We start from the raw sequence: 54,490 nt of genomic DNA, 5'->3' as shown, positions 1-54,490 counted from the left end.
TTTGAAAATCACAACTATATGACAATCAAAATAAAAATAAAAATAATTTAAGACAACCCATCACGTTAAATTCTCAATAAACAAACAAAGTGCTGATTTTTATTATAAAAACAAAGTGCTAAGAACTTTAATAAATGAATTTGAATAAACAATGCCACCGAAATTTGTCATAAACACATTTGAAATTTTTATTTGTTAGGAAAATAAATAAATTAAAGATAATTTAAACAATCATGCGGTGACGGTAACCGACCAATGAACGTCGGCGGTCACGGATTTTACGTACCCAATAATTTCATCCATGTTACAAAGTGGCCAACAAATTTTATCTTAAACCTTATTATAAAGTGGAAATAATATCTCTTTTGGAAGCCATGTCTTAGCTTTAATGAGATTTGTATAATCTATAATGTACATATAGCAATTTTTTTTGGATTATGTTTCATAATTTATATCTTCATGATATCCTCAAAAATAAATAAATAAAACAGAAAATTAATTACTATAAAAAAGTTGTATACCAATGCAATTGGAACATTACTTGTGCATTTAGAACATGTAACATTAATTGAAAGGGGGACTATAGTTCGAATATTAAAAGTGTGTTACTTATTAATTATTATTTTTAGTGTCATTATTTAATAATTTAGTGATTCATGTAATTAGCCCTTCAAACTGGGTCGGCCCAATACGTTAAGGAAAGAACGGCCCATATAGTATCCATATCTCCACCACTCTATTTCCTCTCTCTTTCTTTCCTTCTTTCTTTTTCTTTAAATTTTCAAAATTTGTAGACAATGCCAACTTTCTAACCAATTTTATATTACTTTTCAAAATAATTAGCTGAAAATGTATAGTAATGACTTAAAATCGTTTTTTTAAGACAAATCATGCTATTTAAAGTTTAGAAATTATGATAAAATAAAATTATTTTAAATGATAAAATTACTTAAAAGTCTTACTACTATACCTAACCTAAGTATTACTATTTAAATAGGAATCTATCACGTTAAACTTTTATCATATTTTTTAGGTATTTTAAATAATTTTGTTATATATAATTTTCTAATAAATAATAAGTTTGACACAAAATATATATTGAATTTCAGGCAAGTAATGACTAACATCAAAGGTAGAACGAAATTGAACAAAATTAGTCACCCAATTTTAATGTTGGCGCTTTCCGACATTAAAACGTAGGCAACATTGAATCCAACGCTTAATTCAACGAGGGACACTACTTACCCATCGTCTTACCATTATGATAGGCTAAATTACATATACATCATCTTACCATTATCATAGGCTAAATTACATATTTTAAAAATAGAAATAATGTAGAACACTATGTATAGAAGTTCAACGTTGAAATGAAATATAATGCTCCCAAATGTTAATAACAGAGAAAATAAACTAGCGTAAAATTGTGTTTCATAATCACTTGATTTTTTAAAAATATTATGCATCTTTTACAAAAGAAAAAAAAAGTATATGAATTCACAAGTTCCAAAATGAAAATAAGTTCTAAAAAAACAAAACCTCTTACCTAACTTTCTTTTTCAATTTGAGTTTTGAAATTTGGGCTTATTTTCTCTTGTAGAGCATATAAGTTTTAAGCAAAATTCTACCAACAACAATAACTCAATAAAAAAAATCAAAATTTTGATTTGAATTTTGAGATATTTATATAAAATAAATAAACAAAAAAAAAAAAAATACACATGTGAAAAAAAATAGTTTATAAACTTTTAAATAAAATTAAACAGTATTTGGATCTTTTTTTATTTTTAAAACATGGAATAGATCAAAGACATTCTTAAAATTAAAGTGTATGACAAATCAAAGAACTTTCAAAAAATATAAAACAAAAAAATCAAGACTTTTTCTTCTTTAGATGACTATTTGATTTTTTTCCCTCAAAAATGAAGTTTATAAAATTAACTTTCGCCTTAAAAAATCTAACAAAGTGCATTATCGATATTTTCAAAACTAAGCAAGTAAAATTTTGGAAGAAAAAAAAATACTTTTTTAATTTAAATTTTATCTAAAAAAATAAATTATAAAAAAACAAGACCTTAAAGATTACCAAGTAGACTTTGATTATATTTGTGGAGAAAAATAGATGTTAATTGCATAGACATTTTTATATATAAAACTTAATATAAATTGCATTATATCATATGCTCTTGGATTATATATATAAAAAAGACATGTGGAGATTAGTCACATATCAGACAAATAAAAATGTAATAATTAATATGAGATTAGTGTGATATTAATGCATAAATTTGTCATCTATATTAACTTATAATTACTATCAAATAACTAAAACAAAGAGAGAGACGATGTTCAATTAATTATTAGTTTACCAGTTTAGTTAATTTAAATAATCTTTCCTTTCAGCCAATCATACGAACTTAATTTGTTTCTCCAAATCAATAATTAGTTGTAATTATTTGTAATTTTTAATACAAGTACCTTACAAAACTGATCACAACCTAACTCTCATAATTACAAAACAAAGTTTTAATTATAATCTCATCTAAGTAATGAGTCCACCATCTCCCCACTAATTCCACTATTATAAAAATTTATTGTATTTAAAGATATACACTGTGGTTTATTATCTTCTTAAAACAATACAAATAATGAATCATTAACAGTGAGATACAGTCTTCCTTCTTTAAAATCGACGATTCGACCCTCCAAAAATATTTCTACTAAAAAATACGGTTACTCAATGTGGTCTTTCTCCCTCAAAATCGACGACTAAAATAGATTAACAAAATAATCAGTTGTGGAACTAACTAATAAGAAGCATTGTAAATTAAAACACTAATTTTACTCATAGATCACCATCACAAATTTACATAAATCATATATTATCTGTAGTATGTGATTAGCATTTAAATTTTAGGCTGAATTTTTGTTTTATATAAATATAAAATACTTTTGACATTTTAGACAATAATGTTTTAAACTATGGTTTATAAAATATAAACATAGAGGAGAGTCATAACTATACTAATTAAATATGACTTCATTAGACACAAAAATGATCCCAATTAGTCTTGCAAGTTAGGATAAATAACAAAGAAAATATAACATATACAATTTCTCCCTCAATCTCAAGTACACTGTATGACAATTTATTTTCAACCATATCATAAACATATATATATCGTCAATTATGTCGGCTGATTCAAAGAACCAACTGAATTTTATTAAAGAAAAATTAAAAAAGATTAGTATATAATAGTTAAGAAGTATAGTTGCTATATTAGTGTTATATTATATTAGTATATTGATGTAATGATCCGTGATCTAAAAAGTAGCATGTATGCCAAACATATCACGGAAGCATATATTAAAACATAGATTAAACTTTTATATTGTTATAATATATAATGAACTCAAAACAATGCTAGCTAATTAAAAATATTATATAAGGAGAAAACAAGAAGTAGATATGTTTATTTTTTGTGATTAAGTTTAACTGTTGTGGTTCAGATAATTGATGTTGTATCAGCTGCAAGTTCTATCTGGTTTGTGTTAGGGTTTTTTCTTGAAAAGAAAGTTGGAAAAGAGAGATTGGTTTTGTAAAATAAGAATGGATAGAAGAGCTTTTTGGGGTTTGGGAAGTTGCTTGTAGTGAGGGTGTCTTGAGAAGAGAGAAAAGAACTCTAAACACACCAACTCCAAAAGACAAAGAGTTATTTATTTATTATAAAGCCATGTGATTGGCTAAGTTCCTCTTTGCTTTTGTTTTGTATGAAGTGTAAAGTGACAAATTAAATATAAAATCCTCATTTCTTGCCTCCTCTGTCTTTGTCTTTCTATGCGTTTGTGTGTTCTTTAATAATTAAAACATAATCTCTCACTCTCTATGAGAAGTCCAAATCATATGGTTTCCCAAACACAATCCATTACCATATACCAAATTCTCTCTCTCAAACACACATTCAAAAATTAAAATTAAATAACCCTAATTTTCTCCAATCTCTTTCACACACACAAAACTTTAATTTTTTAAAACTTGTATTTTGTTTTGGGTTTTCCTTTTCAAAAAATATATAATACTGACCACAATGTACTAGCTATAGTTGCAATCCTTTTGGTGATCTTTGATTGAAAGAGACCATTCATGTGTGTTAATTCTCAATCATATTGTTAAAAGATATATATATCTTTAGCTCTTTTTTTTTTACCCTTTTACGTACATAGTATAGTGTTGAAATTACTAAAATCATTTAACTACCAATGCATGCAATGATGTACATCTCTATATTACTAAAGTAAATTGGTATAATATCAATATCATTTTTATCAAATTAAAAATGAATCCTATGTTGAATTGTTTGTACATTTGTTAAGATATTTTTAGATTTAAATGCTATATTCTTCCTTCTAATTTCTTAGTCATTATGTTTTGTATTTCAACTTTCAAAAGATTCTGTTTATCTTCTCAAATATCATGCATAAGAATTTACACTTTACTTTTTTTCATTAATTTTCTTTTAAAGTATTCAACAAAAGTTGTGTACATAATTAAGTACATTTTACGTGTGCTTAGAATGAATAGCTTGACTTCCATAAAATTTATACAATGGATTTTGTGATCAAAAGATCAATTTTTCCTCTCCTCAAATTATTAAAAATAGGAAAACATAAAATATATATATATAGACTTTGTGATCAAAAGATCAATTTTTTCTTTTCTCAAATAATTAAAAGAAGGAAGTACATTACACACACAAGGTTTAAAAATAATAATTTTATAACGATCCGGTTTTCTAATTAGATTTATTCGAAATAAATAAGACTTTTGTTTTAATAACCATTCAATTTCAAATTTTTTATTGTAAGATCAATTCTAAAAACCTTCCTAAAGTTCATTCGTTGACGTGTGTAGGGTTTTAAAATAATAATTTTATAATAGATTTCAAATTAGACGTGAACCGAAACAACTAAGACTTTGTTTTAATAACAAATCGGTTTCTAGTTTTTTATTGTGTTAATTCAACCCTAAAAATCCTCCTAAGTTCATTTGTGTATAAAATTTAAGTCTACAAATTGTGGGTCTTTTTATATTTTAGGGTCAACAACAATTTAGAAGTGTTAAAAAAATTCAATCGACATGTATTTAAAAAAAATGGTTTTTTCCTTAAAAATGATTCTTAGAAAAGAAAAATGAAATGTAATTATTTTAATAAATGGTTATGAAACATTGGTCAAATAAAGTTATGGACATAATCTTTTTTTTTATATAAGAATGTTGAAGAAGTTAAGCTTACAAAATATTTCAAATAATTTTAGGAAGAAACAAATAAATAGAAGAGAGAGTACTTCATTATTGAAAATAAAATTTCAACCTATATCATTGATTTAAAAAAGAGGGAGGCCTTTTACAAATTTGGAAAATCCCAATTAAGAAGTGATAATTCAATTGAAAAAGGGAAATCTGACAACAAACTATTATATTGAATCAGTTTTGTTCATTTGTGTAATTAATATTTGGTGCTTAAAAAGGCAAAGGTAAATGATAAATGGTACAAAAGTACAATTTCCCATGCCCCTTTAAAAGGTATGCTTTTCCCCCATTTATTATGTTTATATATCTTGTATTATGTGATATCATTATATGAACGAAGGTAACATGTCATATATTATAAGGTTATTTTTTGTTTTCTAGGGGAAAAAAATTGAATGAATAGTGTAGAGATAGTAAAAATTTATTATAATAGAGTATCTTTAAAAAGACATATCAATTATTTTGTCCTTGGTATTTGGCAACAAGAAAATCTAGATAAAATATTCTTGAAGGTTAGGCAAAGATTGATTTTATTCCTTGCTTCCATTCTAAAGAAGAAAATGTATGATTAATGTTTCTTTAATCAAGAGATTTTAATCTTCATTGATTTTTGTTATTTTGAGAATATTGTATGACTTAACTATTATCTATAAACTAATAATGTTTGTTTGATCATAGTTTAACTAATTAATTAATGTATTTCGTGCTAATGCATAAAAGAACGGCCTATATGTGCGTAGATGAAATACTATGCAGAGAAGAAGTTCAAAAAAATTGATGACTTAAAATGATATGGATACACCTATTGCAGGCTGTGGGGTTCGAACCCACGCGCACTTATGTGCAGAAGATCTTAAGTCTTCCCCCTTAACCTCTCGGGCAAACCTGCTAAGTCACTGTTAACACTTCTAATAACATTCTAATATTAAATCTTCTTCATATGAGATTTTTATTAATGTTGTGATATTAAATATTTTTTATGATACATTCATTTATTTATCTTCACATAATACTTAAATTAATTCATATTTTATAGCAAATAATGAAAGGAGGAATTGTATTTATTAATGACAGACGAACAAAGCCGAGCTACATTTTCGGAGGATTGGTGTACCTTCACGATGGCTGAATGTGGTTTTTTTCTCTGCTACATCAGCGTTCGTCAAAGGTGGATAGAGGTGAAGAACACAGTACTCTTCGATGGCGGGCATATATATATATATGTAGATACAACTCAACAAACAATTAATGGCGTATTGACAAATGTGATATCATATCATATTATTGATCCTAATTCTGTCACCAAAGTTGATCTTTTATGCATATATGTGTGCGTGAGCACATCAAACTATTTTATTTTGTTTACCTCTTTTTTCATGTTCTTCTTCTTGCTTTTCTTTTTTGCCGTGTGTACATTCAAAACTTATGTAATTTTTAATCCTATAACAAGTTTATTTGTGAACCATAAACCATATCTTGTATATTCATATCTGCATCTGAACTTTTATTAAAAAAAAAAAGAAGTATATTACTTGAAACAAACGGATACGAGTAACATTCTTAGATAATATAGAGGACACACTCTATAAACATAATCAATTAGTCATCTAAAAAAATATTTAGACCGTCGACAAATTTAGTATAGGTCTAGAGTTCCTCACAACTTTATAGTTTTCAAATAATATTAAATATAACTAAAATAATATCAATATTAAAAGTTAGACTAGAGATAAAATTGTCTTCTACCATCTCATGTTGAAATTAAAAAGGTCTTTGCAAGGGGTAGGCCTTACCATTGCCTAAGAGGCTGATGAGTAATCTTACTGCAAACCCTAATTCTCTCTCAAGAGAGCAATAGTCAAAATCAGCCCAAGAGAAATGCAAAAAGTTACTAAATAATAACTACTAGGGATATCTATTATATATGTGTGTATGATAAAATGATGGTTAAAAGTTCTAAAATTTTCAAAGGTAACTCTTAGAATCATTCCAGTTACTAGAAAGTCATTATATTTTAGATTAAAAAATTGAATGTGTAGAGAGAAATACAAATCATAAAGATTAAAAATAGAGGTAGAGAAAAAAATTGTGGAAAAGGGAGAGGTTTTTAAAAATTTGAGAGAGAAGAAAATAGTAACAAGAACGTATATATAAGAGTGAAAGTTTGGAAACAAATAAATAAAATTAGAGAAAAAAATGGAAATAATTGGCAAATTTTATTAGGAAGAAAATGTTGGATGGAGGGAATAGTTGTAAATATAATAATTCAGATCTAAAATATTAAAAAAATAAAAATAGTAAAATTTATATTTAAGTTTTTCAAAACTTTCTACTGAGATGATGAGTATCTCAAAGTATGTTAGTAATAAATTTTATTATACATACGATCATTTTTAATCCCTCGAAAAAAGAGTAGTAACAATAGATAAGATAATTTTAATTTCTATGATAATTATATATCATCAAAACCTATACAATCATTATATAATAATGATGAATGAGACAAAAAGGGACAAAAAGTAAGAAAATAGAAAATGAAGACACCTTTTTATTTCCAAACTATTAAAACAATTTAAAATAAAATCCTTCTCCTTTGTGAAAAAAAAAAGAAAATAAAATAAAACAAAGGCTTCATCCATAACACATCATGCCTTCTAGAGGAAACAAAAGGAAAAATAATAATTAGGTATATTAGTATTATAAAGATTAAACAACTTAGCATTGTTCCCCATGGTGGTACTTAGTTTAATTTAAAAGAGAAAAAAGAGAGTAAAATTGATGACATGGGGGGGTTTGATTGGCAATTATAAAATTGTAAACACAATTATATATGATCATCAATATGTTTATTATTAAGACTCAAAGAAATGATTGTTAATTAATAACACATGCACACATACCTAGACAACAACAATTATTAAGGGTGTGGTTTCTTCCCTTATGCCAACCTCAAGTGAGTTCAACTAAAATATATAGAGTATTAGTAAAGCATCAACTTTCCTTAATTAAAATTCCCAAAAATTGAAAGATATGTATATAGTTAGTGTGTGTATGTGTGTTTTGAAGGGTTAAGAAAAAAAGAAGGAAGAAGAAAACTGAATGTATTTGTGTGTGTTGTTAATTAATTAATTAATTAATTAGGGAGAGGGAGCGAAGAGTTCTTGATGCATATGAGAGTTGAGAGAGGCCCCCTGTGAGGGTCTCCCATTATCTTACCCAAGTTGAATGTCGGGCACATGCATTCCTCTCTTTATTTGTTTCCTTTTCTTTTATATTCATTTTTCTCCCTCCATAATATTGTCGGTTTTTTTCCTTTTCTTTTTTATAATCAAATAAAATTCCTTACCTTAAATATTTAACAAAATAAATATTAATATTATTATGTACATTCACTGAACCCATCCTATTCCAATCTTCCCACCTACCTTTACGGTTCACTTAAACCATATTTCTTATTATACACTTACTTTTCCCTACGTTTTCTCTTACTATTTTTCCATTAAATAAATATATAACAAAGAGAAAAACAAATCTCTTACTATATTTATTTATTTATTTATTCCATCTTTATTTTTTATTTCAGATTTTTAATTAGACCATATATACATGGAGAATCAAAAAAGCTTCATAATATAAGTGTTATGTTAACTCTTTATTACTTCTTTGTATTTATTTTATTTTCTATTTTTTAAAACTTTGAATCTAATAATAACTTCCTCCATCATTTGTGTCTTTTTCTTTTCTTTTTTTAAATTTTTGAAATTTTGAATTTTTGGTTAAATGTTAAGGGAGAAATACAATATTTTTAGCCATCTTATATATTTTTCATATATGATAATTACTTTGTGTGTGTAGAGATTAAGATTAGAAAAATAATTAACATCCACGTCTTCTAGTTCTATTTTTCGTTTTTTTTCCAAACTCAAGTTTTTTTTGTTAAGTATGATGTTTTCCATTGCACGAAAAGAAAATTTTTGTGAATAGGTAGGTTTCAAATCTCTATGATAATCTTCTATTTTTTTTTAAAAAAAAGAAATTAAACTTATTTTTTCTCATAATTCTATTATGTTTTTAGTATTTATTCTTTCAGTTTTACAAAACTTCCAAAACAAATGTGGATTTTTAGAAAGAAAAATTAGTATTTTTCAAAACTTGACTTGATTTTTTGAAATTATTGGTAGAAAGTAGATAATGAAGCAAAAATCTTAGAAATATAATATGTTTAAAAGATCGACAATCAAAGATGGATAGAAAATATAAATCAAAAGCATCACACAAGTATATGTGATTTATTAATAATGTGTTAGCTATACCCAAATAGAGGAAGAATAATTTAGTATCAAAGAAAATATATAATTTAAATTGCATATCATCTAATCTAATGTTACAGAGAGGAAACTAAAGGATAAAAATCATATATAATCAAAACATAACAAATACAAATACAACTATCATATATAATCAAAACATAACAAATACAAATACAACTTAGATTTTAAGAGTGTTCTTCAATCATCAACTTTGCAGTTTCAAAAAAGTTGATGATGGGAGGTTTTAATTTATAATATAGTAAAATTAAAAAGAAAGGTAAGAAGTAAGGTAAACCTAGGTCTAGAAGGAGTTGAAAGTCAAGTTTAACATGATATTAATACGATACGAGTTATATATATATATATATAAGCACCTTGAAGTTATAGTAAATCTTCTGGCTTATTGTAGTTTAAAAAGTTCATTTATTGCTTTTTATGTCATAACTTTTAAAAATGGTGTAGAGTTTGTTAACATATGTTTTATATTATTTAAAAATAACTAATAATAATTAACTTTATTTAAACACATTAGTTACATGTTATAAATTCATGACATTTAAAAACGGTAAAAAATATATATACACACTAAAATTTGAAAATTTGCATTTCTTTTATAAAAAAAATGCACATTTTTCATATATATGATACTGTGTTGATCTCCAGCCTTAATTTTGGATGGATTTAATGATATTACTATGCAAATATGAAATTCAATGACACAATTATCAATTAAACATATTTGTATGTGTAGTACTTATCAATATATTTGTAGTGTCATACATGTATGCCACTTTTTTTTTCATTGATCTCCAACCTACAAACAACATATTTGTAGAAGTTATAGTATCAATTAAATATTTTTCAAAGGGTGTTATCAACAAAATATTAACTTGCAATAAATTGTTAAGAGAAATTCTTGTATATATTTTAATTTAAAAAAACGAATTGAATTAATTATATATAACATGACATAATATACAGGTAAATGTTTATATCTTTGTTTGATATAATTTTACATTTAAAATAAAATAAAAAAGCTGAATGTGAAATGAAAATTAAACTTTGAAAATCATTTTTTCTTCTCAAGTTCGTAATATTTGGATCACAAAATTTAAATAGTTTACCAAAAAAAATATAGATTGTTCATAAAACACAAACACATAGACTGAAAGCTAAATCTTAAAATATAAAATAAAATAATGGATCGTGGACCATAACATATATAATTGTTTATAACACCTATCTTTTGTCTTAATTATTTTTGCCATAGTGTTTTCTGAAATTGAAACTAAACTTTTATAATCACTTTTTGATAATTCTTTTGTTTTATGTTCAAACATAAATTTGCTTCTATATATATATATTATCATCTATATAATATTTATGAAATCCAAATTATCACACATTGCTTTTTATAATTATTAGCCATAAAACCTTATTTATTTCTTTTACTTTAGGATATAGTAAGTTATTTTTAGATATAATAAAATAAAATAAAAATACTTGTAAAAATAAAAATATTTGTAAAATATTATAATTTTTGAAATTTATACTATTTAAAATAATTTCTATTTATTTAAAATTGAATATTTTTATTACCAATTTGGGAGAAAATAGGGAAAGAATGCACACACTTGATAGAGAGTTTGATAGAGAAAAATTAATTTAAAAAACATATTTTAAAATTAATCTTCGTGTGTATATATTTTTTGTTTGTGTGTGTGTTCTTTTTTAATTTTGTTGTGTTTGTCTTATAGTATTCTAAAATTTAAATTTGATGATGTTTTTGAAGAGTCCTTTTCGATATACACTTTATTGAAATAGACATCCATATATATATATATGTATAGTACCACATGATAAAATATATAAATACAACTATATAATGCCACATTAATCCAATATAGTGACTCTTTGTTGTTATTTCATTAAAATTTACAAATAGCTACTCCTTTCATATCCCCACCCAATTCAAATCAATATTTAATTACATGTCAACGTCACACACACACATATATATATCAACTCCATTTTAGCAGTAACTCATCATTTTCTTGCACCTTTCTAATGTGAGACAACCATTCTCTTGTTTTTAGTTTTATGATAATTATCAATATTTTGCATACATCAATTCTACGTAAATTGATTTGTGGCTAATGTTAATGTTTTTCTAACTGTATATTGCTTCAAGTTAAAAACGCTTAACTTTGAAGTTTCTATGATTGAGTCACCGAAAATGAAGATGCATCTTATTGGTATGAGTATTAATTTTAAATTTTTTAAGTCTTTTTTAATATTACTTTGATGTCCCCAAATTCTCTCTTATTCAAATGTAGTACCAGTTCATTAATGTCTTCCTAAATTTCAAATCTTAATTTGAATCCTAGACCTGAGACATTACATGCTAGCTATTAGAGTAATTTAGTAATTATATGTGTTCATATGGAGAGAATCATATTCAAACAAATTAAATTACCTCAAATAGTCTATAAGACATAAATTAATTAATTAGTTGGTTGGGTGTGTAATTCACGTACTAATATACTCGTATGTTAAATTACTAAGGTGGAGATATATGTGTGATAGGATGTATTATTTACCAGTAAGGTTGAATTACAAAATTTTTAATCACTTCTTATAAATTAATTAATAAATATTCAAAGGATGGATTTCATTTCTTTCTATAGAGAAAAAATAAATGAATGATTTTCGTATGATGTATTTGATCAAAGATCTCGAGTTGGTTTTCATTTCTTTTATTATAGTACTGTAATAATTTAATTATTTTAGAATTTTCCTCAGAATTTGAAGTATTTATTTAATAAAAAATAAAAATATTATAAAAAAATTCGAAGAAACAAATATAACTTTTTAAAAAGAGAAATTACCTACTATCTTAAATTTTAAATCAACTTGATTTGAAAAATGAAGTATTTCTATCTTTTTAAAATGCTAGATTTGATTGAATTTAGATCCTAAATTAAACGACTTTTAAAAAGATTTCCATTCTAAAAAATAATAGGGATGACTATGAGATTTGAATAAAAAAAATTAACATTTTCATCCTATACCATTCTTTTTTTTCATTCAAAAATCTTTGAACATCAAGATTCTCATGTTATCTTTTAAAATTTTCTTCCAATTAGATATGTGTCAACCCTTATGTAATATTTCAGATTGTATCTTAATTTCAGTTTCCACATCTATATAATTTTATTTAACCAATTGAATCTCGAATATATAATACCTATGTTTTGAGATTTTAGGAAAGATGAAAGCTTTGACAATATTAAGTAATTAAAACTTGAAAAGAGAAATCAGTAATATATGGATGGTCAATTTAAATAAAAAGGGAGAAAACCTATTTTCACCAACTTAGTAAAAATAATAATGTACATAGGATGGAAAAATATTTTTCCATTACTTCAATAGATTCTCCAAATTGGAACTTACTTTAGAATTACCAAAAGATATAATATTGTAAAGTTTCAAAAATATATTTTTAACCTAAAAATCATGATAAACTAATGAGAATTGAACAGAAATATAACAAAGAATTGAAAAAAATTTAAGGTTGAAAAGATGGTAACCACACATTGGAAAAGGAAATAAATTTCAGCCGTTGAAAAAATAACGTTTTCATGTATTTAATTTCCTTCTGTAAAATTTTACGAAGCCAACTCATGTTGTTTGGACTCATTATTATTATTTAGTCAACTTCAACACAAAATTTAAAATTTGTTAAAACTTTTTTTAGGTCAACTAAGAAAACAGGAGATTCATGATATAGAGTGAATGGTTGTATTTTAAAAAAGTTATACAAATATTGGTATAGAAGTAAATTATTATGGTAAGAATAGTATTAAATGTAATTAGAATTGTGTATGAATCCAAAAAAATGATATTTTATTTTATAAAAAAAAGGTCAAAAGAAAAAAAAGAAAAAAAAGAAAAGGGTTAAAACAAAAACTAAACGAGGCAGTTTTAGCTTTTCCCTTGTCAGTGTTTGGTCCCTTTGAAACCATCGGAAACCAAATAGCTTTCCACACTCTCCCACGCCCCCGCCAGTGTTCTCTTCACCTCTCTACGCTACCAAATACATCTCTTCTACTTTCCTTTATACCCTTTTTTTCCCCCTTTTTCTTTAACATTTTATTACCCTAATTTATGCCTTTTTTTCTTCTCTACTTTTATATTTATTACTATAGTTTAGAAATTCAGTTATACCCACGTTGGATAATATTATATGTAACAACATATAGAATGAGAGGCAATTGGAAAGGAAAATTAATTATTGAACAAGTACTCTTTAATTTGTTAATATGTTTATTATTATAAAATTAAAGTTGCTAAAAATCATGCATAGAAAGCTAAAGTGGTGTGATGGTTGTGAGAGATGGACAAAATTTTGTGATAAAGAGACATGAGCATGCCACCATGTGACAAATGAGAGATTCTTGAGCTAGACATGACCAAACAACACTTGTCTTCTAATTGGCTATGAATTCAACAATGTTGAGTTTATATGAATCATTTATTATAGGTGTCATTTTAGGGTTTTGTTTGAACTTGGTATATATATATATATATATAATTATATTTTGGGACTGAAGCTAAATTGGCTTAGTGGCTTATTAATATTACACATACCCAACCAATACATCTTAAACTGGCATGCATGGTTCATCTCCTTAAACTATTTTACCTTACTCTAAAAACTTATAATTAACTCCTCCACCTAACATATATCTAAATAAAATAGTTAATTAATAACAATGATATGATATACTAAAGTAAGTAATTACCATTATATGCTATCTAAATTATATTGATTAAATATATGCTCGTTTTGAATTATATATGATAAAAATTTAGTTTATTTAGCACTTGTATTGGAACATTTTTATTTAGTGTCTAATATGTATTTATTTAGTATCTAAATATATTATCAATTTAACATTGGTATCACACACAAATTGTATTATAAATTACAGTTTGGATTATGAGACACGTATTTGGTGAAAACATCAATTCCATAGAGCTAATTACAGAGCTTTATCATTCATCAAATATAAGATTAAATTACAAATTTAGTTTATAAATCTTATATATATCACAAAACTTTGTATCTAACTGAGTTCTGAAAGCATCAAAATTGAAATCATTTACAAAATATAAAAGATTATTAAGGAAACAATATAATTTTATTTTTGTTAAATTCTGTGTGAGAGTGCATGATAGAGTTGAATAGATGTGTGAAATAAGAAGTAGAGTTGGTTTAGTTTTAGGGTTGAGAAGAAGTTGAAGAACCCCTTGGTCCAACCCTGACCGATAAATTTGTTAAATATGAGGGATATGACTGCAACGTTAGTGGAACTTGAGGGACCGAAATATAAATTGGGAAACTTTTTAAAATTGGTATGAAAAGTTTAGAAATGTTATTGTCCATCCGATTGAGGCCATTTGCCATCATCCACGTAAACATTAATTAAAAATACTCTCAAAACCCAAATATAAAATTAACCACAAAAAGAAAAAGGCAAAAAATAAAAATAAAAAACCTAGAGAGAGAAAGCTAGAGAGAGAGAGTGAGAAGCACTTTACCACTTTTATATGTTGCACGCATCCATAGCAGGGAAGAGAAGGAAGCCCAAAGAAGGTACTTCAACAACAGAGAGAGAGAAAACAAATCCACAAGCAAACTCATTCATTCATCATCTTCATTCAACACAAGAACATCAACAACAAAGAAGAAACAAAGAAAGAAAGGATTTGAGTTTCAGGTTTCTCAAAAGAAAGAGAAAAAAGGTGTTCTTTCAATCTCTGTTTTTTCATCTCTCTCTCTTTCAAATAAATCCCATTTTTGGGTTTCTTCTAAAATTTGTTCTTTTGGTCCTCTGGTCCTTCAGATCTCGACGTTCAATCTCCCATTTTTGAGTTCTAAACTGGAGGATTTGTTCAAGAAGCTTTGTAGGTTGTTCGTATGATTATTGCTTGTGGGTTTTTGCTAGATGAAGGCCATGCCCTTACCTTTCCCTTTTGATGAGCTTCGTCCAAATGGGGTTTTGAATTTCACTTCTGTTTCTGATTCTTCACCGCCGCAGCCGCCGACGTCCACCACTTTGCTCCGTCGTCACAACCATTGGAGTTGTACTGATAATACCAATCTGCTCAAAGAGATTTGCTATGTGGGTGCTGCTGAACCCACCTCTGTTCTCGACACTAGAAGAAGCCCAAGCCCTCCCACTTCCACTTCCACACTGTCTTCCTCTCTCGGCGGCTGCGGCGGCGGCGGTGGTGGTACTGCCTCCACCGACACTACCGTGGCGGCGCCGCCGTCTTCTCTCCCCGAAAACCCTTCTCCTTTAGACAAATGCGGCGGCGGTGGTAGCCTTGGAATTGATGATTGGGAGAGCGTTTTGCCGGAATCTCCTGGTCAAGGTCCGTCCATTCTTGGGTTAATTATGGGAGATGTTGAAGACCCATCTCTCGGATTGAATAAGCTCCTGCAGAGCGGTGGTGGAGGTGGCGGTGGCGGCGGCGGTTCTCATCTGGACTTGGAATTTTCTGCGGGTTTTACCGCCGTTGATCATGGGCTGGTCTTTGAACCCAATAGTCTCAGCGGGGAATCCATTGTAGACCCATCTCTTCAAGGCCCATCTTGCTCAGATTTCCACAATGCTAGACTTGCGGCGGCTGTGTCGAACTCAAACGCCATGTTTTCCGGTGTGTTTCAGAATCAAAATCAGATGGTGGAAGGCGTTGACGAGAAGCCACAGATTTTCAGTTCTTCCCAAGTTGTGATGAATCAAAATCAAGCCCAGTTCACTCAGAATCCAGCTCTGTTTATGCCTCTTCCTTATGCTTCCCCTGTTCAAGAGCACCATCAGAACCACCACCACCACCTCCTCGGTGGTGCACCGCCTGCAAAACGGTTCAATTCCGGTTCGATTGGGCCAAATTATCCCGTGAAATCCCCATTTCTAGATTCGGGTCAAGAGAATTTCAGCCGTAGACAGCAACAACAACAACAGCCCCATCAAGTTCAGTTGTTTCCCCATCATTCCCATCATCACAACGTTCCTCAGCAGCAACAGAGGCCATCCATGGCGGCCTTAGCAAAACAGAAAATGGTGAATGAAGATATAGCGAATCAACAGCTTCAACAGGGCATTTCCGACCAGCTATTCAAGGCCGTAGAGCTGATCGAAACAGGCAATTCAGTTCTCGCGCAAGGGATATTGGCGCGGCTCAATCACCAGCTCTCTTCCCCCATTGGGAAGCCCTTTCAAAGGGCTGCTTTTTATTTCAAGGAGGCCTTGCAATTGCTCCTTCAAAACCCTTCCAACCATCCTTCTTCCAATCCCAATCCTTCCCCATTCACTATCATTTTCAAAATCGCTGCTTACAAATCCTTCTCCGAAGTCTCCCCTGTTCTTCAATTCGCCAATTTCACCTCTAACCAAGCTCTCCTCGAAGCCTTCAACGGCTTCGATCGTATTCACATCATCGATTTCGACATCGGCTACGGCGGTCAATGGGCTTCTCTAATGCAAGAACTTGCTTTAAGAAGCAGCACCACTGGAGGAGGACCCCCATTTCTTAGAATCACTGCTTTTGCTTCTACTTCCACACACGATGATTTCGAACTCGGTTTCACTCAAGAAAATCTCAAGAATTTCGCGAACGATCTCAACATTGGATTCGAACTCGAAGTCGTAAATGTAGAGTGTTTGAATTCTGGGTCTTGGCCTCTACCACTCAATGTCTCTGAAAATGAAGCAATTGCTGTGAATCTCCCTGTTGGTTCATTCTTCAATTACTCACTTTCATTGCCAATGATTCTCCGTTTCGTCAAACATCTTAACCCAAAAATTGTAGTGTCTGTTGATCGAGGATGTAGCCGAATGGATGCGCCATTCCCACACCGTGTAATCAATGCTCTTCATTCATACTCTGCTTTGCTTGAATCAATGGAAGCTGTAACTGTGAATATGGATACACAATTGAAAATCGAAAGGTACTTAGTTCAACCATGTATCGAAAAAGTGGTGACGAATCCTCAAAGTTCGAACGAAAGGGCGGCGCCATGGAAATCGGTGTTTTTATCATCTGGGTTTTGTCCATTGACATTCAGTAACTTCACAGAATCACAAGCGGAGTGTTTGCTGCAGAGGACGCCGGTTCAAGGATTTCATATTGACAAGAGACATTCATCGCTTGTTCTATGCTGGCATAGGAAGGAGCTTGTTTCAATCTCTGCTTGGAGGTCTTGAATTTTTCCATTTTTCTGCAATTTTACTTCTCTCAATCAACATCAAAATTTATAATTGTGGGGTTTTTTTCTTCTTCTTCTTCCTTTTTTTTTTTTTTTTTTCTCTTTGGGGTTATCTATTTTCATGTTGTTCTTCAACTATGCTAATTGTCTATGTGCCATAGGCCAACACAAAAACTGATCTATTTTAAGTGAACTTCAATCTCCTCTTCTTCTTCTTCTTTTTTTTTTTTTTTCTCTGTACAGTTTTTTTTCTTCTTTTAATTGATTCTGTCACCTAATTTCTGTATTTTCTCATCATCATCTTCTTCAGTTCTATTAATGTTTCTTTGTATTTTAAAGTTCACAATATTGCTCTCAATCTTTGGTAAACGTTTTAAGATGGAATTTGCTATATGAAACTTTGTGGCAGTGATTTAGAACGCCTTCTGATCTGAAATCTTATTTTGTTGTGAATATTTGAAGGATTTTTACATTTTGAAACGACAAGTTTGGGAATACGATAGGTAATCTTTTAGTAACAATTGTGGATGGAAGATGGAATCACTAGCTGTTGCATGAAAGTAAGTTCATGTTAGCTATTTTTAAATGGGTTGGTTCATTAATTACATTAAGTAAGAATTAGGAATATTAATTAATAATTAAGGTTATGGGTGTATCGATGAATGATAGATTTATGTTATATTCACAATTGTGACTTTTATTTTTGTAAATTTCATTCTGAAGCATTTTTTTGAGACAGTGAACAAAAATGGGAGGTAAAATTTAGGGTTTTAAAAGGAAATAATGATGGAGATTAAAAAAGTTGGAAGTGTAGTATTTTGATGATGTTGCAAAGAAAAATGGTTGCTTCTTGTTTGGAGGATCATTTGGGACAGGCCATTACAAGTTGTCCTATCACAATTCACTTTCTTTTCTTTTCTTTTGTTTTTTCTTCTCATCTTCCAAATGAAACCTACTTAGCCCCTAATGACTTTATATTTTCATTTTAGTCCTTTGGATAAAGGGGCCCTTAAAACTTTGTAGGGAAGTTGAAGTAAGGAATTGTTTTTCTTGTCTTCAAAGTTTGTTGGTTAGGGCCTTTTGAGGACACTCAATTAGACTAATACTCCAAAATATATTGTATCTCATATAAATTCAAAATCTTTAGATGAGATGTGACACTCATGTTTAATGTTTCACCACTCAATACATTTTATATTATATTCAGATTATTGAGATGGCTTCAGTTCAACACTACATATCTTCAGTTTTTTACAACAATTTAGAATTTGTTTTCAATTCTCTCCCCAACATTTCTTATTATTTTCTTTTCTACTAAACTCAAAAATTAAATTTTAAATGATTTCTTTTTTCCTTTTCTAAGGAGAGACAAATTAAAAACAAAGTTGAAATAATGGTGGGAACAAGGGAATAAATCCATTGTTGCTAACTTTTTATTGGGTTTGAGACAATTAATGATCAAATGGAAAAATGTAAAAGAGATAGTTGCAATGCACAAATATATAAATATATGTATACAACAAATTTCTGTTGTCTTTTCCAAATTTACTTTAATTTTAGCCAAAGTTGAAATAGTGGGAATAAGAGAATAAGCTTTTGTAGCATCCCACTTGAGCTTGTCTATAACCTTTCTATATACATAATTAAATTATCATTTTAATTGCAATGCAATACAATACAAGCAATAATGGGTTAAACTGCACCTTTTTATCTCAAAGTTTCAATTTTGAACAACTTTTTATTTAATATGTATATAGATTTAGTGTATTCGACTGTGGATTCAACATTAGTAATTTATTAATATTTATAATCACTTGATTTCAACATATTATAATTTTTCTGTTTTTTTTAAAAAAAGTATGTAGAAGAAATAAAATGAAAGGAGTAGGACAACAGTTTCTTTTTTTCTTTTTAGCAAAATTAAATTTGCTTTAAGAAAAGTTAATTAAAAGTTCAAAAAATCACCAAGAAATGATATAAAGTTGCATTTTAATCTTTCAACTTTGAAATTGTTTTACAAATATCATTCCAGCACATATCCAATATTGATGAAGTTATTGACATTTAAAATGTAAAATTGATGAGTATGTATATCATAATATATTTCCAATTAATGATTATATATTTATTGTTATTTGGCCTCATAGCTTATTTTTGCAAATATATATAACAATATTTGTTTTAGATAGTTTTTTCTTAAACAAAATATTTATTTTTAAGAGATATTAGTTGGTAAATAATTGATTTAACTATAATAATTAAAGGTCATAATAGCAACTTTTTATTAGGGAAAAATATGTTGATGCAACTTTCTTTCTAATGAAAAAGCATTAAAGGGGTATGGTTCTAAATGAATAAATACGAAAAATCCTTGCTTAAAAAAAGGGAAACATAATGAATCAAATTTAATCTTAAAATTTTTAATTTCTAAACTTAATTTAATAAAGTAGTGAAATTAATAGTCTTTATTAACATAGATTCTACTTTATATATCAAAGATTTGTGGGCTATCTAGAGGTGTACTTGAGATTGAGATTAGTCTTTTCTATACAAATTCTTAATTCTATATGATTGATTTATTTTACTATTAATGTTTGATATTTGTCTATTAATCTTTAAACTTTAAAAACATGTTTAATAGGTTTTTGAACTTTTAAGTTGGAGTAGCATAAATTTCGTAAATTTATAATTTAAGATTAATTAAGTTTATATAGTAGAGAAACGAGTAAATTACTATTTAGGTTTCTAAAATTTGAAATTAATTTCAAATAATTAAAGGAATACAGGTTTGGACTAGAGTTAGTTCAATACCAATAAACAAACTTCATGGAATTCCAAAACTTCTTGTTATATATATATATGCAGAGTTCCATTCCTTAATACTCTTTTTAAGCTCATGCTCATCGAAATTGGATTTGTTGTGGGTAAAAAAGTATGGTAAAGCATATAGTTATAATAATCAATCATTCCAAGAGAAGAGGGTTATTTAGCTCAATATGACGGTCGGTCCATTACTCAACCATTAGAATTAAATAGATTAATTTTCATCGTAAGATTAATCTAAACAATAAATGTTAACTTTTTAGGGTTGGTGATGGAAGTTAAAAAGGTAATTCATAAACTCCCATTTATCGGATTGATCATAAGAGAAAAAGAATGTCCAAGTATGGAGGCTCATGGTAGATAACTTATCGTTTGATTGACATATAGTTTATAATAAAGAATAGAATATTTATATATTTAATTTATCTATTTTATTGAATTGTAACAAAGGGAAGGTGATTTTGTAAACTAAGGAAGAACCATAATAAAAAAGATTAAATACATAAAGGAGATATATAAAAGGCTTGAATTGATCTCTCTCAATAGAGAAGCCTGAAGCTATTTAAGAAAAATAATTGTCATATCATACCATTTGATTATCCAGGTAACAAGGAGGATACAAGTAGGAGACAAAAAATACACTCAATCTAAATATGATAGATAACAACGTACTAATGAAGCCTCCAAGATCGAATACGTCTTCCTGCACAACGAAATGAATTCTAATCTCAATTGGTTGAGCATATAAAACATATGCGCTAAGAACATGAATCACAACACAGGTTCTGTAATAAAAGTAATTGAACTAAGATAGGGTAGGTGATGTGTGTTTGGTGAAATTTGTTATTTAATTTAATTAAAGAAAGAGATGGGAGGAAATGCATTCCAACTCAAGAAATGGTAGAAAATCCAAAATGAGAAAAGGAAAGAAATAAACCGTACGCAATGAGAGTACCAAAAACAGAGAGGCAAGAGAGAGGAAATGAGAGGACGGTGACGGTGACAAGGGAATTGGGGTCCACCCACACACAGCTCCGATAATGACACCTCCATCAACCCCCTCTGCCACGTGTATGGTCCATTCCTCACTTTGACCTTTGACCACCACCACCTCCTCTGTCCTCTCCATCTGAAACCTCCACGTCCTCTTGTATCAGATCACACCCATTCCTCACCCTCCGATGCCCTTCTTCCTCTTCCTCTTCCTCTTCCCTCCCATTCCATTTTAATAAACTAATGCTCCCCTCTCTCACAAACATCTCAATAATTGATTGACTCTACTACCTTTTGGTTCACTTCCATTCAACTCCCCTCTCCTCTCCTCTTCCTATTTTTATGTTTTCTATATTGCTCTCTCTCTCTAAATTTTCGTCTCCACCTCTCATACATTTAACAATTTAATTTAAAACTACCATTCATGTCGTCACAAATTACTTTAATAATTCCTCCTTTACAATTCTTTACTGTTGATACCTGATTAATTAGGTATTCCAAAGTCAGAATATTGAGATTACTTCATGTGAACTACTCAATTTAGTTAGAGGTGTCTCCATGCACTAACATAAAACCTTGATGTTATTAACTTAACTTGATGATTAGAGGTAAAATATTTTCAAAAGGAAATTATATTAACTATATTTACATCATTAACTTAATATAAAACTATATCGATCGAATAATTATAATGTAGCTCTTTCCAAATGAAATAAAATAAAAACAATAAATTAAAGTATATACTTACGAACTCAAAACTAACTCGGATATAGACTTACGAGCTCTAAGATATGCTAACTCAAAACTTGGAATGGGCAAGCATTGGGTTTATGTTTTACTAGCATTAGGGTAAATATATATGTAAACAAATGTCTTTTTAACTTTTTTTTTTTTTTTTTTTTTTTTAGTTTGGAACAAAATGAAATTAACTATTTTCTTTTATAATTGAAACAAAACACATAGATTAAGGGCAAAAAAGCTGAAAACTTGAGAAGTTATATACATAAAAAAATACTGCCAATATGTCATAGGGTTTTATTTTTTGTCTGACCTTTTAAAAGTTGCAATTGGCTTTTGCAATCTCTCATTAGGCAACAAGTACTGAAGTGAAAATAAGACTTTCAAAAGGTGAACCCAACATTGAAATGAATTAATAAACTATATGCCTCAAAAGGGCATTTTGTATAATTCAAGCTCCCTAAAATTTTAAACATATATGTGTATATAAACATTTTTTGCAACAAAAAGAGAAAATGTGGTAATATTGATTGATGAGGCAAATGCATTTTAGAAGTCTTTTTAGTTGGGATTCTCTCTCTCTTTCTCTCTCTCTCTCTTTTTCTTTTTCTTTCTAACTAAAATCACTTTCTTTTTACTTTCTATGCTTCCCATTTTTCATAACTTGGTGGGGTTTGGAAAGTTTTTTTTTTTTTTTAATAATTTATTTATTAATCTTTCTCTTTTCTTTCCCATCTTCAAAGAAGGAAAGAAAAGAAAAGAAAAGAAAAGAAAAGAGTAAAGAAATGGGTTGCTTTTCACTTGGGGAAAGAGATTCTAATTTCCAAGGTTGGAAAAGTGAATGGGAAATTGAATTTGATGAGAGTTTCAAATCCAAGCAATTGAATTTTCCCTTTTGGAACTTTCTCCATTTTGTGTTATTTCAATTGCTTTTAAAGCCATCATTTTTTGTATATGTCCATTTTGTAGAACCCTAATTAAATATATATATATATATATATATATATATATATATATATATATATATATATATATATATATAATAATATAGAACCACATTTTTTGCTCCATTATTCATATATGGACCACAATAGCTACGAGTTCAATGGAAAATGTTTCCATGTTGTTTTAAATTTTTGGGTATGAGGGTAGATGTATTTGACATATAATTGATATAAAATACATTAAACAATCATTTTTATAATTAGTAATAAATGGTAATTTGTGATTTGATTAATTAATATCTTGATTTATTTTTTTAGTATTGTATTAACACTAAAAATATAAAGGTGATAGGTTGATGTTCAAGTCATTTGAGATTCTCAAGATCTTTCTAATTATAATGAAACTGCTTAATTTGTTTTTAGCTTCAATCTACAAATTGTGTGTTTGTTTTTTTACAATTTTGGTAATTTTTTTTTTTTAATGAGAACGTTCAATTAAACACTCAAATTTTAGAAATAAATATGAGTTTATAAAATGATTTCTTTAAACTCTGCTTTAATTTTGAAAACAAAACAAAGACATCCTCAGATGATGGAAGTAATCTTATAAGCTTAATTTTCATAACACAATTTTTTTGTTTTACAAAGTTTTAAAATATTGTTTCATGCATAAGCTCCTATTTTTTTTTATTTATTAATGTTTTCAAAAGCCAAATTAAATATTTAAGATTACATAAATTATTGCAAATATATGGAAAAATTGTTGAAGTAGATTAGTTTCTATATTCAATTTTAAAATTTTATTATATTTTAGTTTATTGTGTTATATTAAAACTATTCATTTTTAAATTTTTTAACTAGTATGTACATTTATTTTTTTTTAAAAAAAAGTGAAGATTAATTAGAAACAAACCTATATTTCAAAAACATAAAAGTAAAAAAAAAATGGCATCGTTATGAAGTAGACTTATAAAATAGCATTTTGATTTTCTTTTAATGATTACAAGACAATCCAAGAGTTTCAAGTTTTGTTACATCTCACACACACAAATGAAAGCAATATCCAAGGATTTTCCCCCTTAGTTCTTGAAATGGAAACAAAAGAAAATGATTGAAGAATATATATAACATAAAATTGCAGCACCTAGATGACAATATACACACATCATCAATGGGAAGTGAAAGAAAAATAAATAAATCATAGCTTCGTTTCTAGACATTTGAATTGAAACATGAAATGAAAATAATGAATGAAGTTATAAAGGAACAAAAAGGAATTTAGTTTTTCAAAAAAAAAAAAAAATAGTAATAGGGTAATAGAAAGTGAATGGTGAAGTCATTTTCAAAGTTGAAGAATATCTTTATATATACATATATATGTGCTTAGAAATGGTGGGAACACTTTGTTTTTTCTCAATGACATTGATATTGATGCAAACCCACATGAATGTTTAAGCTTTAGTACCTTTCATGGAGTATATGAGAAAATGACCCTTCTCTTCCCCTTTCCCCAATAATAATAATACTCATAAACCCTAATAAAGTTTGTCAGAGAATTAACCCTAAATTCCATCTCCAACATTATTTATTTCATGTTAACCCATATGATTATGATTAGAAGATCAAAAGTCATTGTAGCGTTTAATTGTCTTGTGGACTACTTTTTTAGTATTTCAAAGGCTAAATATTGCAGTGTGGTATCATAGAGTATAACATTTTTAAATAATCATCAATATAACAAAATTTATTAGTTAGATATCATTGCTAATAGATTCATATTATTAACGATATGGTTTATCATCAATAGACTCTAATTATGTGTATAACAACATTCTTAAAGAATTGCAAAATCTATATAAAAAATTATTAGTTATAGACATCATTGCTTATAAATTCATATTAACGATATTGATATACTATGAGAGTTAGATCTAAATTTTGTTATATTTACTAATAATTTGGATTCATTGCTATATTTACAAACCTTTTATTTTGGATTTATTGCTATATTTACAAACATTTTATTTAAAAAGTGTTTTTAAAGAATAAAAAAATGTTTTTTTTTCTTTTTACATTATAAACATCATTACAAACTAACCCTAATCTAACCCTAAATTGATCCTTTCAAAAAATTCTTTTTTAAAAGAAATATAATTGGAGGTAGAAAAAGAATTTGAACTTTAGACCTTATGTTTGTTAGCATACTGATAAATAATTCAAGAGGGTTCTTCGATGGATTGATGTATGATCAAATTCCAAATCATCATCCTCACAAGCTTAGACATATGGAGGTCAAAATTATTCTTTTATTTTCCTTTTATCTTCCTTTGATTTTCCCTCTCCCCTCTTCTTCCACTTTGTTAAATGCAAAACTAACCAACTTTCAACTTACTTTGGAAAGCAAATTAAGAAATAAACTATAATGAAACACTTGAATTTGTTTTTCCCATCAACAAAATAATTTTGTTTATTATATCTAAAAATAAAAAAGGAAAAGGAAAGACTTTTGTATTGGAGAAGCCTCCTAGGAGTGAGGGATTCAGCTTTGGTTTGGAACCACAAAGATATGCTAAAGAGTGACAGACACATTTGGCAGCTTTAGGAGTTTCCAAAAAAATAAAAAATAAAATTACAACATAATAAAAGATTAAAGTATTGATAACAATAGTGGAAAAAAAAGCTTAGGTGGGTCAGTGATTAATATTAATGAAGAGCCATTTTCCATAGTTCTCCTCTCCCAAACAACAATGACTTGTCAAATCTCCTTAATATCATCTTGGATTACCAAAAAAATATAAAAGAAAATTATAATAAATAAATAAAAAAGACAAAAGGGATTTGCTTTTGTGCTTTTAAGAATATTAAAAGTTGTGAAACTTTAACCACAAAATCAACCATCACTCGTGTAGAGAGTGAAGTGTTGCATTTTCAAGTCAATTGACAAACCAATTTACAAAAGCAATTGGAGGTTTGGTTAAAAAAAAGAATCATATTCCTTCTCCCTTTTTTTTTTCCTTATTTTATATGTCTTTTAATACAATACTCATTTACTAATTATCTTTCTTTTTTCTTTTTCTAAGATCAATTAAAAAAAACAAAAAAAAAAGCATTTCACCACCTTTTTCTTAAGATGACATATCATATCAAGTTTACATATTTTTCCTTAGCAACCAAGAAAAATATATATACATATCTTGTACTCTTTAGATCTTTTAGATGTATGTTTTTTTAAAATCTTTATTTTCTTAATCCTTTTTCACAAAAGTTTTTCATCAAAGTGTTGGAACAATGAGAATATCTCACTTTTGTATGCTACACAAAATTAAACATGAAGAAGCTTCATGTGTCGTCAATTAAATTTTAGAAAAAAAATTAAGAAAAGCAATAGCGTTAACCATTAGAAATATATGACTTTTTAAAACGAGATTAGATCACGATCTTCACGATATGGTGTTGTATAAAAAATTAGAATGTAAGAGATGATTAATGGAAAAATTCTAAAAGAGCATCCAAGGAGAAGGCAAATGGGTTAGGATCGCAAAAAAGCACTTGCAAAAAGAAGAAAAAGCAAAAGATAGGTTTTAGGAGAGGTGGAAAATGGTGACGATCAAAAAATATGTGTGGGTGTATGCGTGTGCGCGTATGCGGAGAAAAAAGTTAGGGTTTCGAGAGTCATATTGAACATCCTTTTATCATTCACTTTTTATTTTATTCCATTTTATTATAAAAAAAAGACGTTTGCAAAAGTAGCAAAATAATTTATAATAATAGGATTCATGTCTCTACATTTTCTAAATTATAAAAGTAGCAAATTTAAAATTCGATAATCATCTGATATTACTAATTACTTGTCATATTTGTCATATTCACAATATGCAAAAAAGAGATGTAATGTGCTATTTTTTAAAAAAATATTTTTGTCATATGATGCAATTTTTCATTAGAAAAATTATCTTTACTGTCTTCGAGTTTTAAAGAATATGTGTGTTTAGTTCCTGTAATTTTGAAATGCAACTTTTTAGTGTCTAAGTTTTTAAGAATGATGTGTGCTTGTTTCTTGAGTTTTCAAAATGTGTATCTTTTTAAAATGTTATATAATTATGTAAATAATAAAAATGACTCTAAATTATATCGTTTTAATCTAATTATAAAAACTCGTAAATCAAATACACAAAATATCGAAAACTAAAGGATTAAATGATAAATTTAAACAACTTAATAATCAAATACATGTATACTTAAAAATGGAAGGACTAAAACGATAACACAGAGAAGGTTTATTTTATAGGTCTCACTTTCAAAACTTTAATAGATGCTTGGCCACACACCATATCTCTCTCCCACTCTTTTCCTTGGGTTGTTTTTGTTATCTCTCTTTCTCTTTCTCTTTTTAACTTTATTTTTTTCTCTCTAGTCTGCTTAGAAACAACGCTCTCTCTTAGCATTTTTTTCTTTTTAAAAAAGAATTGCTTTCTCTAAAAAAAAAAAGAAAAAAAAAGGAAAATTTAAATATACCAAAACCCAAAAGTAAACACTCATATGATTGGGAAAAGCCAATAATTGTAGGCCCTCAAATAACAAAACACTACTTGCCCATTTGGTTTTTTTTATAGTGGAGATTTGGCTCCACAAGAGTTTTTGCATGGGATGAGTTGGCAAAAATGTCTATTTTCATGCTTCTTCTTCTCCATTTTCTTATCCTTTAAAACACTCCTTTTCATATCTTCTTCTTTTTCTTCTTCTTCTCTAGTTTGTAATAATGAAAAATAACTTCATTTAGCTCAACCCAACAATTCACTGCTTTTACTCTCCCCTCTTAATGCTCCATTTGCTTTGCTTTTGGCTTCTTCTCTGTGTACTTTCCTCTCCATTGTCATTGCCACTATACAATGATAAGGAAGCAACTCATCTTACTTTTTTCACGTTTTCAACCATACATTAGGGTATCATCAACTTTGTACAATCTTAGTCAATTCAATCATGGTAGACGAAGATAAAAAAGTTTAACATGATGTGGTTATGTAGACAATTTAGGTGGAATGCATTAATATGACTACAATCTAAAATGCACTCGAGTATTGGTTGCACTCATCTAGTAGCCTAATAGTTTTTTCTTAAAGAAAATTAATTATTATTTTTTACCGGATAAAGAATGAGTGTTGCATGAACGACACCTTATATTGCTTTTAAAAATATATATTAAATTCGAGGTTGAGTATTTGAACGTTTAGGAAAGTGTAGTTGTACATGTGTTAATTAATACATTTCTAAATTTTTAATTTTGTGTTCGGTTAATTTCTCTCTTTGTTTTTTTTTTCTTTTTGTATAATACATCAGTAACTTATTCAACACATGTCAAAGTTGATAATAGATCTATAAAACACAAAATTAGAGTTCATAGGTCTTTACTTTAGTATAAAATTTGATTTCTTGTTTAATATATTTGCTAATTCTACACAAACGGCTCACCGGCATAAAATTAAAAATCAATAATCTTTGTGACATTTGTAAACTTCAAATGCTTACTAAGCATAATATTAAAATATATTGAAGACCTATTAATTAAACACATACATGCACTAGAGGGACTCAATTTCTAATTTAATCAAAATAATATAAAAAGTTATCTGAGTTTTTTCTTCTTTTGTTAACATAAACTTTCTAATTTGTCTTTTTAAAAAAATTCAAAAAGAGAATTATATTTATAGAATTTAGAAGGCAAAAAATTTCCCTTTACTATATAAAAATATATACTATGTCATATGATAGAGAGAGAGAGAGAGAGAGCAAAGGAGGTGATTAATTAAGCAACCAAAAACCTTAGTGTTAGGCCATGTGCTTAGGAAGAGAAAAGGTGAGTTTAGGAAATGATTGGTTCCATTTTTTATTTAGTTTTTTCATTCAACTATCAGACAACAAATTGACTTTAATTTAATCTGTTTAAAATTTTGGGTGTCTTTAAACAAATATTAGATCACTAATCATTATTGCTCTTTTCTACTAAACATCTCCCTTTGTCACTAATATTAAAGAAATTCATTATGTTTGACATGTTTGTATTATTATTATTATGCTCTTCTATAAAGTTTGTTTACTAACTATGTTCTTTTTTAATTGTTACATTAAAGTTTTGTTTATTAAACAACATATACCCTTAAAACCATTTCAAAAACTTGTTCAATAAAAGAATTAAATAAAACAATTGTTTTTAAGTTCAACAATTATCTAGTAAGGATCTAAAAATATATACCTACATTTGAAATGGTAATATGTGTATATTATCTATTAAAGTTTGAAAATTTTAATGCATGTCTTATCAATGATAATAACTATCATTAATGAATTAACTATGAGTGTACTTACCTTAATTGACAACATATCAATTCCGATATACTTGTTTGCTTCTATCATATTATATTATACCGTTACGAAAATATAAGGGGACCCAACTTATTAATTTCCAAATGACACTGATATTTGAGCCAAACTTTAGGTAAATTAGATGCATGATTGTATTATTGTATAGGACAAATTTGATATTCATGAGAAAATGCATTTTAGTTGAAAAGTGATGATTGTTAGTTTAAAAGGTCAACATAGTGAAGCCAAATTGTGCAATCAAATCGGTGGGAATAGAAAACCTAATAATAACATATTATACAATTTGTTTCTTCTTCTTCTTTTTTTTAAAGAAAATGAAAATAGTTTGCATGTTTTGATTAAGAAAATTATAATAATAATGATAAAGAAAAATATAAAGAAGCAAAGAGAAAGCATGAACATGCAAACTCAACATCAAAGTCATTGTCAAAACCAACTCTTTATGATGGAGCACAAATGGGTGGGCACAAATTAACATTATAAAATATCAATATCAATTAACATTTGATTTTTAATACTATATCAATTAACAAATATAATAAACTAGAATACATGTTAAATAAAATAATTATAATCATTAAATATATTTAATTATTTTAGCATATAATAAAATATTTATTGATTATAATTGTCAAATGATCATTTATTAATTGTCCCCCAAAGGAAGATTTAAACTTCATTGCACTAAAATAATAATTATTTATTTATCAAAATGAGTTCAACTCACAATAAAAATTTAACCTAGTTTTTATTTTTGAAGGTTCAATTATTCTTCTAATATGCATGATTTTTTTATATTAAAAGATATAATTACAAATATTTTAGACAATGAATTGGCATGTGTTAGGATATATGTTTTATACAAATTTTCTTGCTCGAATATTATTACTAATATTCAAGATAGTGCCAACAAATTTAGTAAAATGTTTTTTGTTTTTCTCTTAAAAGTGATATTGTCCATAAAACCAAAACTAAATTGTTGACAAATTTACTCATTTTTCTTGTTTAATCAATTAATATATTGCCTAAAAGTTGAAAAATTCTTATTTCTAATGTTGAAAACTAATTTTTATGTTATTATTTAAATCAAAATAAAAAGAAAAACATTGCGACCAATTTCATCTATTATGTTTAAGTACACCAAAACAAGAAGTTGAAATGAACTAAACAAAAATTAATAGTACAAGAGTTAATATACAACTTTTAGGACAACATCATATCTAAGAGTGTTTAGAATGAATTCTCAAGTGTTTAATTTTAAAAGTAAATCATTTTAGAAAGAAAAAAATTAGAGTGTTTGAATTAAATTTTAAACAATTCTTGTTAACAGTTTTTAATCAATTCAAATGGATCTTGAATTTTCTTTTGCTATAAATATTTAAACTATAATTTTATTTAATTAAATTCTAACACTTAACGAATACAAAAACTTGTGAAAGAAAAACTTAACTCAATTAATACGTTTAGTATTGGGTAAAGAGAATAAATGACAATGACAATTTGTAGTCTTTAGTTTATTTTAAATATGTTGATGTGACATCTACTAAAATTAAATAAAACCAACAAAACAAAACTCTTTCCAACATGTTGGTTAGTATTTAATTAATTTATATGATGTGACATTTACTAATTAATTAACCCAAAAAAAAAAAAAAAAAAAGAAAGAAAGAAACATTCTCTAAAATTTCTCAAGCCCCAAAAACATATTTTCTCGTGCTTTCAATTGATCAACACCTTGAAAGAGTCACATATAATATAAATACAAAATATTAAAGTTTGTGTCAAAGTCAAATCGATAAGAGAATTTAAAGAAATAAAATTTCTAAACTTTAGCAATGTTGATTGTTTGACATTGTTTTTACTTTTTTTTTTATACCACTAGAGATAAATGGAGTTTAAAACCAACTTCAATAAACCCTCATTTCAATACAAACTTTACGATTTTGAATGTTTTAGTTTTGTATCAAGATTCCCTTCAATTTTACGAAATTAGAAGAAAATTAGTAACTAAATTAAAACAAACCAAAAATTACGACTACATACACTTGAGCTAAGCTCAATTTAGCCTAAAATTATTCATATATAATATATAATGAAGCTTATGTTTTGAAGGTTGTTCATCATTGAGGAATTTAATTACAAATATTGTTCATCCTTTTTCTGGAATACTTATCCTTAATTGAGGCCGTTGTGTATCGCCATCAATCTCTCATTTTTCTATAACAACAAAGTCTATTTTTCAACAAGATTCCCTCATTCATGGTTAATCTCAAATTCTCAATTAACATCTACCACTAAATAGATATTTTGTTATTGTACCTAACTTTTTTTTAAAAAAATTCACTAGGCCACTAAACTTTAAAATGCTTTCAATAAATCCCAAAAAATTCACTAGGCCACTAAACTTTAAAATGCTTTCAATAAATCCCAAATTTTGATTTAGTATCTAAACGATCAATATTAGAATCATATTATAAAATTTAATTCACAAATCAGTATTGGATCTTGCTAGACACAAATTTAAATGTCCAGCAAAATTAAATGTTGTCTACTAGGTTTATTAATTCAAAAAATGTCTAACATGTCAACAATATATTCTATTTATTAAGATATAAATATAGAATTTTAGAAATCTATCAAATTCAAGGTCTACTCGAAATAAAATTGAAAGTCTATAGACCTATGTGTATTTCAAGATTTAAGGACCTATGGACGAACTTAAAAAGGTTCACACTAGAATTGTAACATTACTTCTTTTTTTTTTAACCTGCAACAAGTTTTGTTGAAGAATTACATATATAAAGAATGAATCTAGATAGTTCCTTCCACACACAAACATACATATATATCAATTATCAGATGCAAAATTGACAAATAACACCATTTCTTACTAAACTATATAATCAACCTGCAATAATAATCAAAACAAACAAAGCAAAGTAAAAAAATCTCATTAAAACTAAAACAAGTTGAGGGAATATGTTCCAGAGTGGATTGATCATAGCACCAAAGCTAATACAACATATCAAATGATTAAACATCAACCAAAGTAGAATTTTGATTATATGACATCCTCTTCGATTACGCTTTAATTCTTTTATACTTTGTGACTGGTAGACTCAGGATAAAATTTTGAATAGCATAATAGTTCAGCAGCCATAGAAACATCATTATAAATGGACTGTGGCTTGAACTTTATGATAAGCAAAGATCAGCTCAAAGATTCTGATCAATGATAGTGAGTAAATAGTATTGCACCTTGTTTGTGAATAAGGTCGAATCCGAACGAGGGAACAAACAAAGAAAAACATCCAGAAATGCAAGAGGAAAAAACTAAAAGGAAAATACAAGATGTCTCAGGTGTCGTGGGATCTATAAGAAAAACCATGGGAAAAGCCACGAATCTCAAGATGAGAACTGAATGCATTAATTAGACAGGTTGTTTCATATATATGGTCTTAATTTTAACATCTTGAACATTTCAGACACTTATTCAGTCATTTTATATGATAATTCAAACTAAATTATCATATAAAATGAATATGAATTTCATTTACCATCTGCAGTTTCAGTAATTTGTTGAGATTGATTACTGAATTTGTTGACTTGAAACAATCCTCAACTTGATTCAAAACCATCATCATGGTTTCTTACATTATTGAATGAAAATGTAAAAAGATGTTCAGAAACTGTGGTTCAAAATAGAAAGGACAAAGGAAAACAAACTTCATTAAATGCGACATACAAGAAGGAAATGAGAGAGCACACCATCCAAAGAATTGCTCGATGGTTTTATGATGCAGGAGTGCCTCTGAATGCTTGAACATATGATAGTTTTGCCCTTATGATTGAGTCAATTGGGCAATTCGGTCCTGGATTGAAACCACCATCTTATCATGAGTTAAGAGCTCCATGTTTGAAGAAGGAATTAGAAGCAACAAATGAGTTGATGAGTAACCATAAGGTAGAGTGGGCCAAGGTTGGATGCACTGTTATGGCTGATGGATGCACCGATATAAGAAATAGGACATTAACTAACTTTTTAGTTAACAGTCCTAAAGGCACTATGTTTATTGAGTCCATCGATGCTTCATCTTACGTGAAAGATGGAAAAAAGATGTTCGAGTTACTTGATAATTTTGTAGACCGAATTGGAGAAGCGAATGTTGTACAAGTAGTTACCGATAGTGCCTCAGCAAATGTGATGGTAGGTAAGAATGTAGACTACTTACAAGTTATAACTTTAATTTGTTAGATTTAGTTGAGTTCTACGTTAAATGTGTACTTATTTTCTTTGTTAATAGGGAGATTGTTAGAAGCAAAGCGACCACAGTTAATATGGCCTCCGTGTGCCGCTCATTGCTTAGATTTGATGTTTGAGGATATATACAAGACCTCGAATATTCGCAAAGCATTGAAAATAGGCATGGAGATTAGCAATTTCATATATGTTCAACCTGGATTGTTAAACATGATGCGATGTTTTACTAACCAAAAGGAGTTAGTTAGACCAGCTAAGACTCGTTTTGCTACTGCCTGCATTACATTATCGAGTATACATCGTCAAAAGAATAATCTGAGGAAGATGTTTACTTCAGATGAATGGAAGAATAGCAAATGGAGTAAGGAGCAACAAGCGAAACGAGTAGTTCAGACTATTTTGTTGGCTAGTTTTTGGACTACAATTGTTTTCACTCTTAAAGTATCTGGCCCACTAGTCCGAGTTCTTAGATTGGTTGATGGCGAGAAGAAGCCACCTATGGGATATATTTATGAGGCCATGGATAGAGCTAAGGAAGCTATTGCTAAATCCTTTAATAATAATGAAGAAAAATACAAGGACATTTTCACCATAATTGATAAAAGATGGGAGCTTCAGTTGCATCGTCCTCTGCATGCAGCGGGATATTATTTAAACCCGTCATTCTATTATTCGAATCCTAACATCCAGGAGGATGATGAAATAGTTAATGGACTCTATTCATGCATAACGTTGCTTCATTGGAAGTACAAGACAAAATACTTGCAGAACTAAGCAAGTATAAGAGAGCTGAAGCATTATTCGGACAACCTTTAGCAATCAGACAAAGGGACAAAATATCTCTAGGTAAATTTCAACTAAACGATTACTCAACGATACTAGCAACAAGCTCTTCTATTAATATTTTCTTTTTTGTTTGTGCCTATAGTGGAATGGTGGGACAATATTTTGTTTCATGTTCATCCTCGTCTACCACGCAACGAAAACAAGTAAATTTAGATGACTTCGATTTGGAAGAAGAAAATACTGATGGAAGTCTAACGAAGGAGTGAATGAAGACGAGGATCAATTTAGTGATGATGAGTTTGATCTTTAGGGATGAACTTTTATTTTGATTGTTGACTTGTTGTTGAATACTAGGTAGTTTTCTGTTGTGTTTTGTTGTTTAGGCTACTTATATTGGGTACTTATATTTTATACATTGTTGCTCTGCTATGTGTGTGTATATATATATTTTCTTCTCTTTTTATATATAGTGCGCCTTATGAAAAAAGGCTCACACCTTTTTTTGCGCCTTGCGCCTAGGCTCCAGAGAACCAATGCGCCTTAGTGCGCCTTGAGCCTTTAAAAACACTGGTAACAACATGATCTAAATATAAAGAAATCATTGTAAATGGCAAAACTAATGAAAGTATTTACAAAATTTAGCAAAATTTTAAATTCTACCAATGATAGCACATTGGTAGAATTTGAAATTTTGTTATATTCTCTAAATATTTTGGTTCATTTTGCTATATTTGAAATTGCCTTCTAATGATTGGCTATGCTCAACAATTAATACAATCTATAGACTATAAACTACTAACAATTCAAAAAACTAAATGAAAAAAAATAAGTAACAAACTCTAAGCCTGTGAGAGTGTGTGTAAGGAGCATGACAATATTAAACCCCCATCTTCCAACATCAACATGGCTTACGGAGCTATAAGTCCTGCAAGTTGCTGCCCACAAACAGGAGTAGGATAAAAGGAAATTTGTCTCCAAGAAAACCAGAACTATCTTAGAGAGATGAATGTTGTGTACTTTAAATTAAAAATAACTGCATATTTTATTAAATATTCCATATGTACAATTACCTGGTAAACAGATACTTTCACTTGGAATTTTTGAAGACCTGGTGGAACTAAGTAAGCTGAAGTTCTTTTTCTAGGTAGAGTGCAATAAATAGCTGGCTGATGCTCATCCTTCTCCAGCCTTTAGGGCAGACTGGCCTTGCCTTCTTTATTTCCCTACAAGGGGGAAAAACCTAGAGAGTAGTCTCGTTCCTGATTTCTAAATACGAGGATCATCATTATCTCAAACGCCATAAAGTGGCATAAATGCTTTGATGTAGGAATATGCTAGTGCCCCGGAAAAAATGTAGCTGTCCACTCTGTCAAGTAATCCACCTGCATAATTCTCAATTGAGATCCACATGATAGACAAAACCTTTCTGGAAAATGTTTGCATTCATTATTGCTTATCTAAAAACATTTTTCTCAGTAAGACTGAATTCAAGTGTTCCTGGGACTTCTCAACCTTCTTGGATTAAATGGTGAGCAGATGGGCTTTCTTCTAGTTAATATACGAAAGTCACATTTATATATCAGAAAGAAATTAAACTGCATGTTAGTAACAGACTGAAGGCCGATTGTAACCATATGGGCAAAATACTATCCATGTGAATTAGGTTCTGCATGCTATACATACTAAAACAAGGCAACTTTGCAGCATGCAGGGAAAAAGGAAAAAGAAAAAAGAGAAAAAAAGAACCCTTCTTTTGAAGTACGAGTACCAAAAACAGTCCACACAAAGAAAAGGCAGGCAGGCAGGCAGCCCCCAAAATGCTCTCCCCCTTCTCCTCCTTTCTCCCTCTCCCTTGGATTAATACTAAGAAGGTTTTAAAGATGTCTTTGGGGCCTCTTTTCTTCTTAATCTTTTTATGGCAGACAAAGCATTAGTTAGGACAAAGGAAGGGAGAATTTTAAGTGGCCTGGGTTCCTGGCTACAGTTGAAAATTGAGAAATGAATAACAAAAAGCAATGGTATTCCAGATTCGTTGAAGGATATAGGAGTTGGATTGTTCTCAAGAACTTACATTTACAATTTTGGGAGGGAATTACTTTTAAAGCCATTGGAGAATATATGGGTGGTCTTGTAACCATTTCCTATTAACCCCTTATTTTTTTTGGATTGCATTACAGCCTCCATTGAATTAAAGAACTTGAATGGTTTTGTTCCGGTACGAATTAGAAAATGGAGAACTTTTTTCAAATGTTTGAAGAAGTTTCCCATTTGGATATCCAGAAACATTTAATAAGATTTTTTTAAACGACCTTTTGAATTCTGGGACTTGATTTGCATCCAAATTGTCTTGGAAGATGAAAAACTTTTTTACCAAGGAGAAACCGTTGCTTCTGGTGATAAAAAAAAACTTATTGGACCCAAACATTTGAATTCATGAGCTTAAAGGGTGATATTAAAATGTACAGCCCCCATACTTCTTTCCACAAACCTAAGCCCATATGATGAACCAGCCAAGTTGAGATACTCGAAGCTTTGCTAAAAATACTACTTTAAAACTATATATGGTTTGATATATTAAACTTGTACCAGACAATAAAATTTTAATACATCATAGATGTTAACCATGAGAAAATGGAATTTACCATGTCCAGGGATTAAAGATCCAGAGTCCTTGACACCAGCATCACGCTTTATCATTGACTCAGTAAGATCACCAAAAACAGAACCCAAAAAGTTCAGAAATCCAAAAGCTATTGCACTGTCCAATAAAAGATGCCAAGCCCATGTCAGTTACTTTATGGAACTATGAAGATCATCAGTTGAATCTAAGTTTCATAATGAGCAATTAGAGTGGAAAAATACATTCAAAGGATTAAAAACATGAAAGTTCATGTTCACTGGGTATATATAATGCACTTACAAACTCCAAACAATATCTTGCAAAAAATTGCCCGCATAAGCCTAAAGGCACATGATAATTTTCAAAATCTACTTGGATGCAATAGAACGATATTCAAACAGACTACCATGGTAATTAAGGATATTAATGGCTTTTTCTTAAATAACTGATTGAACCAAATGGTTAAGCTAGTGAGTGAAGGTAAATTTAATTATGCATCGTATAACACTTTTTCCACTTGTGGGCTTGAAATATGAAAAAACTCAACAAGTGGAAATCAATATCAATTGAGGAAGAAACAATGTTGTAGGGTTTGAACACAATACTTCCTCAATCAACCTACTTTGATACCATCTTAAATCACATATTAACCCAAAAGCTTAAGCTAGTGAGTGAGAGTAAATTTAATTATATATCATCTAACTCTTTCTTTTGGACAGTTTTGATTCAGATTTTCTACAAATGATTTGTATTAAGCTTTTGAAGGGAATTTGAATATCTTTTTAGTCCTCATGGATGACACATAAGTTTTATTTAATAACTCATAAGTCATAACCATGCTAAAATTTTTGGGAAAATTTCAATTTAAACCCTTAAACTTTGGGAGTGTATCACCCCGCGCAACTACCTTTGGTGGCCAACTCTGACGTTCACTTTTAGAGATCAACTTCATCAATCATCTCCAACAACTAACTTTAACGCCCAACTCAGTCAGATCTTATACTTAAAAAATATTTTTAAAAAAAACAAAAAAGATGGCCAGAAAATAATGGTATATGGCCAAAGAAATATATAGAAAATCATGGTCATAAACTTGATAATTGCAATTGAAGAATTACGTACCTAATCATAGAAGATGGCCAGGAAAGAATTTTTGATAGAATGACAGAAGTAGCTATGCAACCACCCAAGCCCATAATAGTTCCCTCCCAAGTCTTTTTTGGACTAACATTTGTAAGTGGGGTCTTACCAAATGCCTGCAGAAAAGCACCAAGAAATCATAAGATCCCACTCAAGGACACGAGATTTCATTAAGTTGCAAAAATAGTAGTTTTCCGTGCACGTAATATAGTTACATAATATAATTATCAATTTTTTATTAGTTTCTAATGAAAAAAATAGTTAAAATGAAAATGAAAAACAGATTATTTCTTGTAGGGACCAATCCGCGAAACATACAAGAAATGTATTCAAGATTTTTTTTTTTTAATTCTGCCAGAGTCCAGTTTAATGGCCACAAAAAACTTTTTGTAGACTCCCTTCTTGAAGTGGTATAAATCTCAAGATTAATTGCTCAATATATCTTGGAGTAACAAAAACTGATTGTTTCTGCTCACCATACCATGACATGGATTCTACATCAAAACTTGCGGTAGCTACAAATATTCTCTAATCATATACTTGTTATTGTTATATTTATTTTATTTTGTTTCATTATATTTTGAGCTTTACTCTCTTTCCATTCAATCAATGAAAAGTTTTGTTTCCTTCTAAGAAAACATATTTGGTGAATCTCAAAATTCTCTCCACCCAAAGGGCTCCATATTCCAACCCTATGCAATAACTTAGCTATTTATTAGGTGAAGTTACCCTTACCACTACTTGCTTCCAAAAGATAATTACATTGAAGAACCATATGCAAAACGCACCATGGAAGATAGAAGAGGAACTTACCTTGCCACCAAGAAAAGCAAAGGTATCAGCTGCAATTATACTGCTCATAGAAATCAAGGTAGCAACAAGGCCAACAGTCCAATGGGCTCTGCCTCCAAGAAGAAATGGCCATCCTGCTCCTATTTCTGCCAAAGAGCATGATCCAGTAAGGAAATATATCTTCCCCTTAAAATCAATAAAATACACTTTTTTGTCTTCTAGCTCCATCGAAGTTCTTTATCATTAATTGGAGACGATCCACCAGATAAATCAGTGTGTTTTTACCGTTTACAATTTGGAGCCAAAAAAGTAATAGCAAAAATGACTGACCAGTGTTTACGGCTGGAACAGCCAAACCACACCGAAGTTTGACCCAGAAACAAGGAAGATAACCACAGTAAAAAAGCCCAAATATTGCACTGCTCAGCTGAGCAAATCGGGGATTGCCTCTTTGTAGAAGCAAAGTAATTGCAAGAATGAAGGCAGAAAATGTGATAGCAACATCAAGCTGACCAAAGTAACTGCATAAATAAGAAACCCTGGTAAGAATTTAGTGTTTGTTGCAACTCTACACATAATTTATTTTTAAATAAGAAATCGAGATTTCATTCAATGAGTGACTACAAAGGCATAAGAAAAGCCACACACACACGCAATGAAACAATCCAACTTAGAATGGTTGCACTGAGTACCAATAACTAAACATTTGATTCAAAAAACTACAAAATGTGGTCAAGATTGATGAAAAACTCCTCTTTCACGAAACAAAAGATGGTGTCATCAGCAAACTACAGATGAGACAGAGGTATATTATCCTTAACCCCCAGGAAACCTTCAACAACGGCCTTCTCCACTCTCCTCTAGAAACAATCCTCCTTAGAATGTCTACCACCAGGAGGAAAAGAAAGAACAAGGGGTTCCCTTGTCCTAGACCTCAAGTAGCCTTCTTCAGCCCTTTCTTCTTAGGGACCACAGACCAGACAAAGATAAGTTTCATTCATAGTTTTATCCACAGCTACTCTTCTATAGAACTCATAAGACACCTTCACAGATCATATTTTCTACGAGCCCAACTGTCCTAAAAAATACCTATGAGAAACCATATGGGCCTGAAGATTTTTCTAAGTCAAACCAAAGACTACTCTCATGATCTCTTCTAGAGAGAATAAGAAGTCCAACATAACTCTATCTTTAGCCAATGTGAGACCAGTCAAGACCCTCAAGGAAGAGTTTTGGAGAAATAGCTTGGGCATAAAGAGTAAAGAAAAAAGAGAACCCTCCTACTCAATCTATTTATCTTCTTGGGAGGCTCTGCCACCTTTTCCCTCCGGCTGATTGTCTCACTTTTAAACATCTCCCCAAAAATGAACTTTCAAAGACATCCTTTCCTTACTTTGCTTAGAATTTTGAGAGCCAGCCTCTTTCAGACTATCCAAAATATGTGACTTAGTAAATTCTGTTTCTTACACTTCAAGTCATCAATTACTTCACAAATTCAAGCTTTTTATTCCTCTGAATGATGAAGCTTCCCTGGACAGAAAAAACAAAAACCTTCCTATTTGCCTTTGGCCTCCACCACTCTCCAAGAAGGTAAAGGAGAACCCAAGAGATGGATGAGATAGCCACATGTCTTCAAATCTGAAAGGGGTTAGCCCCTACTTCAGCAATTCATAGTCTAAACATGTCGATCAATGATCAAAGGTGATCTAATTTGCCATCGAATAAGGATAGTTCCACTACAAATGAACAATATGTGCAATTCAATTAAACAGAGGTGTGGTGAGGTGTAATAAATTGATATCATCTACACTGTCATTCTATCATATCAAAATCAAATAACGAAGATTGCCCAAAAGAAGATTTTATAAAGGGGAAATGTGAATATTATTGAAATCTCCTCCATCACAAGGGGAAAAAATGAGTAAAAGATTCAGAATGAAACAGAAAAAGAAATTCCTATAAAAAGAATTTTCTATATTAGTGAATTAGTAATGATATTGAGATGGAGACTAGTCGTACAAGCTAAGAATGGGCATGAAAGCACAAATAACTGAGCAAATTCGTGAAACATATCGAGGTGGGGGTGTCATTCCTGCAGTGATCCCACGGCTCCTGACCAATTCGAAATACTCACGTGCACCAACAAAAATACATGCAGCAACAGCCACAGTGAATACCCATCCTCCAGCCAATACAACAATACCACCAGTTATTCCAATGCCAATCCCAAAAACAACCCGTTTCTTCAATTGATTTTTTTTGTGTTGATGTTCTGTGATTGGATCCTCTTGAAATGATAATTGTTGACCACCCTCAACCTCCTACAAGATAGCCACTTTCAGTAATTAATTTGATACAAGGAATGCTCACAACATAAACTTGGCTAGCTACAAAAACCATTGTTTGAGCTAAGAACGCAGTTATAAGTATGTGGTTAGTATTCTAGTTCACAAAGTGGCCAAAATTCATAAACCTTTTTATCCCTCAAATGTAGTCATCTACTGCTTAGAAAGAGATCCAATTCCAAATGAGCAGCAACAGAATCATCAATAAACATTGAATCCCAAATTGAATGATAATGCAACGATTTACCACCAATTGTAGCCATTCGTTTCAGAAATGACTAGCACTTTCCTAACTAGACCAATCTTGGACTCCCACTTCTATTAAGCCTCAAACTCCCACATTAGCCATGTAAAAGCTACCTTATGCTAGTCAATTCAGTACCAAAATTATAAAAATTTACCCAAATTCACCACTTCGGCAAAAACAATAAACAAGCAAATAAAACACAGCCATATACTAAGAGAGAGATAGAATAGCAAATTACCAATCTTTAAAATCACGGAATTCAACGAAAGTACCTGTTGGGGCTCTTTCCCGTCAATCCGGTCGGGCTCCGCATGTGCCACAGCTACAATGTGGCGTCTGGCCAAACCGCTTCTATTGTTAATTCTGAGAGGGCCCTTTTGGCCATGTAAGAAGATAAAATGCAAGCGATGGGCAGGAGGGAGAGGCAATGGTTTAGAGGAGGATAGACGCAAAGGGCAGGCGCAAGGAGAAGAGAAAGACAGCGGAGCGACCTTGAAACAATCGAAATCCGGAAAAGATAAGGTCGTAGTCATGAGAGAATTCCAAGAGAAGACAATTGGTGGTATCAAATTCGAAATCTGATTTGATAGGAAGAAAAATCAATCAATTTGGTTGAATATGCTGGTACTGTACTGTCAGAGAAGGTGTTTATCTGTGGAGGGAGACGAGGAAGACGAAGGTGAAAGAAGAAGATTTGGTCTACAACCGAGAAAAGAATGGTACAAAGCAAACTCTTTTCAAAATCATAATTCTCAAATTGGTAATTTTACCTATTTTCTCAATTTGCAAAAACAACCTCCAATTTTTAGTTAGTTGCAATTATTTATATCGTCAAAAGTAAAAAAAAAAAAAAAATTGAAAGTGTTAAATCAATTTTTACCAAAATTTTAAGTTTCACAATTCAATTTTAACATTGTTATAAGAATTGAGTTTTTACTATTATCAGCCTGTTTTAACTAAAAATATTTTTAATTATAATAAAATATCATTCTCTATTAATAATAGATAACCATAATATTGTATTAGACATTTATTAAATAATGTTTTGCTTTATTTATAAATAAGCTACGAAAATTATATTTTAAAATGTTTTCAAAACTCAATGATATCAAACATTTATTCTTAATAAAAATATTAAATATTTAAAATCCAAATTTACCACAAACTATTAAACCAAAAAATGTTAGTCAACTAAAGATAATTTAATTATTCTTCTCGACTTGAAATGTAAGCATTTGAGGAGAAAACTTCTAGTAGTATAATATGAAGAAAAAAAAAATAAATTGTCTCAATTATTGTTGGCGATCTAAGTAACTATTAAAAATTATGTAGTTACCACAGGACTGCGTATGTATAAGACATTTAATATTTTTGGTAGTCTTTCAACTCTAGTGATTATACTTTTGTGGTAAAATGAACTCATCATTTGAATGAATTTGAGTGGACTCTATTGGCTTTAAGCTTGTGATTTGTTTAAGCTTGGTTGACTTAATCAAGCCTTTTTTGTTCATATTTTATTATTCTTTCATTGTATGTGCGAGCTCTTATTTCCTTACCAACATGTCTATCAACATAATCCTTCCATGTTATATCTATTATTCAAATTTTAAAATATTTTCTTAAGAAAACAATTTATCATATATGAGAATGAGAGAATTTAATCGTTGTTAAATTTCTTATATGATTCTCTACTTCCTAGTACTTAGTTTAGTCTTAAAAATGACAGACTTATTTAATTGGCTATACCTACGTACATGTCACGCTCACACTCATACCATGCATGTTTGAGAATACTAACTAAGAGCATTGTATGATCATGTATGTGCGAATGGAACTTTGGATGAAAATTGGTGATCAAATAATATTGCAAGCAACAAAACTATATGTTATATACACCTGATTTGTGACTTGTTCTTTTTAGTTATGCTTGTTTTCACACCAATTTTTAAGATTGTAAGCAAGAGTTAAAAATAAAAATTAAGTTTTCAAAAAATTTAATTTTGTTTGATTTTTCTTTACAGTTTAAAAGATAAAGAAAATATATATATCATAGACATAAAACTAAAAACAAAATAATTTATAAAAGGAGACATTTAATAGAATATTAAAATATAACATTCTTAAAAATAGCAAAATAAATTAAAATATTTATCCACAATTGCAAAATTATATATTCTATTATTGATAGTCTTCTATCACTCTAGCATATCTAGCATATCAAAATGACTATTGATGATAGAATTTGCTATAAGTTGTAAATAATTTGTCAAATTTATTATTTTTGAAAATTTTTCTATCAAGAATGTAAATTTACAAGGGCAAAAAAATCATTTTTTAGAACAACAAAAGAATTCAATTCATAATTGAAACATTCCATTAAGCTTATAAATAAAGTTTTAAAGATAGATGGTTTGATGCTTGCTACCCCAACATGTCACAATATATATAATATTTGTTTCAACTTTCTATATCTCCAATCAATAACTTTTTCTAAGCAGTTCTTCACCAATTAATTACTCAAAAGACAAATAATAATAATAATGATAATGGGTCTCTTGTCTTGTACATTAGGTGGCATTTATTTCTCTTCTAAATTATGCATTAACAAAGAAGAAAGAAAAAGACATGTGAGTGTTTCAAACATTTTGTTCAAAGTGTATTCAACTTTAAGTAGTTATCCAAAACATATACCCTATCTATTTACTAAACCCTACGGCAACCTGCCCTAATATATCACTTTCTTAATTCAACCATCCTTTTCTTTCTAATGCTCTTCTCTCTTCATTCACAACTTGTCAAACATCTTGTCAATATAATTTAAGATGTCCTAAATGAATTGATTTAATTTAGATATAAATACTCCATAGATATAAATGTTTATATATATAATCAAAATTAATAATTGACAATAAGATGATGAACTAGTGTATGTATTTAGGAAGATTTTGAAATTCTCGTCTATTTTAAATATGTAAGATCCTTCTTGACTCTAAAAAAAAATGTGAAATAATTTTTTGAAATGAAAAAAAGAATATTGTTTGAATTCGAAGAAGATGGAATAAAAGTATAAATTTTTTACATCATGTCAAACGATAATTTTGTTAATGTGTGGTAAATGTTAATATAAGATGAAACTAAAATGATGTGTTTTAAAAAAATTAAATAAATTAAAAGTATAAAGTAATCTCCTAAGATGGCCTTAATTTTTTTTTATAAGAAAACTCCTTTTAAAAAGTTGATGTGCTTTAACAACAAACTGATTTTAGTGAAGTTTGGAAGAAGAAAAAATATAGTCTCCAAATTAAGAAATCCCTAATACCAAATCTAAAGAGCTTTTTTTTTTTTTTCATATTATACAAAGATGTTTTTTCTTTCCAAAAATGTTAGGGCACTAACATAGTAAAATAATTACTATCAATACTTAAATTGAAAAAGAAGTATTGTAGAAATAGTAGTATATAATAGGGTAATTTGAACAATAACCATGGCATAACTCCTGAATAACCATGTGACAAATGAAACTTTCAATTTCGAATTAATATTTCTCTTTTTAGACAAAATGGAAGTCAACTTTGAGGATCCAATTTCATTTTAATGATATAATGTAATCTTTCTTTTTTGTCAAGTTACGAATTTAAGTTCATGAATTTTAGTAGTGGTATTCATTTAATTGCTACCATTTTGAGTAATTACATATCGTTTAAGAGTGTGATCTGATTTGTTTTTTTTTTTAATATAAATATATCATGTGAATGTTTTTTTGCTTCATGTGACAGCATGTTAAAAAAATTAAATTATTTTGAACATCATAATCCCAATTTATTAAAAGAGCTCAATTTCAATTTTGGATTCAAATTTAAACATGCTATGAATAGAGAAAAACTCAAGTGTTTTTTTTTTTAAATGACAATGCATTAAATAGAATTCCTTTCACAAACCATCCCATTTGCTATTATACTAACTTTGACAACTTATTTGAGGTAAATAATAATGCAAATGGGAGAAAGAAAAATCTAAGAAAAAATTATAGTGTTAGAAGAGTATGCGAAAACAATGTCATAATTCCTTCCATTTATTGTATTCTATGAGATGTGAAGTATGAAAAAATTTCTCAATCTTATAATATGAAATTTATTCGGCACTCCCGTGATACTAGAAAATTTGTCTAAAATCACCAAATATGCACACTTAGGCAAGGTAAAAAGATGTTTGCACAACCAAAAAGCCTAGGCTAAACACAATGATTTTTTTTTGTTATTTTTGTCACAAATTTATGATAGATTGATGTAAAATAATAATAATAAAAGAAGAAACTTATAGAAGATGAAAATGAGGTTTTTAAAACCAAGAGTAATACTATGTAACAAAAACATGTGAATGTTACTTGGCATTTGCATATACACAAATATTTTATACTAAAAATAATAAAGGGAGTAGCATTGCATAGTAAATAATTTACTATAAATACAAGTATTGCAAAAAGGAAAATAATATATAAATAGCATATAAAAGAATAGTAATATATAATAGGGAAGGTATACCAATTGTAATCAAAGATGCAACAAAATATGTTCATTTTTGGACAACCAATGACAACTCCTGAATCCATATCATGAAATCTCAATTACAATTTCAAAACAGAAAAAAAAACTAAATATATAGTTGACTTGTTCCATTTAAATTCAAACTTTTTAAAAAACTACTAATACAAATTAATAGATTTAATTTTTTATAGTTTAATTAGTTTTTGAACTTGTTCTAATAAAGTTGAACGTTTTAAAATTTGAGGATGACCATCATCACAACCAATTTTTTATAAAGAAAAGAAATACTACATGGTATAAACGAAACATAAACTAACCTAAATTGATATGTATATAAACATGACCGATATATAAAGAAAATGATCCTCCATCGTCATAACACCAAAGGAAACGACTAAAATTGAGCAACAAGTATATGTGTGTGAAGATATATATTTTGAAACATTTGAAAAAGTTTGAGGGTACGTAGTGTCTTATAATATATACCTAACGAGTAATACCAAATCAGAAAGAAGAAAAGAAAAAAGATAGTGGGGGGGGAAAAGGTTAAAATGGAAAGCAACGAAGTTAAAAAGATTTTAAACTTTTTTTTTTTTACCACAAGTCGTGTAAATAGTACAAAAACGAAACAAACACACAACTGTGTTTTTTTCTTTCTTTTTGTTTTCTCTTAGCAGAGAGTTTCCACAAACCCAATCGTTTCTCTCAGGTGAGATCTCTACAGCTTCAAAATTATTACTAACTCTTTTTCAATCCTCTTTTTTCTTTTTTATAAAAACTAACCAACGGATAAAATTGGGACAACCCCTCCTCTATATTTTTCTCTCTCACTCTTCAAATGGCAACTTAGGTATTTTTTTTTTTTTTGGGATTTTAGAAGTGATTTTGTTATGTGTGTGTTTTTCTTTAATTATTTCTCCGACATTTCAGGTACTTTCTAAAACTTGAAATCGCTTCTCTTAGAAAGTAGAGCCTCAAAATATATAAGCAAAAAAAAAAAAATGTTGGATTATGAATGGGGATCAACAAACCCACCGCCGATCATCCTCTCCGGAGAAGAATCCGAACCTGTTTTCAACTCCGTCCCATCTCACTCTCACAACTTTCCCACTTTCGTAGACCTCCATCATCACAACACATTTCTTAATCCACCGCCGCCACCGCCACCGTCCACGGCGGCGTTCAGTTCTCACTTAGGCGGATTCTACAACCATCCACAGAGCTACACTATGGGTGCTTCTTCATCTCATCATTATAATAGTGTGACCGGGGGTGGAGGGGAGTTTATGTTGGTGCCGAAGAGTGAGAATGTTTGTGGGAGTATAGGGGCGGCGGCGCCGGCGGAATTTGCGGCGAGGATTGGGTTGAATTTGGGGGGAAGGACGTATTTCTCGTCAGAGGAAGAAGAGTTTGTGAACCGGCTGTACCGTAGGACGAGAACCGGCAGCGAAATGGGTGGTTCGGGGAATTGGGCGGTTCGGTGTCAAGCGGAGGGGTGTAATGCGGATCTGAGTCAAGCGAAGCATTACCACCGACGACATAAGGTTTGTGAGTTTCATTCTAAAGCTTCCACTGTCATCACCGCCGGGTTGACTCAGAGGTTCTGTCAACAGTGCAGCAGGTTCCTTCCTCTCTCTCTTTCTCTTTTGTTGTGAATTTCCTAAGTTACCCCTCTGGTTGTCCTTCTCGACCTCGTTCTGATTATTATTTAATGCGGTTGTCACAATATGAGGTAAACAAATATTAAAACTTTGTTAGTACAACAGCAATGGAGATAGATGATTGGACGTTTCTCTATGCTAAACTCACCCTATAAAAATATAAAATTTTACTTAATCTATAATCATCAAATTATTGTTTGAACTTTGATGCATTTTTCATTAATGTCTACTATGTATATAACATATTTACATACATGGTAGATACAAAATTGTCGTTAGATGCTATATAATCAATTTCATATTCATAAACAAAAACAATTAAAGTCATTGACTAGTGTATATCTAGAAACACGAAATGCAATATAAACTAGATACTAAACAGACTTTTAAGGAGTATGAAGTTGGATGGACGCTCTTTGATGCTTTCATTATAACACAATTGGTTTTTTCAACTATTATAATATATTATGTAATTACATTATCTAACAAGAGTTAACTTAATTGACATTTATATTTACGGAACATAGAAGAAGTTATATGTTCAAATCATTAATAGTGGTGTAATTTAAACTTCTACTGTGTTTATTATTAATTTTTATAATATTTACCATATATAATTATCCTCCATTATTATTTAAATATAGATTAAAATAGTCTACACCATTTTAAATAGATATTATAACAACTATAGTCTCTACCATAACTAAGTAAATACTAAAATAGCCTGTTAATCATAATTTATAATGAATAGGAGGGGAAGAATTTGAATGAGGAAGGAATGAACAACTTATTAAATTTGAAGCCAAGTAAGGGATGTAGATAAGAATATAAATTATTATAGGACATAGGTTATCAATTATTTGAAAGGTTTCACCCACTAGTAACTAAAATTGAATGTTTTTGTTTGCATACATAGTAAGGTGTTTGGAGGGGGCATCCTAAACAAAAGTGTAAATGACGTAAATGCCCTCCAACGAGGCCAATGATTTGGTTAGGTTAGCCATATTCGTGGAGTAAATGTAAATCCCGAGGGTAATTCCGTCCGTGACAACAAAAAGGAAAAAAGGAAAAAAGTGAGTGTAGTTTTGAGGTTTGACGTGTGGGTCTACATGACCCCCTCTCACAAAAGCCCTAGAGCAGCTTTCCTTAGATGGGTGCAAATCTTACTCAAATACCCAAAATACCCCCACCGTTTTCTTTTTCTTATCATCAACACAATCATTGCCCCCTTTCCGTACATTGAGAAAATCTCAAGGGCATTTCCGTCCCTAAATGTCCACAATCCTTTCGAGACTGTCCTTCACTCAACTTGCCATTTTCGTACCACTTTATTTGGTAGATACACACCTTCTTTCATTTATTAACCAAACCTCTTCTCTAAGAATTCCAGTTTGTTGCTTATAATTTAGTTTCTCACCTCTACAAATTTTCATTTTCTGCTTCCTGCCTCAAACCACCTTTTTACAGTTCCATGCTGTGATTCTAATTGCTTTTGAGCTCTTTTTATGTTTATTTGTTGTACTAAAAGAAAAATACAATTTTACTCAACTTACTTAAAACATGGTAAAATTGCTCTTCCTTATTTAAAATTCTGCATGAGTAATACAAGCATGTACACTCTCATCACACACACAAAAGAAGTAAAAATATTTTCAGGAAAAAGCTTGGTGCATCTATTTTTATACATCTAACTAAATTGTCTAGTTATATTTTATTATATGACAAAATCTTTTAAATGATTGTGATGAGATGATAATGCATAAAGAGACTCTATCCAAGAGTGTTGTTAAATATTAAAAAGAAAAAACATGTTTGAAGAGTTTGCATTATAACAAACTAATTAATAGAATGTATAAAAGAATAGTGGTATAGCTCTTATATTTTAGTAGTTATGTCGTTTACATTTACTATATATATATTTGTAATGAAATATAATATGAGTTTATCTTTTAGGGGTTTTTATTCTTCTGGGCAAGTGTGTGTTTTTGTATTGGTTGTAGGTTTCATGTAGTAGGAGAGTTTGATAATGGAAAACGGAGTTGCCGAAAAAGATTGGCAGATCACAACCGTCGACGGAGAAAGACTCAACAACCTCATCATCAACCAACCCCTAACTCATCGCAACTGATTCAAAGTACCACTTCTTCTCCAACTCATTCTGCTGCCACCAGTAAGTCACGACTAATTCATCACTTCTTTTTTTAATTAGTTGAGTTAGGTTAAATTGAGTTAATACGACATTTATTCAATCCAAAACCCACCACTACTTGATAAAAAAACAAAAAATTTAACCCCAACCTACTCAACTTAAAAACAAGACTATAATCCAATCAAGTCTCTATAGTATGGGTTGTGTATGTAGTTTGAGTTGTTTAGGTTTTCAGGTCATTTGGATGTACACAAAATCTATAAACTCTCTAATCACAAATTATCGTGTAAAATTTATTTTGAAAAAGAAAAACACTTTCTTCTTTTGCAATTGAAAAGATGCATTTGATCATGTCATTATAGTTTAAGTCCAATTTTAATTAATGCAATTGGGTTTTTGTAGGATCAACAATGGAGTCAACCGGACAATCAACATGGTCGGTAACTGTGGCAGTGTCTTCTCCAACAAGAATGTCACTAGACTGCCTTAACCAACAACCTTACTAAATCTATAAGATATTCTTCTCAATGACCGTGACAAGAACACATGACAAAATAATAGAATTTAATTAGGAAATAACATAGAGAAGAATATTATATATGATTGATATGTGTATTTGTGTGTAAACAGTAGTTATTAACTAATTAATCTTCTATATATTAGTTGTAGCTAGATTTTCATTTTCTCCCTTGTGTGTACTAGTATCACAAAGTAGAGTAGTCTTCTTGTCTTTTCGAGTATAATAATTGTAGATTGGAAAAACCTTGACCTTTAAATGGAAAGTTCAATTTGATGCTTTCAAATGTTAAAATTTGACTATATATATAATTAGTAGTGTAATAATAATCGCCCCTATACATTTTTCTTTTAAATTGATAATGGTGATAGAACATTAATTTCGAAAGAAATGTTAAAACAAGAACAAGACTTACTATGGCAAAATAAAATACAAATTGAAATATGCTATAACAATACCTAAAATTTCAATGAAAATATAATAACGTGCAAAACATTTATTTTCATTGTTTACAAAGAGGAGATTTAAATAGAGCAAACACCTTACTTTTATTTTAATTTTGATGAAAAAAAACTATACACATGAGTTTCATTTTAAAAACAAATCATATTTAATCTATAACGTGACACTAAAGTTATGAAATTTACAATAAATCAACTTTATTAAAGATAATGTTTTTGTAAAAGTAATTAGAAAGAATTATTTTTAAAAAAGAAAGTTGAGACTTTGGAGTCTGTTTGGTGTCAGAGAAAGTTTAGTAAAGGGAACTCTGCTTTCCCGGAAAGATGCGGTAAATACGAATCGGTCAACAATGGTATTAACCCATACATAAATATAAATATAATCCCTCATTCACCATACCTCAACATACTTTAATGCTACAACTTTACCATGATCAAATCTCAATATTAATGTATTAATTTTTCTTTTACCATGTGAAGGTCAAAAACAAACATTTTTCGTCCATCCACTTAAAGAAAGAAAGTAACGCTAACACTAGTATTTGTACCTCCGTGAAAATAAAAGATTTCGATTTTAAATACTTCTAGTAGTTTGTACTAAATTCTCGAATGATCTACTTTTTATATTTTCAAATTTGTTACTACATATGGAGAAATAAATTGATTATTATAATCCTAAGTTATTGTAGTTAGGTTATAATAGTTTGTGTACCTAGTGTTTTGAGTTTATATTATTCATTGCTACCATGCTTACTATTTTCTTTTCAAATTAAAATAATTTAGATATCAAATACATATTATTATAACTTAAATTATTTTAATTCAACTACAATATACTATAATTATAATAATGATGTACAATAAATTTTCTGTTTTAGTTTTTTTTTCCAGTGGAAAATATAGTTTTTTTTAAAAGAAAAAAACCCAAAAGAAAAACTATTATAAAAAGTATGAGCATAATTTAATGAAATTTTTTATATGTATACATTGGTAAAATGTTGAGAGAATAAGTCTAAATAAAATTGGGCACTAAACTCAACTCAAGTCTCAAACATGGGCTTGCATGAACAATGACACAATATTTATGGGCTTAGATTTATTTGGGTTTGAATCAATAGCTATTATCTACATATACATATAAATAGTGGATCCACTTTTTACTATATGTTCAAAATCTTCAAAATGTAATTGATCTTTTTTTCTTCTTTCTATTACAAAAGAGTCATTGAATTAAACCTTAGGCTTGCATCTAATTTAACCAAATTTAAGGAAAGGTTTTTTATTCTAATTATATGTTCAACTACCAAGTGGTTGTTAGTCATATTTTTGCACTTATAATAATTTAGATGTTAGTTTATTGTCGTTTATCCTTCCTCTACCATTGTTAAACAAAGATATTTTTATCATTTTACTAAGATCTATAATGTTCGACACTCGTTAAAATTTTGGAAGGCTATCTAAAGACAGACCATTAGGTTGTATATAGAAAAATAATAATGTAGAATGTGATTTTGTATTATTGGAATTAGAATTTTCACGTGTTGACATGACGATGAACATTTATCACCATCCTTTTTGTAATTTTTATTATCTAGCTAGTTGTATGGTTCGAGCATTCATGTAACATCAATCAATTTTCGTGTGGGATGTTCCAATGTTAAACAAGAAACTAATTCTTCTTATCTTTTTTGTCTTCGTTCATAAAGTTTTGCTAATTATTTAGGGATCAAATGATTATCATTCATGTATGTTTGATTGATTAAATACACTTTGATATGTTTGAAGTCCTACTTATACACTTGATATACTATTGACATACACTTGTAAACTTGATTCATATACTTGATAATAATTCGCTTGACTGATATGCTTTAACAATGTACTGTTGATATACTTGATAATGATACATTGAGTTATATCATTCTTATACTTAATAATACTATAATGAACTGCATAAAATTTGAAAATAAATGAAAATCACATAGTAAGTATATCAACCAACTAATACATATAATATAAATATATCACAACACTGGTATACAAAACTAAGACAAAGTAAAATCAATTTAAAAGAATAGAACAAAATCATTTGAAATCAGATTCAACTCAAAATACACATAGAAAAAAGTAAAAAAAATCACAAATAAAGTTAAATTACTCTGATCAACAATCATTATATTTCACATTGCAACTAGTGTATTATTGATATTCTAAAATCAAGATTAAGACATAAAGAACAAATAATTCTTCTCGTATAAGAATAAATAAATAATTAGGGCCTTAAAAAGTGAGATAATAAATAAATAATGAGTAAGACATTAAGAAGAAAAAAAAGAAATAAGCTATTGAATGATAGTTTAGGAATAATAACAAATTTAAAATGGAGAGTTTTTTATAAATGAAAATTTTGTCATATTTATAAAATTCTAAAACAACCTGCTATGTTTGTTATATCATATTATCAAAATACTGCCCTATACAGTTTTTCTAGATATTTTATCATAATTATTTAGTTAAACGATGAATTCTTAAATAAAAAATATAATAATTACTAATTTCATAATTCTAAATTAAATAACTAACTTATGAAAGCAAACATATGATAATGGAAAATATTTTAAACATATCAAAACCATAGTTGGATACCCAAACATAAATTTAATTTAATTGTTTAAAATTCAAATGTGCTTAAATCTTTTTTTTTTTTGTTTCTAAAATCATTAACTCAATGTGAATGACTCTGAAATGGTACCCTAAATCTTGTTATAAATTAAATTGTTTACCCAAATAAAATTTTCTCGTAAAAAAAAGTTTATCAATTAAACAAAACTTTAGATGAAAAAACTTAAAAAGTACAGGAAAAAAAGGAACAATTAAACACTAAGAAGTTCATACTTCTCCATAAAAGAAAGTAAACTTAACACACAAATGCAAATAAAAAGTGCAAAAACATAAAATTCTCTCCACTAATCTTGTTTATTACATAATATACGATCATGTGGAGTTTGACACAATAAAACAACAAAGTCTTTCCTGGCCACAGCTTCTTGATCAAATCTTCTTCTCTTCAACTTCATAATTGTAACTGTAGCAATTAAAGCCAGTGTATATCCCATCATCACGTTCTTCAGTCTTCACAGCTCCATCGCAGTAAACATCTCGTTGCATGTACGAGAAGGGGATGTCACA

General features: G+C 29.1%; 4 protein-coding genes, 1 long non-coding RNA gene and 1 other non-coding gene across 7 annotated transcripts; 3 read left to right on the top strand and 3 right to left on the bottom strand.

Moving 5' to 3' along the window:
• Window positions 1–6,117: 6,117 nt before the first annotated feature.
• On the bottom strand, window positions 6,118–6,200 carry TRNAL-UAA. The gene has a single exon. It is a non-coding gene; the product is annotated as a tRNA-Leu (tRNA).
• Window positions 6,201–15,156: 8,956 nt separating this feature from the next.
• On the top strand, window positions 15,157–18,115 carry LOC101214718 (scarecrow-like protein 6). Its single transcript, XM_004140560.3, has 2 exons — window positions 15,157–15,429; window positions 15,531–18,115. The coding sequence occupies exon 2, from the start codon at window positions 15,633–15,635 to the stop codon at window positions 17,895–17,897; it is 2,265 nt and encodes a 754-aa protein (XP_004140608.2). The 5' UTR covers window positions 15,157–15,429; window positions 15,531–15,632; the 3' UTR covers window positions 17,898–18,115.
• Window positions 18,116–21,136: 3,021 nt separating this feature from the next.
• LOC116404663 lies at window positions 21,137–22,592 on the bottom strand. Its single transcript, XR_004217663.1, has 2 exons — window positions 21,665–22,592; window positions 21,137–21,425 (listed from the first exon to the last, which is right to left on the bottom strand). It is a non-coding gene; the product is annotated as an uncharacterized LOC116404663 (long non-coding RNA).
• An 11,030-nt stretch (window positions 22,593–33,622) lies between these two features.
• Window positions 33,623–34,813, top strand: LOC101221445. Its single transcript, XM_011658568.2, has 2 exons — window positions 33,623–33,989; window positions 34,083–34,813. Exons 1-2 carry the CDS (start codon window positions 33,623–33,625, stop codon window positions 34,811–34,813), a joined length of 1,098 nt encoding a protein of 365 aa, XP_011656870.2.
• Window positions 34,814–35,524: 711 nt separating this feature from the next.
• Window positions 35,525–42,702, bottom strand: LOC101204532 (phosphatidate cytidylyltransferase 4, chloroplastic). Its single transcript, XM_004140440.3, has 7 exons — window positions 42,242–42,702; window positions 41,397–41,698; window positions 39,708–39,898; window positions 39,399–39,523; window positions 38,568–38,701; window positions 37,468–37,583; window positions 35,525–36,207 (listed from the first exon to the last, which is right to left on the bottom strand). The coding sequence occupies exons 1-7, from the start codon at window positions 42,500–42,502 to the stop codon at window positions 36,116–36,118; spliced, it is 1,221 nt and encodes a 406-aa protein (XP_004140488.1). The 5' UTR covers window positions 42,503–42,702; the 3' UTR covers window positions 35,525–36,115.
• A 4,370-nt stretch (window positions 42,703–47,072) lies between these two features.
• LOC101204773 (squamosa promoter-binding-like protein 8) lies at window positions 47,073–51,134 on the top strand. 2 transcript variants are annotated; one of them, XM_004140441.3, is made up of 4 exons: window positions 47,073–47,222; window positions 47,444–48,134; window positions 50,175–50,344; window positions 50,726–51,134. In XM_004140441.3, the coding sequence occupies exons 2-4, from the start codon at window positions 47,515–47,517 to the stop codon at window positions 50,827–50,829; spliced, it is 894 nt and encodes a 297-aa protein (XP_004140489.1). In that variant the 5' UTR covers window positions 47,073–47,222; window positions 47,444–47,514; the 3' UTR covers window positions 50,830–51,134. The 2 variants fall into 2 exon arrangements, with proteins under 2 accessions (XP_004140489.1, XP_011656869.1); XM_011658567.2 differs by lacking the exon at window positions 47,073–47,222 and adding an exon at window positions 47,229–47,363.
• Window positions 51,135–54,490: the final 3,356 nt, after the last annotated feature.

The sequence above is a fragment of the Cucumis sativus genome, chromosome 6 (genome assembly GCF_000004075.3).
Source record: "Cucumis sativus cultivar 9930 chromosome 6, Cucumber_9930_V3, whole genome shotgun sequence".
In the NCBI taxonomy this organism is placed as follows: Eukaryota; Viridiplantae; Streptophyta; class Magnoliopsida; order Cucurbitales; family Cucurbitaceae; genus Cucumis; species Cucumis sativus.
Note: the sequence above shows the minus strand (reverse complement) of the source record. Positions and strands in the feature narration are given on the sequence as shown.

Coding starts and splice junctions, on each gene's coding strand:
- LOC101204773 (XM_004140441.3), top strand. CDS start 47,515: ATGTTGGATTATGAATGGGGATCAACAAACCCACCGCCGATCATCCTC. Junction 48,135..50,174: donor TTCTGTCAACAGTGCAGCAG/GTTCCTTCCTCT, acceptor TATTGGTTGTAG/GTTTCATGTAGTAGGAGAGT. Junction 50,345..50,725: donor AACTCATTCTGCTGCCACCA/GTAAGTCACGAC, acceptor GGGTTTTTGTAG/GATCAACAATGGAGTCAACC.
- LOC101214718 (XM_004140560.3), top strand. CDS start 15,633: ATGAAGGCCATGCCCTTACCTTTCCCTTTTGATGAGCTTCGTCCAAAT.
- LOC101221445 (XM_011658568.2), top strand. CDS start 33,623: ATGATTGAGTCAATTGGGCAATTCGGTCCTGGATTGAAACCACCATCT. Junction 33,990..34,082: donor CTCAGCAAATGTGATGGTAG/GTAAGAATGTAG, acceptor CTTTGTTAATAG/GGAGATTGTTAGAAGCAAAG.
- LOC101204532 (XM_004140440.3), bottom strand. CDS start 42,502: ATGACTACGACCTTATCTTTTCCGGATTTCGATTGTTTCAAGGTCGCT. Junction 39,524..39,707: donor TGTTCCAGCCGTAAACACTG/GTCAGTCATTTT, acceptor GCTCTTTGGCAG/AAATAGGAGCAGGATGGCCA. Junction 36,208..37,467: donor ATCTTTAATCCCTGGACATG/GTAAATTCCATT, acceptor AGAATTATGCAG/GTGGATTACTTGACAGAGTG.